We start from the raw sequence: 60,369 nt of genomic DNA on the forward strand, positions 1-60,369 counted from the left end.
ACCTAAAACAACTTTGTTTATTTGGATCAGGTTTGCCATGAAAATTGCGAATTTTGTGAAGCCCTTTTTACGGCCATCGTTCGCTGGCCTCGCGGTGCTGTAAGTTGTATGGACGAGAAAATAGAGCAGCTACGCATGACACGGCAACTGATTGATTGACGTTTGTGTGTGCTGTTTGCCTAAAGGCACTGACCCAAAACTTTGTCCCGTTTGCTATGAGCGTATACTTCTTTAAAGTGTGGGTTGTGACTATATGGAGGTGAAGTGAGTGATGTTTTGCCATTATATTTTGCCACTGAACTTTTGGTGCTCGCTTTTGTGTACGATACCACAGCGAAAGTGGAAGTGGATGTTTTATTCTTTATAGACAGGTTAGTCCCTGGTTTACCAGACTTTGTTTATTATGGGCAGGGTTCAAGCTAGTCGTTCCCACCAGGGCTGGTACGCAGTCCTCTGTCTGTTTGTCAGCAATGTGTTGTGGATGTGGCTCATCAAGGGTCTGGGAGTGATGTTACCAACACTACAACAGCAATTCGCGGCCCAAACTTGGCTGGTCGGCTGGATGATATCCATTGTTTCTACCGTCATATGTGTTTTCGGTAAGGTTTGAAATTATGGCATCTGAGTCACTTTCATGTAATGCTTGGTAGTGTTATAGCAGCACCCCAGGTAGCAAGCCCATGTGGGTGGCATATGGGCCCCATCGGGCCCAAGATATGGGTCCCATATGGGAGGACCCATATGGGCCCCAGATAATTTTGCACCCAAGATTCTTATGGGGCCCACATGGGCCAGCCAAGATAAACCCATATGGGTTATGTCTGGGGCCCACCTGGGCAAACATCTGGGTAAACTATGGGGGAAGCCCTAATGAATCCTGAATCTTACCTAATTACATTCCCTTCCACCATATCTCCATTTCCATTATATCACCTCCATACCCAAGTTATACTCCCTTTACATGCCCTGCTAATACATCCCCATAATCCCTCCCACTTTCCAACTCTACTTAATTCCCTACCCCTAATTGATCCTTTAATCCTTCCAAATAACATCTACAACCATAATATATCCCGTATTCACATCCCCCATACCCGTAATCACATCCCCATAATCATCCCTCTCTGTCCTTACTTACATCTTTCGTGTGCACACTTTCTATTATATGCCCAATAATTTCCATTTTCTAAACCACAGTTAGCAATTTTCAAGCTCCACCCATAGCTTTGTTTCACAAGTGGGCATGCTCAGTTACGTAATAAATATTCATGACTATTTGCATACCAACTCTAAATGTTCAACAAGACATTTTCTAAACAACTTCTTTAGCTTATAACTCTTGACCAACACCGTCGATCTTATGAATACTTTCTCATTCCATAGACAATTTATTGTACAACAACGTGGCATTGTACACAACCTCGTTTGACTATAACTTCAGGCTCTACCGGATGTTCGAAATATGATCAATTATTTCTCTTATAACTGTTCAACAATATCACCAATCGTGTCCATACTTTGCAATTCGATGCTACGTTCATAGATCAACATTTGCAAACTGTACATAACCTCCTTCGACATTTACTAGTTCCGGATCGACCGGAAGTTCAAACTTCGATCAACTTTTCCCCATATGACACCCATAAGGGCCGGCCCATATTCTGCCCACATGAGTTTGCCCAGGTTTTTCCCACGTGACACCCACATGAGCCCGTCCGTATTCCACCCACATTGGATTGCCGCTTTTCCCCGTATGACTCCCATAATGGGCCAGGCGGTGTTCTGCCCACTTAGTTTTGCCCACAGTTTGCCCATGTGATACCCTTATAGGTCAGCCAGTATTTTCCCTAATGACACCCATGGGCTAGCCCGTATTCTGCCCACACAACCGGTTTTTACCCATATACCCCCAAATGGGTCAGTCTGTATTCTGCCCACATAGAGTTGCCCAGTATTATGACACCCATATGGCCCAGCATGTATTCTGCCCACATGGGCTTGCCCAGTTTGTACCCATATGAAACCCATATGGGTAAGCCCGTATTCTGCCTATATGGGCTTTGCCCAGTTTTTACCCATACGACACCCATATGGGCCGAGCCTTATTCTGCCCACATGGGCTTGCCCAGTTTTTACCCATATGAAACCCATATGGGCCAGCCCGTGTTCTGCCCACATGGGCTTGCCCAGATTTTACCCATATGACACCCATATGGGACAGCAGGTATTCTGCCCATATGGGCTTGCCCAGTTTTTCCCCATATGACACCCATATGGGCCAGCCCGTATTCTGCCCACATGGGCTTGCCCCGTTTTTACCCATATGGCACCCATATGGGCCAGCCCGTATTATGACCATATGGAATCCCGGGACATACCGTTATTTCGTTTTACCGTTTAGGATTTCCTCAAAAACAAAAACAGTAAACGCACCGTTGACCGTTTTTTCGTTTTACAGTTTTGTAAAACGGTCAAACGGTATAAGGTCACAAAAATCAATGACCTTTTTGTTGTTTTTCTTAATTGTTGAAAGCGATAAACGGTTAGTTGCTTCATTTCAGAGTGTTGTCTTACAAGAACATGACAATGAAAAACGGTCAATAGTCCTGTCGACCATTTTTTGATGAGGTTCGGCACTTAAGCAATGCACCTAGGAATGTTAATGCGTCCTCATGGGATCGAGTCATTGCCTGGGACCCAAATTACCCTCCTCACATTTCGTTCTCACGACATAGTTTTCGAACTGGCTATTGAAGAGCCGCGCCGAACTCCAATTTCCTTCAAATATCTGCAACTTCTTCAAACGTGTTACCATCCTGTATCCATTGTAAAAAGTAATGTCCTCCCTTGAAGTTTTCCAGCGCCATTTTTGCTTGCAACTGTTAAGCCCCACCAACTGAATCGCCTGAGAAGGGGGGTCAGGGTCATGCCAGGAATCACACCACGCATTATGCCGAGGTAACACTTTTTCATGTAAAGCATGGTCCCCCTCCATCCCCTTGCCCAGCACCACAAAATGCACCACGTACTGTTCACTATGACACTGAAATAAAAAAAAAACAGTCTGTATTCAATACTGACCGTTTTGCTGTTTTTCAAAGTTATTTGTGTAAAACTGTAAAACAAAATCATTGATCGTTATGCTATAATGAGTTTTATTAAACTTATAAAACAGAGAAACCGTATTTATCTTAATACCGTTTGACCGTTTTACAAAGCTGTAAAACGACAAAACGGTCAATGGTTTGTTTACTGTTTTTGTTTTGAGGAAATGCAAAACGGTAAAACGAAATAACGGTATGTCCCGGGATTATATGGGCTTGCCCAGGTTGTTTCCATATGACACCCATATGGGAAAGCCCAGGTAGACCCCCACATGGTATAACCCATGTGGGTCCCATATGGGATACATAGAGGTTAACCCATGCCCAGGTTGCCCAGGTATTTCCCATATGGGCCCCACATGGGCTTGCTACCTGGGACAGTGTAATCCTGATCAGGCCCAAGGTTTAGGGTTTTCTCAAAAGAAAAAAGTGCATACCTTTTTTTACTTACGCTGTTTGATGTGAGTAAATCATATAATCGAACTGAAATGTACAAACATGCATTATTTCTTCAAAAACTTCACACATGCATAGTTTTTAATGCCTCTGATAACGCAGTTGAAGTGGTAACAATGGCTGTAAAATAATGGGAACGTTGAACAGATCATCCTGGCGCGTTTTTCTGCAACACATGACTGTCAGTTATCAATATAATTGTGTCTTACATTGGTGTGTTAGCAAACACAACTGCCCCGCTGAGATGAACGACACTTCTTGACTGACGAATAATGGATGGTATTATAATTACACACACACACAAAATGTGTTAATAACAAACATGCTTCAAAGGAAAGTGCAAGTTATATTCTGGGAAAACCTTTTCTATCGTGTAATTCATAATGGCCTTGACCTTTGACATGAAAAGGACACTTAGACCAACCCACATACCATTATGTTCCAGGACAAGGCATTGTCTTTCCCTTTGTCCCTTTTATATAACATCCTCCCATAAACTAAACACACAAACTTACGCTCGAAAACCGTTTGTAACAAAAGATGAACTCTCGAGGACAACAAAGAATCTTTTCTCTCTTCTTGTTTCTTTCCTCGGGATATATGTAAAACAAGAGTAACCATCATAGACCAAGCGTTACATACATGTACATATTTGTTTGTGTGGGGAAGACCTTTGTTTTCCTTGTTTTGTTTTCCTTTGTTCCTATTGAAATCTCAAAACTCCATTGCGCGCGTTTCCCTTATGGGGTAGATAGATTGCTAAACTAGACTTCCGTGTGGGGTCTATTGTTTCATTGTGTTTTCCACCCTATAAGGAACAATTGTACATGGACAGTCGTGTTATCCTATACCTATGAGGACCTCCTATTTTTCCCTTCTTTTGGTCTTTTGCTTGTAATATTCGGCACGTCCCATATGGTTTGTTTATTGTGCCAAACGCATGCGCATTGAGTCAGGGACTTCGACCTGACTTGGGCATATAAGGCCAAAAAAAAAAAAAATAAGTCGGTCTCTGGTCAGCGCGCGCGTCGATTTTAATCATGTGCGTCAATCTTTTTTTTTCAAAATGTTCCGCAGTAGCTCCAACAGCGCCCTCTATTGCCGCACCTCCTCAATTTTTTTTTTTTACCAAAGAGCACCAAGGAATGGGAAATTGCACTTAGGCAAATGATCGAGAGCACCAAGGCAAACTATGGAGGGCACCAATATACATGAGGACACCAAAAAAGCAAAATAGTACCCCACCTTGTCTGTAAAAACCAAGCTTGAAGAAAAAAAAATAAAAAAATAAAAAATAAAAAAGCCGCGTCGCCGCGTCAATTCCGGAACTTCGGTCTGACCAGAGACCGATATTTTTTTTTTTTACCTAAAGGCGATTATAGGCCTACTTTGATATAGCACGTTAAGCAATTCATGTACTCTTTTATACCAACTTTTTTTTGTATTTAGTAGGTCTCCCTGCTAGCACACTTGAGGTCATGTTCGGTATTCGCACGGTGGTGACTGTCAGCGGTTTCATGCTCGGCGTCTCTATGATCATTGCTTCTTTTTCCCCTAGTATTGTCATGTTGACCTTAATACTAGTACTACTAGCAGGTAAATGTTTTCTTCCTTTCAAGATGTCGTGCTATTCATTGCATGCTCGACATCTTAATTTACCATTACCGGAATTGTTTCGAATTTAAATGTAGTACCCCTGTGAATTGTCAAATTATCGATTTTCGTTGAACGAATGATTTGGTTTTAGCATTTAGAGGCAATGGGTCGTATGTATTGAAAAAAACTAGCATTTGCTTTTTCAACCTATTTTTAAACAGTTAGGCCTACTTGTATTTGTATAAATCAAAATGAAGCAAATGTTTTACTGGAAAGCATTTGTTGAGAGCTAAAAGTATTTACTTTTAACGTTTTAGCTTTTGCTAGAAAAAAAAGTGTTTACTTCATTTCGTAAATGCATCAAATTTTAAGTATTTACTAGTCATTTTTTAAGGCTGGGTTGGAACTACCTTGAAAATATAAAGCAAATACTTCTGCGCAGAAATTGCGTGTTTGACAATTATTTTCTTTCAAACAATAGTTCATATCAACAGCTGAACATAAAGAGAAGATCTGTGAGTCATATGAATATGTATCTCACCTCCGGGACCATATGATCATGCTATTTCAGATGTGTGTTGCCAGCAGTGTTGCAGTACTCGTACTCGTACTCGTACTAAAATGTCAAAGCACTTGTACTTGAAATGACGATACTCGTACTCGGGCAGCAAAGTACTCGTACTCGACATGTCGAAATTGTACTCGATCATTAAATGGACACTGCGTCCTAGAACAGCCTAATTGCGCTACAAAACGCGCTTTGAACGAAATGATGTTAATCAGAAAGAATATCTAAAAGTATGATATAAACATCCACACGACCATCCTTTAAAAAATGAGAGTTTTTGTGTTATTCATGTATTATGCGAACGAGAACGATTTCGAGGTCCACTTTTGCGACAGTCGTCTTTTCTCGGGAACGGTAAGACATTAGATTGGTTTCCTTCCGAGCAGATGTTTGAAATAGGATAAGTAAACAATCCAAAACATGAACTGTTCGGGGATATCAGGACCCTTAGTGCCCCTTTAAAGTCCTCGTACTCGAATAGCAGTGCTCGCAGAAATAAATGGTATAGCTTGACTTACCACGGCCTCTTTTTATCGATAATTTCAGCTTGAAATGGTTGATTGGCTTGCGAAGAATTCGAAGTTTCCTGATTTTTCTCTGTGCACGTCCGGACAAACACATTTAGCAGCTAGCCGTGAGTGGGTCTTTATATCGGTCTGACTGGGCCTGGGCTACTACGTACAGTTATATGGCCGTATTCGGAAAAAGAAGTACTGTACTCGTACTCGGAAAACAAGTGCTCGTACTCGGAGACCTGGAATTGTACTCGGAAGTACAAGTACTCGTACTCGGTAACATCAGTACTCGGCACAGGAAAAAATCGACAACAATACTGGAGATAAATCTTTTTCGTCCAATATATTTCATTGATGACTTTTATTATGCTTACAAAGCAAAAATCGATTTAAATACATTTTAGGGATGTCACACCCGAAAGGCACGGGGACCCTCCAATTAATGCTTTTGTCAATATACTAATTGATTATATCATAATTATCACCTGTTATCTGCAGGACCTGCATTAAGCATCGTCCCTATTCTGACAAGGGCGCAAATCGCACGCCGTTTTAAGACAAACTATGGCACTGCAGAAGGAATTGGGATGTCAGGATATGCAGTAGGCCTGATCACTGCTGGGCCATTTGCCCAACTGTTGCTGGATACGTACGGCTGGAGAGGTGCTTTGCTTATCCTTGGAGGGTTTGCCCTGCATCTGGGGGTGTGTGGCGCCCTCTTGCGTTCACCGTCGACTGATGAATCTAAGACGAATAGCAGCTATCAGCTTGTGAGCAATGAGGAACCGCGACTTGGTTCATCAAGTGCTGAGAAGAAAGGCAACTTGAAGCAGTCATCACTACCATTTAATACATTCAAAGACGTCCTCAAGGCCATGATGAAACATTTCGGATTCTCGGTTTGTTTCCGGGTCTCATTTTGGATCACAACAGTCACCTCATTATGTGCCCTCTACGTGGATGATTATTGGTTGATCTATTATGTTTCCCAAGCGGAAGCCAAAGGTTTCTCTCCATACGACGCTGTGACATTCACCACAGCTGGAGGGGTCGGTAACATCGTTTCCGGGATTTTGCTGGGTTTTATCGTCGACAGAAATGTGTTGAAATTGCGACCCGCTCTCGCACTGTCGATCATACTGAGTTCCTTGGCTCTACTGATAGCTCCCTGGGTGAACTCCTATTGGCTGATGATGACAGGTGCCTTTGTCTTTTGTGGTGGAAATGGAGCAATTGCCTTATTGAATGATCTGTACACCAGGGAGCTGCTTGGAACTGATCTCTTGGTATATGCTTTCGCTTGGATGGAAATGTTGACGGCCATTTTAGGTTTCAGCCTTGGATTCTTTCCAGGTAAAGCACATCATGCCCCATTGTATTGCTTTGGCGATATCAGTATATTGCATGGAGTGATATGCCATTGGTCTCAATGCAATTCTGATATCTTAGCTTCTTCGACCAATACATGCCATGCAAGGGCGGATCCAGAGCACAATTTTTTTGGGGGGGGGGGCCAAAACAATTTTGGTCCCCCAAAAAAGTGGATAAAAAAAATTACGGCGTGGGGTTCGGGGATTCTAGATGCTCTGTGGTGCGATCTGAGGCAATATCTGACCACTTTAACCAATGTTTTTTGAGGAAAAGATGGTGGTGTACTCATTGCCTGCCTTTATTGCGATGTCACATAAAACAAACAAAAATTGGTTTCGTTTATTTTTGGGTGGGGGGGGGGGCCCTGGATCTGCCCTTGATGCCATGCAAACATCGTAATACCCACCCAAAATCACTGGTAGCGGGTGCTATCATCACGAATACAAGTGGTTCCATTGACATTTTGATGGTCACCTCTTTTAAGGAAACTTAGGACTCCCATAGATAGCTGCTATTATTGTGTCCATGAATTTAAGAAGTTTTTATGTCCAAAATATTATATTCCCTAACCTTCCTTCGCCACCTCAACAATGCCTGTTGCATATTCTGAAGAACACCCAGATATTTGCTGATTGCATTTATGTACGTGACATCAACGAAACAACGGAAATGTTAACTGTTTGGAACGTAGCGCCAGTATTACAACTCCAGAGGCACCACTTATGATTATGTTTTTCCTTTGAATCATCGCAAGACACTTAGATTATCGTTCTCTTTTCCCCTTAAATTAAAATTATGTCAACGTTAAACTCAGAGAAGAAAAAAAGTCGATGAAAATGAACAGCGACAACGTGGATTCGAAGCAGGGATCTTTGTATCCATGGTTCATCTCGCTATCAACTTGGCCACTGTGTGGTAGTTCCACGACAGCCGTTCTAAAAATTGCTTTAATTTAATGTAACGGGTTGACTACATAAAAACATTGCTCTTGATATCATTGCTCTGTTCTCATGAAAAAAAAATACTGGCCCGTTGAGGTAAGAATAAATTATCATAAGTGGTACCACTGGAGCTGCGATACTAGAGCTACCGTTTAGAACTGCTTTACATATTTTTTTCCAGGTTGGATAAACGACCAGACTGGGAGTTTTGATTGGGCCTTTTTCACCCTGGGATGCATATCAGGTCTGTCGTTGGTGGCGCTACTGATAGAACGGGTCCTGGCGAAATACAAACCCCAGCAGACGGCTTGAATTTTAATGTCAATTTAATAACAATTTTAACGTCAGAAGAACCGGCTGACGTCCCTGCAAGCAGAAGTGATATGATCGGACCAAAAGAGCTTATCATCGCTGACGACACCCATGAAGACTGTAATAAAATAAGCAGCAAATTTGTTGCGCAATTGCACAATAAACCTACGATCGATTTCACGAAAGTTGGCGTAGCATCGCAACGTTTAAAATAATTAAAACATCTTGGACGAGGATAATTTTAACATTTACGACGGCTGTTTGTGTATGAATTCGTTGGTTCACAAAAGAGTCACTGGATCACCTCAGCCCGGCATTTTGAAAATTCTTTGTCTGCCTTTTTTGGGATCGTGCGGCAAGCTCTAAACACTCTGTCACGAGTGTTTAAATTGTATTAACTTCAAACAAGAAGCTGTGAGTGTCTTGTATTAATCTTGATAAGTTGTGCAATACCGGGCTCTACGAAGATCACGATTTGCTGGTAAAATGGGTAATTTTCAGTAGCTACGCTTATACGTACTGTGGCGAAACAGGGCTACAGGTATATGCAGACTTGTGCAGCCTGGGCCCGGCTGTGGTGTATATAACAACGCTTATCGAAGATACAGGGTACCACGTGACGCAAAAGTTAAGAAATGGCCCATGAACTTCGTCTAGGTCCATTAACAGCGGTCAACCCCAAACCCGGTCATTATCACGCAGTGAAGACCCGCTCCTCACACTGTTATTCCCTTAATAAACAACTAAAATTTGGTGGTGTTTACTCAGAATATTATTATAAGTCAGAAACAAGAATCGGAGCAGGAAGTGGTTTGTACACGTGCATGCTTGAGACATGAGAATGGTCGTGTGGGGGCAAATGCATAATTGCTCATTATTCTCAACCGCAACCGGTCGTAAGACACACTAACTTAATTGCATGGGATGCGTAAAAACACCTCAGAACAGTGATCATCTCGAAGTAACGACAAATATAATGTAAAGGGACTCAAAGGCAAATTATAATCCAATTGGGGCCTTACACACACGTATTTTGTACATGTGTGTACACAGAGAAAATAAAAGTTTCAAATTCGCAATTAAAATTGACTGATCATGATCACTTGGACACGCACTCAATGATTTAGCCAAAAAGACAGTGTGCATGTGGGCACTGACCTTACTCAAGGTCACCTAGCCAATTTGCTCGTAATATCATAACATTAAATATTAAACTTTAGTTTTTACTAATTAGTAGGCCTAATGAAATGCAATCCCGATAAACCAAATCAAAAACGAATGAGCAGCACATATTCTCTTACGACGTTACTCATTGTGTCGTGTTCGAAATCGATGAGCCAATACACGAAATAAACAAAATATTTAGTTTGATGATTATTACATGAACATGTGGTGTAAACATTAAAATATGAAACCTCGCCTTAAACCTTCTTGGAGATTTACTCTTTGAGAGAGGTTCACAACCTTCCATTTATAGGTAGGATATTCCGCTAAAGTTCCTCATGTACTTCTGACATGTTTCATGGCAGTACAATTTTAATCTTTTTTTTTAAGAACGTTTGACTTTCATTCTGTGGTAATTGCTAACAGTTTGGGCTTCAATTTGAAGGTGGTTTTTCCTTATAACATATTAAATCAGCTTTCTAATTTTAAATCAAATTCCAACAACTTTCCATCGTTTTCAAGGAAGGGCTTTCCCCAGAGAAACCAGCGTCCCAGCGTCGGAATGTTGAATATAGTGTATTTAATTCATTCAAGATAAGTGCAGAAAATCTCATTTTAACCACAGTACGCCGAAACTATTGCCAATGATGACAACATTGCTGTAAAAAAATTGTTTCTGAAGAATTAGTGCATCTTTCTGTACAGGATAATAGGAACACTGACCGGATGTCTAATCTACATTTTAGTATTTGTACAGTGGATAACAAAGAACTATTTCACATATTTCCTCTTATATTCACAGAGTAATAATAATACAGGTTCTTATAAAGCGCTTTTAACAAGAGAAAAAGAAACCTTGAACTGCATGCCTGGTGGTAACTGTATATTATGCAGAACTTCATGCACTCTTAAAGTCTCGGGTCAATTTCGACTCTTTATCATCTGGGTCCAATTTGACCGGACAGACAGTGGGTCAAAATGACATTTTTTTTATTAGGATTGACACTTGTCTTTGTCCAAATGATAGTTTTCCTGTTAAAATAATACCTTCTGGGTCGTATGGCCCGGAAATGTGACTCAGAGAAGTTTCTTTTTGACCCGTAAACTGGTGTTACGTGAAATCTGACCCAGATTTCGGTTAAATCTGACCTTTATGAGTGTAGCATCAATATAAACGTTATTAATTTTTTTGTAGAATTCACAGTTTGGTGTCGGTATTCGCGTCAGTGACCGAGGTCTGTGGGGTAGCGTTTTTCTGCAGTGGCGCCGTGTGGCTGATGGCTGCAACACCTTGCTCTCTGATTTGAGTTCTGCAACAAAACACCTGGATGAAGGCAGCACGGACCGTCTTGTTGATGGTACCGTAGATCAAAGGATTTATCATCCCGTTGATGTACTGTGGAACTTGGGCCACCCAGTCTCCAGCGTTGCCTAATGCGGCTTGGAGGGGATTAGGAATCTTAGCCACCAAACAGATCCAATAACTCAGGTTGATGATACGATATGGAGTCTGGCATAGGAAGAACACCACACCGTTTACGATCAACATCTTGGCCACTTGGTTTCGGACCCGGATGGCGTTTTGGTCGTTACTGGCCACGCCACCTTCCTCGGTGCGTTTATTGAGTGTCTGGAAGATCCTCACATACATGTAGCTGTTAGACACCATCGCAATGAGCCAGGGGACGTCCAGCAGTGGTGGGAGGTAGTAATAAATCTCTGGTGTTACGGGCATGTACTTTCTCCATGTAGTTGGAAATCCTTGGTATGCGTCGTCATCAGGCCACTTCAGGCAACTTACATTGTTAACTCCATTCGCGAGGGAAATTGGAATGGTGAACAGCAAGCCCAGAAGCCAGCAGATTGCGATCATTTTGTAGGTTCGTCTTCTCCCCCGCATGGTGAGATGTTTCATGGGATGGCACAGAGCGAGGTATCTCTCAAGGGATACCATGGTGACCAGCGAAATGGAGCCGAAGTAGCCAGTGTTTGCGATAGTGATGCAAGTTAGGTACAAAGCAGTGTTTCCAATGGGGTTGTTAAATGCCACGCGGGAACTAGTGTAGGTTAACAATTGCAACACAGATGCAATACTCAAGTAGAGAAAATCAGCAATCGCCATGTGAGCTAGGTATAAGTTAGTGTCAGATCTCAGTTTAGGAACACGGTACATGACAAACAGAAAACTCAAGTTGGTGATGAGACCAAGACACCAGGTCGTGGGTATGAATGTGGTTATCATGGCGGTGTCCAGGGGAGTATACAGCAAAAGAGATACTTGTTCTTGACTGATATTGACATGGCTAGTGCATTCGGCTGACGTCAGACTTGCGCCCATGGTGGATATTTGTGTAATGCAACAATTTGGTCAAAGTCTCACCAATGTGAACGGCAACGACTCGACACGGATCACAATGTATGCCAATTTTGTAAATGCACGAAATATGCTGGGCAAAAATAAGGTTCTGTCCACATTTTTCACAAGCTTTTATAACCTCGGCGTTGCAAGTAAAAGGATCCTGAGGTCTGTTACTGACGGCACGACACGTAGGAGTATTTTGATTGGTCGAGATTACGGAAGGTTTTATCGAGGTCAACACAACGATCACCTTTTTACCGTATATTTTATGTTCGCGCGCGCAGAAGCGATTACTGGCAGCAAGAACCGGGGGGGGGGTATTTGTAACAAAAGAAAGCATGAACATCTTGGTCGGGTGTTTAGGGTTTTTCACTGATTTAAAGGCTGGCAAACCTTCAAAGTCGACAGTAGTATCGATATAAAGCTGAAATGGGTGAAGAGACGGACAAAGCATTGAAACCAATAATAGAGAAAATGGTAGATTCCAATGGCATTCACCGTGCACGAGTGCGTACTGCAGGCCACGCCTACTGCACTTGCTAGGTTATTAACTTGTGCAGGTATGCATTGTTTTATAGCGCTAGTTTGTGTTATATAACCAAACCCTCTCATAAAACCTTTCCATCATCTTGGCACACGTCTGGATACCTGTAACTTACCAAAGTAACAGGTATTCAATATCGACCTTCAAAACCCAACTAGACAAGATACTATCATGCGCACTTCAAAATGAATTTGACCTATCGCCGTTTCCGAGTAATAGTCGCGCCCCTTATGAAACTTTATGGAATTTTGGACGTTAAGTTTTGTCTGTCTCAGATTGTGCGAGTTCCGCGTCCATTTGTATATCATGTTATAGGACAATATTTCACAAGCTACGTTGACGCGATTCGACGTGATAGGTTAATTACCAGTCAGCACCATTACAGCGTTACCTGCACGCGATAACCCCACCATAGGCGATTGTGCATTTAGCTTACAGATGCAGATACCTTAAAGCCCGTCGCGCACGATATCTACGTGCTGAGCAAAGTTATTCGAGGCCGTTTGCAAAGCATGTACCTCAACGTGTGCGGTGATTTTTTTTGCTGGTTTTCTGCCTCGCGAGGCCGTGAGGCAAATTTCTCCCGTTTGATTCATTTCGCCTCGCGAGGCCAAAAACACATCGTGTGCGGTCAACCTGAGCTACGTGCTGAGTCAATGGCCTCGAATAAGTTTTTGCTCAGTACGTAGCTCCCGTGTGCGGCGGGCTCAAGGCGGACTGAAGACGGAAGTCCAATTACTGTGTACCAGTGTATTCAATCGAAATTTGATAAGTCAATGTGAAGTTTATTGAGTGGAATCACTGTTTCGTTATGAATACCAAATTCATTCTCTGTGTAGCAATACGATGTAATCACGATTGACCCACATTTAAATCGCAATTACGAATAATAATAAAGTGCAAGTCACAAATTCGCTCGTAACACAATATAATAAAATAAAATAAAATATTAAAGATTAGTTTTTGTTTAGTAGTATTAAATGCAATCCCGATAAACCAAATAAAAAAATGAATAAGCACATATACTATCACGACGTTACTCATTATGTTATATTCAATATCGATACACCAATTGTTATACCTCTGTCTTGAATACTGTATATGAAGTGGCCTAGAACGATCACGTGTTAAGTTTATAAAAAGTCATGGCACACTCCCCGTGAGATACCATGTACACGTGTACGCTACGTACGTGTGAAACGCCTATATCGTTGGTACCCACGTTTTTTTCACCATGTTTTCACACATTAGAGGGAGCAGCGAACTAGCAGACGATCACCTGATTCGAGCACGCGACATGCATGTGAGTTGACTTCGATCGTCATGGGTGTTGTGTTTACTGCTATTTGTTTTCGTGATTTTTACATCAAAAATCAAAGAATCCAAGACAGAGGAATAACAAAACAATTGTTGAATGTTGTGATGTGGGATGTGACGTCAGTTGAATACCCTCGGGGTGCATATCACCCTCGTCTTCGTCTCGGGTGCTATGCGCCCCTCGGGTGTTCAAAAACGTAATATCCCACATCACAGCCAACAATTGCTAAATATATAATATTTAGGTTGATGGTTATCACATGCAGTTTGAAAAATAAGATATTAAACTGCACCTTCGCATAATCTTGAAAAGATGTATTTTTTTAGAGAGTTATATAACCTATTCCATACATTTCCATTAAGCTAGAATATTCCGCTAATGTTCCCCATGTACATCTGACAGTTTAATGGTAATGCAATTAAAAGTTTGTTAAAGAAAGTTTATTTTTCGTTCTGTTGCAATTGCTAACTGTGGCTTCAATTTGACGGTTATTTTTTTCTTGATAACATACACAATTATGTCATTTTCATTTAACTTAATTTAAATTCTTATACCTTGCCATCATTTTAAAGGAAGGGCTCCCCAAGAGAAAATGACAGCATTTGAATGTTTATTCAATTTGTGCAATGGATGACACATAAATTAGTTATCCATAAATAGCTTTTCCTGTTTTTTTTTCACAGTGTAAAAGAAAACTAGATATACAGGGTGAGTAAAAAAAAAGCGGAACCCAAACCCCAAAAATATATTTCATATTTAGGACAACATGTAGCAACAAAAATAATAATGACTGGAAAGACAATTTCATAAGCTACTTTTAGATGACAAAAAAACTGAAATTACTCGATCCGTTCAAATAATATCGCCACGTAAACGCAATGACCCTTTATATTGATGCACGTGAAGTGTCAACGTCGGGTTAAACACACACCTGAGTGTTACAACTGATAATGTAGTAACCAACGGATAATGTATCACCAACCGATAATGTCACACAAATTGACCGAAACTGTAACACTAATTGATAATGTAACACAAAATTGACCGATAGCGTAGTAAAATGCACTACACTATCTGTACATTGCTGTTACAGTATCGGTCCTAACCGATAATGCAACAAAAATTGACTGATAGTGTAGTAACATTTACCACATTATCCGTCATTTTTTTGTTACATTATCGGTTAATGATACAGTATCGGTCAATTTGTTTGGCATTATCGGTTGGTGATACGTTATCAGTTGGTTACTACATTATCAGTTGTAACACCTGAGGTTAAGTCGACTGTCACCCCATGTGCTTCAAGTACCCCATGTGATACGTAACTGGCAACTTCCTAACACCTCATGTACTTGCGCTTCACCTTGTGTTGATGCAAAGATTAACCTCAGCTGCCTCAGTTTCCTGTCAAGAGGCTCAAGTGTTCATGATTTTGGAACAAAAATGTTCTAGTGCATATTGCTCTCTGAGTCAAGAGGTCGCATGTTCAAGCCACGACCCAGTCAATTTCTTTGTGGAACTTTCCAACTGAATTTATTTATTTGTTATTTATTTATTTATTTATTTATGAACACCAACTCTAACTTAAATTCTAACATCTGTCTTATTTTCATAATTTCTTGCGTAGGTATCATCCGTTCATAAATGTTTACTCATTATGATGTCAATGCATGCCTTGCCCTCCAGGAGTTTTTAACACAGCTCTAACTAAGGATCTCTCTTACTGTCTTACTGTGTTACATAAAGGCCCTAGCCTAGCTGTTATTCGGTCATTAATGTTTATCCATCATGGCATACACCTGCAGGGCACCCGCATTTCATCAAGGATAACAGGTACTCGATCACATTTAGGTTACTGACCTTACACGAGATCGTTGGGTTAGCCATCACGTGCTACTCGTGTCTGCCCCGGTATCAACCACCATGCACTGCCCCAGTCCGGATTTGTCGTGGCTATTACATGGGCCTTATGCACGAGTCGGCCATATTGAATTGAAAAGTGAGGTAAAATCTCGGGGTTTTTTTTATTTGCGAAGAGAAATGAAAGCAAGTTAATTACTGATTAATTCCAGTCTGCTTCAATGAATAATTGACAATTTTGTAAATAAGCATTCCCTAATGATAAGGCCAAAGTAAACAAGAAAATGACAGTAAAATAAGGCTGCATTATGCCCGCACAAATAGTCTGGTCCCATCCCATTCATCAGTTAACAATTAATGAAATACATTTACGAAACTCGACAAAAATGGCCAACTCATGAAGCCCATGGTCGGCGCCATCAGACATGCACCAATGAACATAATCTACATAAATCAGAAAATAAGACCTGTTTTCCCTAATTTATTGTTTGTTGAATATCCATGAAAACGGTGGCACATAGGCAATCTTACAGCGAATATTGGCATAACTCACTCCAAAACTTGTGTTTAGCAATTTAATACAATCAAGCTATCATAGTGGCGTAGCTACCAGGGGGGGGGGGGGTGTTCCTCCTCCACCCCGCTCTCAAAATCCTTGTACTTTCTCTAGCATATTCCCAATTTACCCCCATTGACACCCTTGCGGACGTCCATTTTGTTAAATGTGCATTATTAACAGCAATATGACTTCGCACTTCGTTTCTCCCCCCCCCCCTTTTTCCGCACATTCTAACGCCCCCACCCCACGCAGATCCACATTTTATGCAGGTAGGGAAGTTAGTGTGTGTTTACAGCTTCATTGAATGTTTGCAGGGACTAACCAATAACTATACCAATTCACAATAGGCCTACAGCTAAAACAACGACACCCAGTTAATATCGAAACAACTAAGTCTGGCATACACTGTAACATTTAGGCAGTTTACGCCAGCACGATTTACACACACAAATAGCATTGTGAATTCGTCGTGCAGAAACAAATGTAGACAGTCAAAATATTCCAATCAGGAGATATCTTATTAGTGTATTGAGTATTGACAAAATTATACATCATCTGATTAATAATTGTGCAAGGATAAAACATTATTGTCGGGATAACAGATAACAGGCTACATCCTGCCGTTGACTGATGTAAGCATTGCACTTAATTCGTTAATGATTATTTTTTGTTGTCTTTACCAGATGAGTATATATCCATTGACTGATAAGTCTTCAAAGACATATAAGGATCATTTTGCTTTTCATGCATTTTGTTCGTTTCAAATAATGACACCACTCCAGATACAACGAAGAATGTACAAAACCTGACCTGTTGAAGTTTCAGCTCGGTGAATATTACACTATTCGAGAAAACAGTGGGAGAAAACATGCACGTTAACCTTTCGATAACGAAAGCCATTTTAATGAATGGAAGGTTTGCTGTAACACCATGTAAATGTTACCCCTTTGTGAGTTGTGTGGTTCTGAGAAGAACCAGTTGGTCTAACTCGACGTTTCGAACAGTATGCTCTGCTCGTCATCAGGAAATACAATTCGTCGGTAGGACTTTTTAATTCCCGGAATCAGTCAATTGAGTGTTCATTGAAAATGTCCGATAAACATTTTTTTTCGATTTCGTCTAAATGACAGCAAGTCAGACGGAGTGAATTCACAGGGTGTTTAGTCTATTCAAAGTAGACTTATTGATTATAATTCGGTTTTTGTTACTTTTGGGATAAATGCAAATGATCCTATGTATGCCATGATCCTATATGACTTAAGATCTTCTGAAATCAGTATATAATTGTGTCATTTTTTTGGTGTCTTTTTGCGAGTGTGCTAAAAAGTACCGGTCTGACCAAAATGAATCAGTTCCAACAGAGGGCGCTATAGCACATCGGACAAGTCTGTCGTCACTCGGAAGCAATTCGCAGGCTCCACGTGTTTCATGTTAAAGCTGAAAACACAATCCATATGCCAGCCTGGCATTGACTTCGAAACCGGGCATCGAAACCGGAAGTGGCGTATAAAGGGGCATCATAAAGCAAGGAACTTACTTGCTCTGTGTAAGTGACTGAATATAATAGTACACGCCACCTCTAATAGAATGCACTAGCTGATGCATTAAGGCATCAGGTTCCTTCTGTTTTTCTCCACCATTCCCCTCATAAATGTGTAGGCAAACATGTGTATCTTTTCAGCTCTAGTGGTTGTAACTACATGTATATTATGTACTACTATTGTGCGCCGTTTCGCATTGGCAGACATCATTTTTTTTCTTCAAAACTTTCAACCGACGCTGACAACAGATTTTCCGCGAAATGGCAATTTTAAGCACTTACAGTATGGTTACTATAGACTCCTTTGTTGAGAATGCTTACGCAATAATACACAGTTTAATTTTGTTGTTTTTGTTTTGTTGGGGTTTTTTTGGGCGGGGGGTGTTTTTGTTTTTGTTTTTGTTTTGTTTGTTTTGTTTTGTTTTGTTACGTTTTTTTTTTGGGGGGGGGCGTATTCTTTTCTTTTGCAATGGTGGTCGTACGTCCATAGTTTGCCAACCACTGCTTGGCAGAAACTATTCGGTGACGAAGAAACGTCTGACCAACAAGAGTTTCACAAAGCCACATAGGCCCATATCACAATTTAACAATTTAATAGGCCTTATTCTTGAACGAGTGAGGGCGCTATAATGACCTTATTTGGAAAATAGAGGTTATCGACGTGATTTAAACACTGCAAAGTCCCCAAAATACATTTGCTCAATCTGTAATATTTAGATTCAAGTAAAGTTATTAATTGTTTCAATAAACGGGATTTTTCAAGCGTTGGTACCCAGACAATATTGATACAGCGCCCTCACTCGCCCAGAAAAATGGCCTATTAAGAGTTTGTTGGTTCCCACCGCCCAAACAGGGTTAATTTCTTCTGGATGCATGACGTAATTTCTTCGAGCACTCATTGCATAGAATTTGTTTTAACAATATATCACGGGTCAACTCGTCCGCAAGCGTGTGACACGTGCGCACAGAGTGTACGTGCATTGGATAGAGGCAGTTAGCTCCCCACAATACTTTGCGCGCCTGTGCTTCCTTCACAAAAGTTTGTGAAGGAGATTAGCCCTTCCCAGTTCCCTGATTGGGCGTTGGGTACAAGCAAATATTAGGAGAATCATTTCATGGAGCCAATGATCACAAGTTTGGCCATGCCAGACACTGAAACAAATTGCTTAACAGCAAAATTCGGTTACGTACCAGCTAAAATGTCATGCAATGTGTATTGCTTGTGACTGGTTTCCGGCTGAAAAATGCTAAGCAATATTATATTTTGCTCAGCAGCGTTTAAGTCGTTCTCTTCTCATCATTTAAAAACTAATGCGAGTAATCAGGAAATTAAATGTTTAAAGCGGGAAGGTTACGGGTTTGAAGGGATTGGCGTAAAATGGCAACATTCTTGAACTGTGCAGATCAGGGCCTTCATCATGAAGTGCCCGTCCTGGACTTGGACTGCAATGCAAAATGACCTCTTTCTACACAAAACAAAACATTGACATGCAAGTAAATGAAGAGCATATTATCGTGACCAGAAGAAAATGCCCAATCAGCGCCATGCATTTGGTCCGCGCTCGCACATACTTTGCATTCAGTGAACACAATGCGGGTGTTTCTGTCGAGTTAATTGCAATAAAGAGAACGACTTTGGAATGTTACGACTGGCGTATTGTTGTGATGACAATAGTTGTTCCCGAGTACTTCAATCTGATCTTTAATTTATCCTCGGATGCAAAAAAGGACATAACAGTGGCGGATCTAGGTTAATGGAGAATGCAAGAAAACAATGGAAAATGTAGGCCGCGGCCCTCCGTTCCTATTGTTTGCTCTCAAAGTAATGCACCTGTCAGTCGGCCACTGAGCACGACTTTCTCTTTGCTTTGAACAAAGGACGACGCCAACGTTGTTACAATGTGATTGTGGTATGATGGACTCGACAAATATTTTGAGAAAAAAGAACCAGCTTTTTGGTATCAATTTCTTACAACAGATGTCTAATGAACTGTTAACTTTATCTCTTAGGCACGTTGGTTGATCCACTCCGGCATTATATACAAAATTGAGTCTCGTGACTCGCCACACAATATTTATGTACAAAAAAAAACCGGAGGGACTCTCACAGCGCAATTACGTTTGTACTTATGGTGCGTGTGCGCACTCCTCGTTTTGATTGGCAAAATGCGTTGTTCTTTTAACCACACCCCTCTGACAAGTTTGAGCCAGCCTTTCCTTCACCGCAAACCTTGCACCCAGCAAAAGCAGGACCTGCTTCTACGGGGTATAAAGTATACGGACCCCTGGATAGCTAGGGTACATAGCCACAGGCCGAGTCGGGAGTAACTTCCTTTGCGTGATGGCAGCTAAGTCTATTCCCTGATACACGAGGAATAGCCTACATGTATGCACAGGCTTTGCTAGTTACACGCTGTAAAAACCTCTAGGTGCAGTGGCCCGAGTGTGGTACGTTGCTTATAAGTGCTTACTTCCGCGGCACTTTACAGCATTAAGAACTAATTTGCTTCAACTGAACATGTGAAAGAGTACATTCCGAGAAAAGTACGAGTGGAACATGATACTGGCTTGATTGACCGGACTGTGCATGTAACATCAACAAAGGAGGTATTTTTTCCCTTCATCATACGTTGTGAGGAGGGTTCGATACGGACGGACTTATAACACGGAGATGTCGTGGGGAGTGGTTGTGTCGCATCAGAGGTTGCCTTGGCCGCTCAGGAGCTGGATCTTGCCGTTGCTCTGCCTGGGCCTAGCGGGGCTCGCATCCGCCAGACACCCGCAGCAAATCCACCCGGGGTTACCTGGTGTCTGCAGGGCCATCATCAGGTGAGTAACGCCTTACCTAGACATATTCCAGACTTCTTCTCGGCAAAATGTGTAACAAATCTAAGCTGTTAATTGTCAGTCTACATGAGATCAGTATCGTCCATTGCGTCATTATCTGTCGTTCAGGTGTTTCGTTCATTCATGGTCATCCATTTTCACAACTAGGCTTATACCTACAAGTGAATTGACAGGTGAGCAAGGGTTTAAGTTTCCCTAAGCGAATTACAGGATTATTTGTAGAGGATCATCTGGTTTCCTTCAGACTTAAAAGCTTTTATGAAACATTGGATTAACCCTTAATAAAGTTATCAGTGAGCGCGAATAATAAATAAAGTTATCAGCGAAAAAGGAATTTTAAAAAAGGAGCGAAAAATGTAAATTTTGCTAGTTTGAGAAAAAAAGTTTTATTTAAAGTAAAGAAGGCAGTACTTGGTGTCATTACAGCAGCTTCGGTAAAGGAGTGGTTGAACAGACATTTTTTAAACGAATATTAGCACATTGAAATTCGTTTTAAGAAGTCAGTCTCGGCAACGCGCTGTTCCCTGACATTATAGGAAGACTTCTTATGGACAACTTCGTGTCTAACCAACAACTAGTGACATACAACTAGTGACATTTATTTTTAAAGAATACAACACCAGCAGGTATTGCTAATGCCATTCGTGTAATCAAAACCCAGTGTGCTCCAGAACTCGGGTCCTAGTTACAGTGTTCGGAACTAACCGTGTTATATTTTTTTATACCCCATGTAGTACTTACATATATTTATTTACCTACTGTTGGTTCGATATGAGCATATAAAAGAATATAAATACAATGTATTCCTGTTGCGATTAATATTAATTATTTCCGTATCGGGAAAACAAGATCGTTTGCAATTACCCCCCAAAGTATACCTATCGAATTATTTCAAAAATCGTACTCGGATTAAAAAGTCACACTCGTACTATAAACACGCAGTGAAATTATTCCACCTGGCTTGCTGTCATTTAGAAAACAAACACACAAACAAACAATGGAGGTAACTTCCAGCGAATTAGTTGTTGACTGATATTTTTGGAATAATAGAGCTTTAATGACGGAGTCGGTTTTCCGAGTGATCATGAAGTTGTTGTTTTTACTGTTTTCTCGAAGAGTGTAGTATGCACTGAGCCGAAACTTGAACAGGTCAGGTTTTGAACGCTTTCTTTGGATTTTGAGTGGTGTTACTATTGGAAACGAACAAAATGCATCAAAAGCAACTATATAAGTGATCCTTTGGGCCTTTAAGTAGCATTTGTTCCTAGCCATTGCTATTCGTTTCGCTTTAAGCTCTGGGGTTGTATCTTTCAGTTATATCGGCCACTTTCGTCAGCCGATGAAGTCACCAATTGGATTAGACGTCAGTTTTCATCGATAGCCCGGACTCGCGACCCTTTCAATTTTAAGAAAATAAAACTCGGAACCAGACAAGGAAATTTAGCAGTTCCTGGATGTCCGCACCCACCTTATATAGAACACTCCCATTCAATTAGTTGTGCACGTGTGGTTGGCCTAATCGATGGCTATAAGTCTAAGTGGGGCCTATGATTGGGAAGGTGGAACTGCACTCGCAATTATACCCCCCAAAAAAGGTGGTGCCACAATAAGATCCACAACCACTGCACTTTGTAATCATCTCTTTGCCACAAAATTCTTTCCATGATGAAGCTTCCTTTTATATGAAAACTTGGGAGCCTTTAGACGAGGTCTGCGTTAGTTCTCGCATATAAACAAAGTAAGTGATCTGACTCCAAAGGCCTAGGCATACGTGAACTTTGTTCAACTAGAGTTTAATTTGCACTTCCCTGTTGCTCGTTATGGCAGTTCACGCACACGGGGAACGCTCCCCATGCATCAAGCAACGGAGTTTATGCCTTGGTCGCATACAGATGATTCATACTGCGTTGATATAATGATGTGAAGTTTTGGGCTGTTAGTTGAGATTTTGTACATGTACATGGAGTCCGTTCGCTTTAAAGATGATATTTTTTTTCCTTCAAAATGATTCACATCTGGTCGACATCAAACTCCCAGGATCTTTAGGGAGCATGCTTCCGCTTACACCGGATGAGAGAAAATGGGCAAATTTAGCACAAAAGGGAGAGGATTTGAAGTCCCATATTCTTTAGGAAACCGTTCTTCACCACACATACACAATCACACACGGATCCCTTTACATATCGTAACATAAAGGAAGACAGGTGACGTGGTAATTCATTATTTCAGATACAACGGATTATTAAAGGCAAACACAATAAAGTTTGCTTTATTGCCTCAAAATGCAAAACAATTTTGGAATATATAGGTAAACATAGGTTAATTTTCTTAAACGATATTTCTATGAATTCTCGGTTAGTGGTCTTCAAAAAAAATATACATAAGAAATACTAGCTCATATTTTGTTTTATACGCTTAAAAATGATTACTTTTCAACCAATGATTCATTGATTATGTAACTCGTTTACGTAATCATTGGAGCATAATGTTTTGGTTGTTCCAACTCAATATTGATTGGCAAAGAACAATAGGTAGTTGGCCAGATGAGATATTGCTGTCATTTTAATCTCCTTTCATCCACTTTGCTGAAAATTATACCACATTGACATATCATCCCTTTCAAATTTACCTAAACTCCCTAGGCCTTTTTGCTAGGATGTAGCCTCAATCCTGCAAAATACTATAATTGGCCTCATGGAAAATAGCATATAGCCTCAATCCTGCAAATTCCTCCATTATTTCTTGACCACTGCCTGAATCCTGCCAAATCCTGCGGCAGTGACTGTCAATATGTTGAGGCTTGGCCAGTGACATCCTGGAGCAGTACGGAGGATTTCAAGCAAAATCCAGGCCTATATTTATGAATAGCTGAGCAAAAACAACACAAGGTCCGGCCCAAGACCTTGACAAAGTGCATCCTACGAAATCAGTAACGCACTTTTGCCATGTAACCTCAATCCGCCAAATTCCTCCACTTTGGCAAAGAGGATTTTGAAGGATTCAGGGCGGTATATATCTGGATGTAGGTGTCCACATGAAATTGGAAAACGGTATTGTGTTGAGAAAATATTCATTCTGTAAGCGTATATAAGTTATTATTAAACAAAATGGCAGCTAGTATTTTTAATATTTTGTTTTCTCTAAATGTATCATTTTTTTATACAAACTATATAGTACATACTTACTTAATCGCAATGGAAAAACCTTTAATCTGGAATAATTCAATGAATGATCCTATTTCCTATTTGAATCAGTGAAATTGTACATCCCCACCTGTAGGGGACATGTTAGTCTCTAGAGTGCGCGATCGAGATATTATGGGGAGCGGAACGCGTACAGCAGTCAACTCATTCCCCACGCATTGGTTTCTCGATATTCTAAAATTATAGCAACAATGTAGCTGTGACATCTAAAAGCTGGAACAATCTGTGACCATTCACTCGATATCCATTCTTCGATACTTGCCTATTGTGATAAATAAAAGATAAAGGTATTATTAATATGTAAAGGAAAAAAATACATGTATGTATACATAAAAACACGAAATTCAAAATACAGATGTCATAGTTGAAAGGCCAGTACAGGGTGAGTAAAAAAAAACCAAAATGTTGGGACCATTGTTTTAGGGTAGTTCTACATGTAGCATTTTAAAAATCTAGGATATGAAAGCCCAATTCTTAAGCTTCCTTTTAGTACAAGAATCATTCAAATCACTCAGGTGCTTTTCAAGTTACAGAATTTTAAACACAACCACCGTTTTAAGGTTCTGTCCACGGATCACAAAAAAGATCAGTGTTCTTTCAACAAAACGAAAAGAAATCACATAGGGATGTGTGTGAATTGTTTTCGTTTTGCTGAAAGAACGCACACCTTTTTGTGATCCGTGGACAGAACCTTAAAACGGTGGTTGTGTTTAAAATTCCGTAACTTGAAAAGTACATGAGTGATTTGTATGATTTTTAAACTAAAAGAAAGCTGATGAATTGGGCTTTTATATCCTAGATTTGAAAGTGCTACATGCAGAACTTCAATAAAACAGTAGCCCCGATACTTGGGTTTCGGGGTTTTTTTTGGCACCGGCCTGTATAAATAAATAACGCTAAACCTCGGCCGTGCCCTCTCAGTTTAATTAATTGTTTTTCTACATATGTTTTCGGAATTAAATGACCTTAAGTGACGACACCAACGAAAACAAATTTGCGGGTACTGATAGCCTAGCTATAGTTATGAACTGTAGGCCTATACAGCACAGCTGAGAGCTTTTCAATTCCAGTTCTGTACTATTAGCTAACTAACCAGTGTTTTCAATAAATGACTTGATGATACAAGGGGAGCGCCTAAGGGTCGCGCGTTTGACACGGCCCACTAGTCATCCTTCCTCCCAGTGGGCGGGAACGTCTTCATAATCCATATCTCCTAACCAATATGCGAGTTTAAACCCTCTGATCTCAATTGACCGTGACAGACAGTTTGTCACAACTTCTATTAGTCTTAGTTTCGAGATCCTGCGGATAGTTCACTTTTAGAAGTCACGCTTTGTGTGTGTGGTTTTTTCAACAACGAGAAGAATCGAGCATGTTTGGCTGACATTTCGGGGTAGATGTTAGGATAAGTTAGGCCGAGTTTTGAACCCTTGGCCGTTATATCTTTAAGACGGGAGGACTTCTTTGGGCGTCTTATCCGCTAATTCTTTCCAAAAGTGACAACTTGAGGCTCCATGTCTATCGGCGGATTCAAAGCAACGCTCTTATCAGTTTTCCTCTCAAAGTTTCTTTTGGTATTGAACTATAGTAGGGCCTACCCTTTTTTGTATCTTTGAAGGGCAATTTCCTTGAATAGTTTAGGGCTTTTGTAATCATTCATTTAAATCTCCTGGGTATTTAAAGATTACAGTTCTATAGCTTTTACATGATCTATGTCTTCCGCTGGTTTATGAGATGTTTGACGTTTTGCTTCCCTTTTCCGGTTTGCGAGGCTGGAATAAATTAAGCTCTGTAACGTGTTTTTATTTTTAGTAGGCCTATATCTTCCGCTAAACCATAAAGTTCATTTTTTTATGGAGTGTCTTGTAAGAAGCAAGTTCGGTGTTCCACCTGCCCATTCTGCACATTTGACGAGTTTCCTTTTGGGATATAAACCAAGAGATAAATATACACATGTCTATAAGGGCAAATGGTGACCTGAACTCCAATATTGAACGTTCAAGCAATCGAAAAGATTGTTTCACTTTAATATCTAAAAACAAATAGTGTAAACGATGGGAAAGGTCAGGGGGGGGGTTTGCAATTGAACAAATTCATGTTTAGTAATTAAGCTATAGTAATTTTTATAAACAATGCGAACATTTGTGGAAAGCAATTTGGCCAGTACAGTGTTGTTTCACCATATAAGAGCGATGGAATTACCTTTAAAGGGGCCATGAAGTGAATTTTTTCTTGGGAACATATTTTGTGCAACTTTCTACTCCTCTTAAATATATGAAAACTGTTTGACATCCTTTTTTAATAATTTTAATGAAAAGTACACTTCTTTAAATATTCATATTGCCCATACTTTTCCAGACAAACGAGAGCGCTGTTGCTGTGATGTCATTTCAGGAAGACACTGTTCAGTTTAGGTGTTTCCTATTACAAATTGTGAACCCAAAATGCATTCATTGGAAAGTGAGAAAAGCAAATGAATCACCAAAGAAATGAAAACTTACGATGGCGAAATATTCAGACTTATGGCAACTTTTTGGTGCTGAAATAGCTGTGACATTGTGGTTTCTGCATGAAATGACATCACACATCTGCTCATGAATATGGAAATTTGCATTAGCATAAAAACCATAAAGGCACCAAAATACCCCTGAAAAGGACAAAACGAAATTGAAAAATATGGTTAGCCTACCTGGGACACAAAGCTGCATTTTCAAGCATTAAATAAAAAAAAATACATTGCATAAAGTGTTCACTTCATAGTTTGTCACGTTCGACAATAAATTGACCAACGATTCGTTACAGCAGCTTCGAATAAGCGTAGACCAGAAAATGTTTCCCAGAAACATCCAAGACCTATATAGCTTGTCAAACCTGCCTGCATCGTGTTCAGTAACAAGCCGAGTGAACTCACCGAAGTCTAAATCGAAACTTCTATCGGCTCTCGCAGGCCCTGGCTAGAGTTTCTGTGTAGATTACAATTTCCTCTCCGGCTCCCTGCGGTGGTTTGAGATTGTTGTGTCTGTGCCGAGTTCAAGGATGTAGGCTTCCTCTTGGATAAGGAGCATACACCTGAGCGGAATCTACTACCCTAGGGGCCCAACTTCCTGTCCTTACAGTACGCACTTTGCCAAGACACGGTTGATATTTCGTATTGGGGGATGGGGTTGTGGGAGGACCATAACATACTTTCTGTTCAACAACATAGACGCAGAGGACTGTAGGAAATCAAAAGAACTTGTTTTGCCATTGAGAAAGATTCTTCCGGATCGAAAGTTCATGTTCTTTGACTTTTTGATATAATTTATTATGGCAATATAATGTGCACTTCCTTTGATCTGCTTTTCTGGAAATCAATTTATGTCTAGCAAGCATTAGTTATTTTAAACGTTGGATGTTTTGCCGAGTACGTATAGTGTTTGAGACCATTAGAACAAAGTAATTTTATGTCCAAAGTATGATCTTTTTGTATTTGTTCCAGATATTGAGAGAAAAAACTCAAAGCTATGTGGACTCACGAATGTCATTGACGATGTAAATAGCAAATAAGTTCAAGCATCCAATTACCGGCCGGTAATTTTACCGGCCAGCCACTTTTCAGCCGGTATCATATCGGGCGGATAGCGGCCGGCCAGTAAAATAACCTGGGCCGGTATTATGACTGTCACGGGGAGCTTTTATTCTTGTTTCAATTTCTGAGGAAAGTTGGGATGTTTTTCAGGCACGAACTCTACAGTTTTCAATCGGCTTTCGTATCTGTTACATCGTCTTGCTGAATATAACAACATTTAGCTGAACAGGTGAGCGCTACACAGTACTCGGGACCCAATGATTACTGGTTCAGACCAGTAAATCGGCCAAACGTTGCCTACGCCGGCCAAATCACGATTTGCATGCCCTTAAATTCTTCGGTATCAGAACGTTTTGTGGACCATGACCTCGAGGTTTAGAGAAAAAAAAAATTGGTGGAATCCGTGCACAGGACTTTGAGCTTGTATTTCTGTGAAATGTGGGTGAAGTTGGACCCTAAACGCGCTCTATTTTGCAATTGAGCGTAGGCATCGTTTTCATAATGGCGATGGGCTTCAGGACTGTTTGTAGTGGTGGTCATTTTCGGATGGAAATTACTCCCAAAAGTCATTGGATTACCCCGAAAATGAAATATGATGAAATAAGCTTTATTTCGATGCGTGTCTTGAACACCTTAAAGAGTTGTGAGTAATTTTGGGAAGTGCGCATAATTATCACTAACGTCTATGGCAGTATATTTATGGTCTGGACCCTTTACAAGTGCATCAGTATAGCACGTGTTCTTCTGTGTCCAAATAATGAACATCCGGAAAACTGAATGCGCCCGGGGAATTCATCTCCCGGATTCTGATAATTTAATGACCAAAGGGTGTCCGGAAATGTTGACTTAAGCATCAAAACCACAGATAAGTCGATAATCAAGTCACCAAGCTCAAAGTATTTCACGAGGATATTATCCCTTATAATCTCATATTCCCGTAACATCTCGCGTGATCTTATTATAATCTCATAAGTCAAGCTTATAACGAGCTCTTTCCATGAGTTTTATCCGGTGTTCAGCTTGCATGGGCTTATATTGGCGTAGGTGGTACTGAGTGGCACCATCAGTACCCTCCCGTGGAAAAGATTTGAGTTTGGATGTGTTTTGTTTATAAATCTGACATTTCTCAGAAGAACAGCTTACTTCCTTGTACTTTTTTTTGTTTTTAGAAATTCACTTTGAATTGTGTTTTAATTTTTTTATATGCTGAAATAAGACAACACATTTTTGTATAAAATGTATACCATGTGACATCTGTTTACAGAATTGGATGCCAGTTGTGGTCATGGGATGTCAACTTTCAGGAAACGGTTCTCTTCTGTACTGCATGTATCTCTCTTGAAATATGTGACCTACTGAGGCAAGATGAGGAATGTCCCTAAAAACCTTGTTTTTAGATATCAACGCGTTAAGTCGGATATAGTGGAAAAATCATGTCAACATTGATTTTAGTTGTTTTGTATATTCGAGAAGTTAAGATATCTAAGATTCTTACAATGCATTTTTGTTGGACACAGAATAACCCCAAAAGTGTAAAAAGTGAAGAACGTTTATCACTGACGTTAGCGACGGAAGGCGTATAATTTTTTCAAAGCCGTTTTTCTCGAAATGAGTTTGGCGAAGATTGGCAGGACACTGTTGAAGCTCCTGCGGTATATCTTTGGAATGAATTAAGCCACAAAAATAAATCTGGTATCATTGGAAAGCCAATGATTTGCGCTTTAACATGATGTACGTAACTTGAAAAGTCAAAAGTGGGGGTTATTCCTCATTGTGCTATGGCAGGTCACATGTGAAAGGTTTAAATATGTGCTGAAATGAACTGTTCAATATGAGCCAAAGAAAGCTTTAATTTGATAAGTGTATGTATCAAACACCTTGCAGAGTTGTTTTTCCTGATCTTGGGAAGTGGAGTTTTTTATCACTGAGGTATATGGTAGTTTATCATTTGCTGATGTGTTACCTTAGGTTTTATCTGACGGCTGTTTGCTGCTGGATTTTACCAGACGGCTATCGGCTGATGGTTAATAATTCGCCTGTGGTGGTGATGCGGCATGCAGTATACCAGGCTTCGTCCCAGGGGTAGAGGGCCAGAGGCCCGGTTTACGATGTGTACCTGTCATGACGCACTTCCTGACATTAAAGGGCTTCCTCTGGGGAGCCGGGGGCACCTGTAGGCTATTGTGATAAATTTGAAGTGTCGGAAACTGCAGGTGACATGGGAGTATAAATGTTGAACTTGGTAGGCGTTGGCCCTACGGTGGCCAACGAAGGAGAGAGAGACGTTATGATGGGTATTACCTTATCGACTATCACAGATTCTCTGTAGTGAATAGATTCCATAAAGATATGAGTTTAAATTTGCTCTTCAAAGAAATCATAGCAATTCTGTTATTTAACCCCAGAGCAAGGACAATAATCACTGAACTACATTCATTTTGGAACAAAGCGAATGTAGTTGCTACGACGGTGGATAAAATTGTGCTATACTTTACCTACAGTGCAGGTAATTTTATACCAATTCTCGGGTGGGGGGAAAAAACATTCCCTACCTTTTTTTCACCGAAAGTAACCAGTTTTGTCAGTGAGATTCTGCAATTTTTCAAGTTTACGGTCGACAAAACGCGACCCATTTGAATGAGTGTCAGTAGATAACTTGAGCAAAATTTACAGATTGGGGCATAGCGTTCTGCCGCGTTACAAAAAAAACCACCATATTGACAAAAAGAAAAGAAAAAGGCAAACATTATACTCGAATCATAATGCTTGCGAAACTACTGACCGGAAAAACTAACAATTTCGACCATCTCCCACAATGCACTGGGGCAAAATGAACTCGACGTGGCAAACTCTTGGTGGCGCACTGCATTGTGAATCGCCGGAATTGTGGCGCAATCCACTTCATTCAGATAAAAACTACGTAATGAATAGATAGCATTTTGCAGTTTTAACCTCAAACTTATTTCCAAAACACCACTCACGAATACATTATAGCTTTGAATGATTCAAGAAAGAATATAATTATGGTGAAAAGCTAGAGTGAATAATTGTTTTCAAAGAGATTACGTTCCGGCTGTTTTCGAATCCAGGTTTTCAAAGAAAAAAAGAGTAAGCAACTGCAACCAAATATATAAAGACAACAGTTGTGAAAACTCTTAAACCAGTTGTATACGTATGTCACGGCTGTTTTATGTTTCAGCCATCTGGTTCGTGTTGGCATCAAACCCTAACTCCCTAGAAAGTTTGCAAAGTTATATTGAAATTGGAGGATTCAGGACTGTTAGGGCTATGTGTTTGTGGCTCTATTAAATCGATCCTCATCAATCAGCCGTCTTGGTAATGATTTGTATTGAGAGGATAAGCATGTAAACGTGCAAAACTGCCTTTCAGAAGGTCCTTGTACATTCGTAAAATTATGTCATAAACAGCACCACCCTTATCAGACTGTAAATACACACACCCCTGCGTTATGTACCCGCAGGTTATATTCAGACATCGGATTATTAGAGTTATTAATTTCTAATTTTAATTTCTATTTTCATTATCAGCATAATACCAACATGAATTGAGATGCAAACATTTTAACTGAGAATAGGCGTATACAGTCACATCTATGCTTTATACATGTTTATATAAGACAGACCATCCTTAGGCCTAATGTGCATGTAGCTAAAAGAGCACTCACAAAGATTATAATACAACTATATTCCATTGAGCCTCTGTTAAACCCGAAATACGAAGTTAGACTTTAAAAAACTCCCATGTACCCATTATTGAGTTGCTTAATTGTCGAAATGCGTTCGGTCGTTCCGTGCTAGCTTCCATCAGTGCAGTTACATTACTCCCTGCAGAACCCAGCCAAGCAATGCCACCCTTTGCCGCATTCCACATCCCTTTGGCACTTCGATCCCCAACCTGAATAATGACACGAATGTTAAAAAAAAAATCAGAAATTGAAAATCTGGATTTAATAGGCTCCGCTCGTCATAGTGAACTGTCAGCTGTGCATGACACTGTTTCTTCCAGGGTCAGATTTGGCCCGAAATTCGGGTCATTATTTTGACCTGACACTGTTTGGGGTCAAAATAACACCTCATTGGGTCAAAATGATAAGCTCAACACTTGCTATGTGTTCGATCAGTGACCACACTTTAAACGTTGATTCAACACTTTCCAAAGTGTTACGAATTCCAACACTTTTAGAAAGTTACAAAAGTGTCGGTCTCTTTTGCAACACTTTTTCAAGTGTTAAAATAGTGTTGGGATCCGGCGCTTTGAAAATGTTGGAAAAGTGTAGGAAAGTGTTGGATCTTACCCTTTTAAAATGTTCAAACAACTATTCAGTTACCTCTTTACCCATTGCCAAGTGTTAAAAAAGTGTTGATATTCAACCCTTGAAACTGTTGAAACAACTATTTGTTACCCTTTGAATGTGTTACTTTGACCTATTATAATGTCAAAAAATATCCTTCAAATGCACGCAAAAAAGACCAATAAAAACAGAGAATGTCATTGATAGTAAGGGCTCCAATATGGCGTTGCGTTCTTCATAACTTTTCGTCCTACATCGACCAACATCGCCATCCATACCGATATAACCAGTTGAGTAAAGGTGAGATGTTTTATACTGAGATATTATCGTAGGAACACTGCACAATTTTATGTTAATACTGCTTTTATATCGTACGAAATTGACAGATAATTTTAAGACCCTATACCGCTATACACGTACGCACGCACGCACGTGCATTTGATTTGCGTGATGTACAGTATCGATACATGGTCCTCATAAAAATACATGTACACATTTCTGAGATTGTAAAGATTAAAGATTGGTCATGCTTCTGTCGATTGTAAGATACGTACTTAAACATGTATCGATACATAACGCAAATCAAAATTAAATAAAATCAAATAAAATTATCCGTCAATTTCGTACGATATAAAAGTAGTATTAACATCAAAATGTGCGGTGTTCCTACGATATAACATCTCAGTATAAAAAAATCTCACCTTTACTCAACTGGTTATATCATGATGGTCGGCGATGCTGGTCAAATGTAGGAAAAATGTTTATGAAGAACGCAACGCCATATCCGAGCTCGGACGGAAAATGATCTAGTGCGCGAGCGCGGCACGCTGAACTCACTATCAAATCGCCCAGTCGCCTAATACATTACTGCGCATGCGTCTATGCGGGAAAGCTCACAACACTTTTAAAATGTTAAAAGTCACATCTTCAAGTTGGTTAAATTTAACATAACTAAGAGTTGGAATAACCTTTTGCAACATTTGAAATGTTGTTTTGGTAGTAAGGTCAAAAAAAAAATAGTCGGTCTCTGGTCAGACCGAAGTTCCGGAATTGATGCGGCGACGCGGTTTTTTTTTTTTTTTTTGGTGGCTTTATTTTTTCAAGCTTGTATTGTACAGACAAGGTGGGTACTATTTTGCTTTTTTGTGTCCTCATTATACATTGGTGTCCTCCATAATTTGCCTTGGTCCCCTTTATCATTTGCCTTGGTGCAATTTCCCCATTCCTTGGTGCTCCTTGGTACAAACATTTGAGGAGGCGCGGCAATAGAGGGCGCTGTTGTAGCTTTCGTGTTAATTTGAAGAAAAAAAGGTTGACGTGCATGATTAAAATCGACGCGCGCGCTGGCCAGAGACCGAGTTTTTTTTTTTTTGGCCTAACACTTCGAAAATGTTAAAATTCAGTTTTTAGAGTGTGTTTAAAATCGTGATTACCCCCTGCCCCCCCCCCCCCCATCCACCCATTGACCTTCGAAGGCCAAGAGTCTGGAAACAAATTCTGTCTACATTTCAGATTTTTTTTGCCGATGAACCCCCCCCCCCCCCCCGCGAAAATTTTCTGGATCCGGCTGTAAGCATACATAAGATGTACATCGGTATCATGAACAGCACCCCTAGCGTCATATGTTGTCCAGCAAGCCCGCCATACCCCCCTCCCACGTCAGTTTTTGAATTGCCACAGCCGGGCATTTTTGTTATTTTAGTAACCCCTGACCCCCCCTAAAAAAACCGGCACAGATTTACGCCTCTGAGCAGGCAATTGTATAGAGGTAGCACTTGGAATTTTTAAAAGCAATATAGGGTACTCCGAGCACTGTAATGATAATGCAAACATAACAATAAATTAATGAAGCCATTTGTTGCAATTATTTTAATAATATGAAATTGACTTCACACTCTTCCAAAGGTACCAAGAAGTAAGTTGATGTCTAAAAATAATCAGAAAACATGTTTACAGTGTTTGTTCTTTGATAAACTAGATACGGAAACAAATTGAAAACCTCAAGGTGCTCATTAAACAATTAGAATAGCTTAACCATCCTAGGGTTTTAATTTGTTAGGTTTTTTTCACTTCGAAGAAATCAAACCTATTCTGTTCTTTCACCCTAAAACATGAGCAATATCAACAGTGCCTGCACTTGCAGCAAAAGTTTCTCGACGGTCGATAAAATTGTGCTCTACCAACAGTTATATCTTAAGAATTATAGAGCGGGAAAACATAGTGATTTCCTAATTTGTATTCTTTTTCCACCAATTGTGTGACCAGTGTTCTCAATGGAATTCTCAAATGTATGTCGGGCAATCCCCCTTTTTTTTTTCTAGATAATACATTAAATGAATAATTATAATTTTAATCAGCCTGAAATTTATTTCCAATACGACTCAGATGAGTACATTTTGTTTCATATACATGATATACGATCCAGGAATATAGTCAAATGATGCCGGGAAAGAAGTGTAGAAAACATAATTGAAGATATCATATTTCAGCAGTTTTGACATGAAGGTTTTCAAAGGAAAAAAACTGCCAAAAATAAAAAACATGTTACGCATGTTTTATAATGCAGCTATTTCGTGCTTACTTCATTTTTGATATGAAGTGGCTCCATTTAAAATTATCCTCATCAATCAGCCGTCGTGGTGTGGACTTTAAAGAGGACATAGGACAAGCATATCAACGTTATGAAACTGCTATTTCAACATACCCTTAAACAGCGTTGCCTTTGATCAAATTGTGCATCCAACCCGAAGTTATACCCACAGGGTATAAAATTATAGTCAGGCAGATTGGTGCACAATATGATGGAATTGTTCATTTAGTTGGCTATCGGGCCATCGCAAATTTGTCATTTGAAAAAAATATCATAGGATATTATGCAATGGCCGCGATTTGAAAATTTTTGAAAATTGCTTGTTATCCTATGATATTTTTGTCAAAGGACAAATCTGCGATGGCCCTTTAGCCAAATATCTTACCCATGACATAGGCCTAGCCTACTCTGACTGTGTGCCAAATTTCATCAAATGAACAATCTTATCACCAATCTGTTGTAATAATATTCAGACATGGGGTGACGTATTTATTTCTAATTTTAATTTCTACTTTATATTTTTGTTTTAATCAGCATAAACAGAATGACATGTAGGCCTATATGAAATTTCAAATTATGGCTTGACAAAAATTGAAAAGCCAACATTTCACAGAATACGCATACCGGTTACATCTATGTAGATCCAAATCTATAAGACAGACCACTTTAATGTGCATAGCTATATAAAAGAGCACTCACAAAGATTATGATACAGCTTTGTTCCATTGAGCCGCTATTTCGACCTAAAATACGAAGCTAGACTTAAAAATCCCATATGAACCCATTATTGAGTTACTTGTCGAAATTCGTTCGGTCGCAGAGTGCCGGATTTTATCAGTCCACCCAGATCATACATCTCCCAGTGAAGCAACGATACCCGAAGTCGCAGTCTTCATCCCGAGAACACGTCCCACCTGAATAATGACAAGAATATAAAGCAAAAAAAACCACTGAAAATTAAAAATCTGGATTAAATAGGCTCGGCTCATCATAAGGAACTATCAGTATGCATACATGCATGCATGCATGCATATCATTGTTTCGTCCAGGGTCAGATTTGACCCCAAATCCGGATCGTATTTGACCTGACGCTGTTCCGGGTCAAAATGGCACTCTTCTGGGTCAAAATGGCCTGGAAAATGACCATCCAGAATATTGGCCTTAAAAACGTACCTCTTTTGGCAAGGTATTTATCCAGCAAGTCACGCAGACGCATCAGCTCCTTCTCTTCACCAATTTCCTCTGTGCACAAGTCGAATAACCTCAAAGTTATGTGCTAACTAGCAAATGTCAAATTGGACGCAAAAGCAATAATCGTATACATAAAAATAATGAATCCTTCATTCACGCACCCTCTTCCCAACGCATTGCCATGGCGCAGCTGAGAACAACACAAGAATAAGACAGGTGTATGCCTTCATTGTTGCTGATTTCTAAAGAAAGAAAAAACGAAGACAGAAAGAAAGAGTTGAATTAATAATGCAAACAAATGCAACAAATCAACTCGAGTGTTAATTAAAAACTGTACATTTCAGACACGACGTCCCAATCATTATTATTTTTGTTATTGCTAATTCCGTCATAATTTAAGACCTTTCACATAAACGTCAACATCAGTCCACGATAAGAAACAACTAAATTTTATTTTGAAATTATGAGTGAGTTAATTGACTCTCGACCCCACAGCACAACTCTGACTGAATTACGGTATGTTGTTTTTTGTATAAAGGCCTTTTACCATCGGGGAGATCATGTAAAATCATTTTTGGTTTTGCCCTTCACCGACGTAAATGCTTACATTAATGGAATGTTTGGTTTGTCAACGGGACAAAAAAGTCTGCAATTCAATGCATTTTTACTGTGACTAATGAAGCCTGCGACATGAACGGCGTGCATAGCTTGACTTACAGGTGACTGCTCTATGTTCCGACATCCCTATGTTCTGACAACCCGCACATCAGATTGTTAAACTCCCAGTTAAGGTACAGGGTTAGGGTTAGGGTTAGGGTTAAGGATAGGAATATGAACAGTCCGAACATATTGGTGTCGGAACATGTGTTTGTAACCAACCTATTAACAGTGCTTTTTATGAGCGTGGAGTGAATGCCTATACATATATTTTTTTAAGCCGCCACGTTTCCAATTTTGGCTCTATTTTAAGAAACTATGATTCAGAGCATAATTCCCGAGACTGCTAGTCGAAAGTGCTTAGCACGAAATCAATTTATTATCAAGCCAAGGTAACTAAATAAAGCGGACCGCCAGGTATATTACTCCATGTACCTGGCCTCTAAGGTTGATTTATATTTGGTCCTCAAACATCGAGACGTCAGAGTGTAATGTCTTGATAAACAATAGTTTCTTTTTCGAAAAAAATTATTGTAACACAGTTGTTGACCTAAACAACAAATCTGTGAGATTTTACAAGAAGTGAGTACATCCGGGAACCATACGACCCAAAACGTGTATAAAGTCCTATATTTGTTTCCAGACTGGGCCATCCTATCAAGGGCAATAAATGGGTACTTTGAAGAAGAAGAAAAAGATTTTCAATTAAGAACAGACCAAAACTAATTATGTGCAATTTGATGACTATCATACAATTAAAACTTTGATCTTCGTTGAACCGATCCGTAGATAACAATTGGGTGAATTCAAACACGGGTCTGTGCCTATACTAGTCAGTGTGAGGTACATGTACCAATACATTCACACCAAATAGCCTTGACCAAGGCTGTCAAGCTTGTTCTCCAAACGAGCTTGTTCCCACTACATACAGCACACTGCGCCGCACACTAGTTTTACTACCGTTAGCCTCAACGACCCTTGCATGTGCTTCGTCTGCACGTACGTACGCCCCACACAAGTTTACTACGTACCCGACTTACTATACGGCCGTTTGCGGATGTGTGCGTGGGTCGTACGTACGTACGTGCAGACAAAGCACATGCAAAGATCGTTGAGGCCAACAGTAGTAGGCTGTAGTGTGTGCGGCGCGGTGTGCCGTAGCGGGAACAAGCTCGTTTGGGGAACAAGCTTGACAGCCTTGGTCAAGGCTAACACAAAACGTGAACGTGGACTGGCGAGACTTGCATATGCTTTATTGTGGGGACTTGATTACCCACATTGAAATGCCACTTGCTTGACATCCATAAATCTGGTGCTCAGACGCCGAGTTTTGGGCTCATACACTTCAATGACTTTATGCCCAGCTGGAACAACGATAATGGGTGGCGGTGTCCCGACGAATATTGCGTACTTGTTATGTGATTGCATGAGCCGATAAGTTTAATTGTTCGAGCGCTTTTCATCGTTGTTGATATGTAAACAAATAATAATTAAAATAACAACTAAATGGAATAAACAACAACTAGGCCTACGTGTATATCAAGAACAAGATCACGAACAAATTCTATATCGATCTGGCTCTAAGAAACATGATAACAGTGGTACTGGAAAATATTCCTACATCTCATATCTCGATGAAGAGTGTTTGAATTAAATGCACAAGTTGACAATTTTAGCAAATTTGGGAACTTATGTCATTTTTTGGTATAGATTGAAGGAAAGTTGAAAGAATATCCTAGTCGTAGCTACCTAACTTTATAAACCCACAGCTAAGAAATATACAAGTTCAGAATTAACCCTAAAACTGGAAATTCGTACGGAGGAAAGAAACTTAGGCATACCTTCAGTTGACGGTTGATGAATTTTTAAGTTGCACAAAATCTTGTCGTTTTCCGTTTTGCTCAAACTGGCTGTCTGAATCCGTTTGGGAATGCCAATGTTATATTTTCGAACCCCTGACAAATTCAGTAACGTGACAAGATCGGTCACGTGATATCAACCCGTCTGGTTTACTTGTAGTATTATCAGTGTCATTGAATAATATTGAATGTGACATTCCTTGTTCAGTCAACCTTATCATCTACTGACCCAGTTTTTCCCGAGGTTATGTGACATTGGAAAGCTATCCAATTCAGCCTCTGTACCCTTTAATCGACACCCATCCTGATACGTGAGCCATATTGTACAATGAGAGTTGAACACATCCAGCATAAAGACTTTGCATGTCCGCAATTTTACCCGTGTTATGGGACAGAAATTCGGTTCTCTGTCTGTTCTCATCCTATACTATGGCAGTACCTAGATGAAGAAAAAAAATGATAGTCTAATATAGCTTTTTCGATGCTTGATTCTCTCCAGTCCAGCCTACAATCTTTCCTGTTTTTGTTTTCTAGAGGAACGTTAGTTCCTACCTCTGCAGTTATTCCCGAGTACCTGTACTCTTCCTTTAATTTCTCTTTTGGCTCTGTGCCTGGAGTGGCTTTTAGCCTTCGGGGCGAATATGCAAAAACAAGTTGAGAAATCAGCATTGTATTTGTGCCTCTGGGTACCTAATTCATCATAACTGTAATAGAACCGCCCGATTGTCAAGGAAAGATGGGACATTTTATTTTGAATATTTACCCATCTCTTTTCTTTTGTCACCTAGTAAAGTAGGAACATTCCAAATCCGACAGACAAAGGGACAGTTGTGAACTGTGGAATACCAAAGTGTAAAAAGTGCGGCCTATTGAGAATAAACAACAGACTCACTGTTCGCACGCAGACAAACATCTTACCTGTGATGGTTCGTGCCTTTTATTTCTTGAGAGCTTGCACTACAATGTATACATCATCGGCAACATGAACGAGACCTATCCACGCCGCGACCTTGTTTCATAAAAGTTCAACAACATTTCAAATGCGAACTTTTTTTTACTCAGCCCGATTGTCAAGGAAAGCAAGGAAAGCATTTTCTGTGAATAATTACCCGTCTCTGATGTTCTTTTGTCATCTAGCAAAGTAAGAAAATTCCAAATCCGACCGACAAAGGGACAATTGTGCACTGTGGAATGCCAAAGTGTAATGGAAAACTGCGGCCTATTGAAACTACAAACAACAGAGAGGTCTGTTCGCACGCAACAAACATCTCACTTGTGATGTTTCGTGTCTTTTATTTGTTGAGAGCTTGTACTATATATCAACGTCAACTTGAACGAGACCTATCCACGTACTGACCTTGTTTCATAAAAATCAAACAGAATTTTGCATGCGAGCTTGTATTAGCTGTAAATAGTGCAACGTCAGCCAAAATTGACTTTTGATTATTTTCTTCTACAAAATTGAAGTAATGAAAAAAATCAAACGGGCGCAGTTATAGGCAGCTTCTTGTTTTTATTTTGCGGCAGAAAAACACAACCGGATATTGAAAAGCCAGGAACTTTTACATTTTTGATGAGTATCTTGCAAGCGGGCAGGGTGGCGGACTGATTTACCATGGCAATTTATAAGTGGAACGACTTGTAGTACATTAGGTGGATTGAAATGACCAATTTGTAGTCGCTGCATGCTGTGTGATGGTCTTCTCTCTGGGGACATCAGAAAGTGAAAGGCCGCACAATTATTCGGGCTAAGTCAGGTCAAAATTGACCCACTTCATTTACTATAACATCAATATGCATCCTGCTATCTGGTCGCATGCCAATTCTTTTAATTTTCAGGAAATGAAATAACAAGTTGTACACAGAGCCTCCGATACTCGGACTTGTCCTTAAAGTTTGAGTGCATGGATGCATGCAAATTCCAGGGAACTTGCCAGTTACCGGACCGGGCTGTGTGGTTTTGTAATGTATCAGCCTGCACAATCAGCTGACGTGGGTGCCAAGGCCAGGGGCGGGCTATCAGCCGGGAGCAAACGGCTGGAACGGGAAGGAATCAGTTTAAGCAAAAAAGGAAGCTTGGTGAAAGGGATTACATGGAACTGGGTGGGGCTGATCATCTGACCTAGGCAAGGATTTGTCTTGTGTTCTACAAAAAAAAATATCTTTAACTTTTTGTGGCTTCATTTCGCAGCTTGAAATAATTTCCATAATGATACGTCTTGTTGTTTAGAACACACTTGTCTTGTTATTTAGGAACAGTACTGTTGCTGGTACTGTGTGTCTAATTGACTGCTACGTATACTCATATAGTACCCGACGTTGTCGTGAAGAGCCACTTTTTGTCATTTTTTTTTGTTCTGATGGTCCTAAAGAAAAGGCCGGTCTAGTGTACTATCTCAGTGACTGACTCCCCGACTGACTGACTGACTCCCCGACTCCCCGACTGACTTCCCGATTGCCTCACTGACTGTCACATGTTAGCTGGGCAGTGCTTTTGTATAGGATTTTGTGGAGTGCCATGGCCTAGTGGTCTGGGGCAATGAATTCGTGGTCTGCGGGTAATTCGGTAGGTTGTGGGTTCGAGCCCAGCCTAGGCTATGACACTTGTACGCCTGGGTGTATGGGTATATGGGTAGAGGCATTATTATTGCCTTGCAGTGGGCTATAGTTACCCATCCCAACCCTATTCATACTGTGAAGAGATTAGATTATCTTGTCTTGTTTCAGTGTGAGGGGCTGGTTCTTCCACACATTCCTCTGTAGCCCACACCTCGAGTGGCATTTGGCCTTGTGATGGGCGAATTGCGTTTTAAAAAAAGTACCCGGTCCCGTATCGGCCATATTGATTGAAAGTGAGGTAAAATCTTCATTTTGGAACTTGCGAAGAGAAAGGAAAGCAAGTAACTTACTAATTAATTCGAGACTGCTTCGATGAATAAATTAAAATTTGTTTTTAAACATTCCCTAATGTTTTAAGCCAGATTTTAAAAAAATGACAGTAAAATTAGGCTGCATAAATAGTCTGGCGCTATCCCATTCAACAGTTAATAGTTTATGAAATACATTCAAGGAACTCGACAAAAATGGCTACCTCGTAAGTATGGTCCATTGGCAAAGTTCGATGCATGAAAAGACTACAGTGAAAAGCCATCATGAATCGATTGACTATAGTTTTGTGCGCTCTGGGACCAGCTTTACTAGGCTTTTCTTATATATTTTTTTCTTTGTTTGTGTTCTTCTATGGGCCTTTTGCACAAGTTGGCCATTTTTGTCGTGTTCCCTGAATGTATTTCATAAATTGTGAACTGTTGAATGGGATGGTTCCAGACTATTTATACACTATGGCCTCACTTTCATTTTGTTTTAGCTGTGGCTTAAAACGTAAGAGTATATGTTTCAAATCACAAACGTTAAATTATTCACCAGAGCAGACTGGTATTAATTTGTAACGTCATTGCTTTCATTTCATCACACAAGTTCCAAAAATGAAGATTTTACCTCACTCTCAATCCAATATGGCTGACTCGTGAATAAGGCCAATACCGTTAATCCCGTAGACTCTTTACATGATTTTTCTGGCGGGTTATTTGCTGGAAATCGTCTTCACGATGTCGTCTGCTATTTAGAACACACACAAATTCCACATAATGTCCATTTCCTAAACAGCAATATTCAATTGCTAAATACTAATGGCCATTAATAACAGGCCTCTAAACATGTTTACATGAAGACATGTTTAAAAACTGAGAGCAAGAATTAAAGTGTTTAGAAAAGTGTTAAATTACTAAACTCAGTTTCTGCAGTGTGGTTTTTGGCTACGAAGCACATCCAACTTTTTGTGAAAGTCCAAACGTTTAAAATTAAGGGTGATGAGTTAGAGGTCCCTGTATTACTGACATTTGTCTTAACCGTGGCTAAATTGGCAGAGATTTTTTTTCGATATCAGGGCCTGTGATTTATAGACACTCTCTCCTTGCTATTTTCGAGATTTTGTTTTTGATCTCTTAATTTCCCAGCATACAAAAGAATGAGACATTGATCGTAAAATCTTCCAACGTTCATAATCGTGGAATAATTACTTTACACATGTCTAACTATTTGCGGCTCGATACTGAAGTTCAGGCAACGGAGGGTAGGTTGGTTCCCGACCTACATGTGGCCACTGGGAGCAGTCTACTCGCAGGATGGATCTGTTTGTGCGCAAAAGCAACCCAAACTTGTAATTTTTTTTAGAGGGTTGCAAAGGGCCCAAATAGGAACATTAAGGCCCCCCAAAAAAATATTCGGTCTCTGGTCAGACCAAAGTTCCGGAATTGACGCGGCCACGCGGCTTTTTTTTTTTTTTTTTTTTTTTTCTTCAAGCTTGGATTGTACAGACAAGGTGGGTACTATTTTGCTTTTTTGGTGTCCTCATGTACGTTGGTGTCCTCCATAATTTGCCTTAGTGCTTTCGATCATATGCCTTGGTGCAATTTCCCATTCGTTGGTGCTCTTTGGTAAAAAATATTGAGGAGGTGCGGAAATAGAGGGCGCTGTTGAAGCTACCGCGGAACATTTGGGGGGGGGGGGGAAAGATCGACGCGCATGATTAAAATCGACGCGCGCGCTGACCAGAGACCGACTTATTTTTTTTTTTGGCCTAAGAGTGGGGGTTCGTTAATATATCATACAATCTTAAAAGCGTTTGGAGAAAAAAAATCGAATTGAATGTCGAGTACGGACAGTATACAGATGAATATGCCTATAGTCCATGAACACGGTAATGAACAACAGGATCACTGCTTGTATACACGTATAACATTTTTTTTAATGTACATTAAAACCAAGTATAACTACAGGACGAATCTCCTCGAAACATAGACATTAGTGTTACTTTTCAGTGATTCCCATTTGGGTATTATATAGACCTGGTTGTGCCTACACACCAACGAATGTCCGTTCAAGTTGACGGATCACTATATTCGCTAGGTGAGTACCTCTCGGAACGAGTGTGGACACATCAAGGTCAAAATTCACGGGCACCGCCCATTCAGCACGTCCTCTTCCCCAGGGTGTTGGCTGCTTATCGTGGTTGTTGTGGAAGGAAACTAACCTCATTCTGCAGACGCTGATAACCCTAGCGCAGTGCCGGCAATACAGCAACGGCTTTTGAGGAATTCGGACAGTTCAAGGCCGTGCGGCCATTATCAGCCTGGTTTCTGAGACAATCATTTGGGGATTACAGGGACGTAGCATCTCCCTCCACCTGAGCATCCGGACTTTGGCTGACTGGATCACTGCTCATAAACTTGAGCTTATTGTCTATCAACGACCGTCTAAATCTGGAGCATTCTTAACTAAGGTGACCCTTTGGAATCTCCTATCAAGGCGGTTACTTCTGTTGTTGAGTAGCACGTACCTGCAATCTCTTCGCCGTCAAATGGCGCTTGTATACCCTGCTTAAGTTTGGCGCCTTAAAGGCCGCCGTAAGGTTATTCTTGAGAATACTGTCCTTGACCTTCATCATTGGTATTAGAGGTACTGGCTATTTTCGCCTTTGGTATTAGGAGCGAAGGTCGATGTTTTGTAGAACTACGCACGAGGCACATATGCCTACCATAGACGTGGCAAAAGGGATGTTTCACAACACACACCCTTAATAAAACTTCGGTGGAGCAAAACTATTTGCAGCACTTAAATGAGCCTTTATTGGATATGGAAGGCACAATAGGTGGGCCCTGTTCAATACGGGTGACATTTTTTCAATTGTTTTGCTAAGATTTACCTGATTTTTTTTTTTTGGGGGGGGGAGAAGATGATAGGCTTTTTTTTCACGAGTCGGCAATATTAAATGGAAACCGAGGTAAAATCTTCATTTGTGGAACTAGCCAATAGAAATGAACGAAATGATATAAAGTTAATGAAAAATTTACACCAGCCGCTGCTCTGATGGATAATATATAATTTGTGATTAAACATGACCCCATTGTTTTAAGCTATTTTTCACCCATTCCTATTGGTCGAGAGCCCGTCATGTGGCCGGTTTAAACGGTTGATAAAGACCGACTGGCTGGTCTTTCCAGTGTCACATGAAACTTGGACACCTATGTAATCCGGTGCCAGTGCAGTTATATTGGTTGAACGATCATATTCCTCACGCAATACTATCAGTGAGTCAGTATTTCATAGTCCTAAATAAACACTACACCTTCACAGCTGCGTTCTGCGCCACAGTACGCAGTGCGCGCGGCGCGCGCCAATCTCCATATAAGGATTTGTTTACGACAACTCGCGAGAGGACCATACCATAGCATAGCTACAGGAGTGTTTCGAAAAACATAAAGTAAAATAATGTGAAACAAAATCGTTGGAATTTATAATTTGTAACTTGTTTTGTCCGTTGGACCGAAAAGGCTCGAGTCAATAATCAGCATCCAGACTCCATCCTGTTTTAAACATAGTTTTTTAAAACCGGCCAAGCGCGCATTTATTCCCTTATTTAACAAAAAAATTGAAAGTGAAGCTTAAGGACGCGTAAATAGTCTGGCACCATCCCATTCAACAGTTTACAATTTATACAATACATTCAGGGAACACGATCAAAAAAGGCTTCCTCGTGAAGAAGGTCTATGGTATGGGTATGGGGTTTGTGCTGAGAACGGTCACTCCCTCAAATGTCACTTAACGGGTGATAGCACCGCCTAATAGAATGGAATTAAAGCCTTTCCGCTGACCATTAAGTCAGTTCCCCAAGGGTGCAACTCCCAACGGCATACGGGCGCGGGCTTAATTGCTTATCCGATGTCGAAGCACTTTAGGCGAACCATGCTTCAGTTTGGTTGCAAGGTTTGGCAAAATAAAGTGCATGTGTACGGTAAAGAGAGTGTATCCGTACAGAAATGCTAGTACAGGTCTCCAGGAAAGCTGTCTTATAGTTTGACGCTCAAGACGAAGCGCGTCAGTATGTCAGGTCGTTTTGGTTAATTGAAAGTAAAGGCGAGGAAACGTGTGGTTTGTAGAGCTTGATTAGGTGCCCACATGTATCTTGGACTCTCTTGAGTGTTGACACGATTATCAAATGAGACGGGTCGTAATGGGAGCCAGGTTGAGGGGAAGTTGCCAGGTTTAAGTGGGATGAGTGGTGAGATTGCTAGAGCTTTGCGGATCATATATCCACCCAACGCAGACAATCTGGCCAATTCAAATAAAAAATTTAAAGTACATAAAAATGCCTTATAAACAAAGCCATGTGTGTTGTAATTGACTATCATGTTGGCCTTCTTGTGATCGTTGACTTCTTCAGTTGCTGTTGTTGCGATTTCAAGTCGCAAGGTTTTAACATATTCCGTGTTGCAGTTATGGCATCTTTGCTTTGTAACATCAGGCTGCTTTGGTTGTGATGGTTATTGTTGTATAACAGCCGTACAAATCTGGATTTTACAACCGGCAGAAGAGAAAGAGGGAATATAAATGTGATCTTAGCATTTAAATCAAAGAGACAAAGACCAACAGTGTCGGTAATAAAACCGTGGGGTTTTTGTATCATTTGACAACATGTTACGCTTGTGCGATAGAGGACTGTGATTTTTAGGAAATGATCAAGATTTCGGACGGCTCTTCGATACGATGTATGGCAATATCTGTTTTTGTTTTTACGACTTGAACAAAGGCCGATCATATTACGGATTGTATACTTGTCGCAATTGTATGACCTATATGCATGTTGCCTGTATTCCTCGTTCTGTCTAGTGGCAATTCTTGTTCGTATTTTCGGTAATTCTTCTCAGAGTTGTAATCGAGTCAGTCACGAGTCACGACAAATTATCACAAGTCAATCACAAGTCATCCAGTCCCTAGTCACGTCACAAGCTCTAGAGCCTGAAAGTAAAAGGTCACGCGGCGAGCTAAAAAAAACGGGTAAAATTTTACCTTTCACATCCGGCATTTTCGTTCCTACGTCTCCTTGTTCGATCACGTTTGTTTTCACATCCCGTACTTGCGTGAGAACGAAAATGTATAGCGACATGAAGATTTACCTACTTTCAGCCCATGGGTTCTAGATTTCGTCGGGCTGGCTTGAATATCAGCGGTCACTTTAGATTAAATTTTGTGTGATTGCTTATGAGTCCTTCAAGTTTATTTTTAAAAAAAAAGAAGAAAAAGGTGAATATCCTAAAAGAAATCTTAGTCTCCTATTTAACTTTCAGTTTTCACCCAGTGACCACCACAAAATTGTTTCATAAATTGTCATCTTTGTACGAATACACCGAGTTCCACTAGTCCACATGCGTTTTATTTTTTATCGGAAGTGAGAGGTCAATTTTTGGCACGATATTTCCATGAATTGAGATGCTATAGTAACAAATTTACATAGGCCCTTTTAGAGCGTGATTTCCTGAAGAATCAATGTAACTACCTAAAATAATTGCAAATTTTAGAATTTTTGCATGTTAATTTTCCTATTCAAGGGTTCCGGAAGCGCACCACCAGGGTGAACTCTCAGGCTCTACTGAAATGAACTGTGACAAAGGCATTCCTTTGTCATTGTTTATTTCTTGTTTCTTATGACCTGACTTGTGTGCGCCACCAAGAGTTTGCCACGGAAAGTCCGTTTTTCATGAGTTAACGGTCGACCAGTAGATAACTTGAGCTAATTTGTGAAGGATTGGGGCATAGCGTTCTGCCACCTTAGAAAAGGGCAAACAGATACTCGAATCATACGCTTACGAATCTACTGACCGGACAAACTAACAATTTGAAATAGCCCGCGCTGCTAATTTGTCGGCCGTCTCCCACAATGCATTGGGAAAAATTGACTCTCCATGGCAAATCTTGGTGGCGCACTGCATGTGAATTGACTTTTGGTGACTTGTGACTGACCACTCTGCATGATATTTCTTGATGAACTTTGATATCTGTTAAGAAATTTTCCTTTTTTTTTATAATTTGCAGCAAGGTGCAGTCATACACCGAGTCTAACCTGCAGAGTTCCCTGGTGGGAGTAAAGGGAGGCATTTGCACATGGCTAGAACTCAACGGATGTCAACAATACAAGTAGGATCATAACTGAATTTTTCTGATTCGTATGATGAATCTTTTGAAACTTTTTAACGATTTGATGCGATGTAAAACCAAACAAACTGTTTACCTAACCACCACTTTTAAAATCTGTGGCAATAATTTCATTAGTCTTAATGAGATGTGTTGGACAAAAAGAAGGGTATAAACATGTCTATCGCTAACCCGAGGTTGCCCCAGCTCCAACGCTCATCGGGAATTTGACATATATAGAGCTGGGGGAACAACTTTTTTTCCAGCGGTCGGAAAATGGCGGAGACCGTGAAAAACGGCCTTTGGTCCTTTCCCCCATTTTCCGAACCCAGTTGAGATTAAACTCACCAATTACCATGCAACAGTCATTCACGAAGCAAAGGATCGACTTGAATGAGAACAACAGGGACTAAAATATAAGTGTATCAAGCCGCAGCCAAGTAAATCGGACACGGCTATACTGTCATGAATGACAGCACATTTCCTTATGTTGAAACTGATTCGGAAACTAATCACTTCAGTCGATTGCCAAAGGGCGCATAATAGTTATATACCCTCCTATCATCGCAACAAACTTGGCGATAATTGACAGATAGGCGAAGATGACTTTTTCATTCTGTAAAGTTCAGACGCGTCCGAAGTTGATGGGTAACACGCTCCGCGGCTGGGGAGACGCCGGCGAGTCTGCACCGTGTCAAAGAGAAAACACCTGCCGCGCGTTGACGGGCTAAGGTGCAGCGGTTGCAGCCCTGGAAATGCCAGGATTTACGCGGCAGACTTGGCAGACGATTCCCTGCCAAATCATTTAAACGTCTTCCGATCCTGGTCTGGTTTAAAGTTGGATCTAGGCTGTTCTGTTGAAAAAAAATGTATCCGAGCTGTTACCAATATTCAGGTATCACAGGTAGTGCGGGGCACCGGTGTTATGCAAGGTGGAATCAAAATATAGCACGGGGCAGCATTCCGGACTGCGGAACAAGGGATTAGGGCAAGCTATTTCAGACCAGTTTACCCAAACATCAACCACCGGTCTGCAGTCTATGTTTCACGGCATCAATATTTCTTTGGGATGTAGCTTGATTTTAAGGATGTAGCTTTTCTTTTGACCATTCTTCATGTTAATGTAAACATGCCGAGGAAGTAGTGGCAAGAGGTGTTTTTTTTGTATAAAGACTTTGATTGTGTTGATTCAAGGAAAATGGACCTGGTTACAAAGTGACATTCACAACATTGACACACAATTAAAACGAAAAATGTTGAGTAGCTGATGTAACTAAAACATGGGTTTATGGTTTAAGGAGTGTATTTTTAAGGCACGAAGGGACATTGGCCGCTTGCCAGAAAACAAACCCGATTTAACCAGAACAATATGGCTCAAAAGTGAAAAAAAGAAATGGTTCCAAATACTCAGTGAAATTCTTCCTCCTTAAATGGTATTGATGGATTGAACAAAATAGGTCAGTGGACACACTTTTTGTTTTAAATTTGACGATATATGCGAAAATTACGGGGTTAATTGCAGCCTCTTAAAGGCACATAGGATCATTTCATGCATTTTGTTCGTTTCCAACACTAACACCACTCAAAATCCGAAACACGATTTCATCAACCGAACTCTTTGTTTTTTACAAAGCAGTCAACTGACTGATCGCTTGAAATCACCTACATTTCTTGATTTCTTCGAAATGACAGCAAGCCAGACGGAATAATTTATACAGGGTGTTTAGTATCAGTACGATCTTTAATCCAAGTATTTATATTGATAATAATTCGGTAGGTTAATTACTTTGGAACAAATGCAAATGATCCCATATGCCTTTTAATTACAAGTACTTGATGTAAAATCGTGTATATTGAAGTCAAACATTGTGTATGTTAAAACTATAGAGTAATATATTTAAAGCGCCCATGTAGTGTATTTTTTAATGCAGTTCTTGAGATTGCACCTTTGTATCCCATTTAACCTTATTTTCAGTTTTCATTTTGCTTTTTTAACGGCATTTTGGCGACTTTCTTGTTTCTATGCTAATGCCAATTTGCATATTCATGAGCAAAAGTGTGATGTCATTTCCAGCCAGAAAACTGAAGGTTACAGCTATTTATTTCAGCACAACTATTTGCCAGAATTTTGGATATTATGCTGTGAGTCGTAAATGTTCTTTTCTTAGTGATTCGTTGTTGTTTCAGTACATGACAGTATAGGCCAACGAGCACAGTTTTTTAATGAGCAAAGTTTGGGTTCACAAATTGAATAGAAAACCCCTGAACTGAATATTGCCTTTTTTTTTTACCTGAAATGACATAACAGCAACAAGTGCCCTCATTTGTCCGGAGAAGCATGGACAATTTTGAATGTTTAAAGAAGTGCACTTTTCAATAAGATTAACAAAACATGGATGTCAAGTTGTTTTCATACAATTAAGAGGAGTAGAAAGTTGTACAAGACGTCTTCCAAAGTAAAATTCATGTCATGAGTCCTTTAACAGTTCCAAATTACCTTTTTATTTTTCCAGGGTTGTGTTTACTCCTGTTTACAAGGTAGCTTTTCGCACAGTCTATGTCAGTGGCTTCGTATGCTGCTCAGGATACACTCGAGTTGGCAATTCATGTGTGCCGAATCAACCCACAACAGGTATTGTGCTAGTTAGAGAGAGTGGTGGCGCCAGACTCTAAAATGGCGTTGGGGGAAATTGGAGGCAAGGAAAGATTTGTTTTTTTTGAGGGGGGGCAGTCAAAATGAAATCTTAAGACTATGTACGCTCGCGCGTGCCAGTTGTCAATGGTCCGGAAATGAGTAACAAGAGCAACTTATAGAAGTGTAGTCGTTTTTATGAATGCGAAATGTATCAAACCGCAGAGAGGTGTATAACACACGTATAACAAATGTACAAAGACGTTAGGTAACCACTATCTACGGCTGTATAAATGGATGTGTGGTTTTTGTTTCGCCTAATGTACCAATGTATAATAATGCTTTCGTTGGGCCCCCAAAATGTATCCACATTTTATAAATCTTGTGAAAAAAAATTAATAAAATAATCTATTTAGAACAAAATTATAGGAAAAAGTAATTGTAATTGCCCTGTGCTAAATTTAAGCATTTATTGGCAGATATTACGAAACCTTTTGATGTCTATGGTGTGCCTTCTGTTATAGCAAAGGAACTATAAAGCGCAAATCCTAAAGCACATGATCCTTAGTTTACGCTAAATTTGATTGCTATATAATTCCTTGCTAACCCCTGTGAAATACGCTCACCGTTAGCACTTAGGCTATTAAACGTGTCATTATACTAAGGGATGGCGATTCACGTTTATCAAAGCTCTTAATTTGGGCCAAGAAATCATGATGGATTTTGATGCGTGCAAGAAGCCTTAAACTGAAGCGTTATGCCGGTTCAACGTCGCAAACTATCAGTAGTAGGCGTGTATTGTCCCTTCAAAGTCATCTTCACTGATTTCTAAATTAGTTCTCACTTCCCCTTTTGCCCCGGTCGTAAATGAAGCGGTTCCGCCAATGCCAACTCCCAGCAGACCACCGGGCAGCACGCACCCTGTGACGGGTCCCTCGCCCGGGTCGGATAACGATCAGGATGGGTCCACGGTGCCTGGATTCACGGGGCTCTTCATGACCGCTCGCCCGGTCACGCCTCCCCCGGGCCCCTCCACCAAGATCCCCGCTACTGATGCGGGCCTACCCAAACCTGAGCGCACCCCAGGGGCCGAAGTGGACCCCCCTGGACCCAGGGACCGGCTGCTCATCATCCTCCTTGTTCTTGTCATCTTGGTGGCCTTGTTTGCTATCGCCAGTTTTGCTTTTCACTTAGCCAAGCTGTGGCATCGCGGCAGACTGGCTTGTTGCTTCGGCATTTTATCCTTACCAAGGTAGGCTGACATTTCATAATTGCATTAGTTTTGTTTTGAACACTACTGTGCTATATTTGTTTTCCTGTTTGTTCATTCAGCGCAAAACGTATCCAACCAAAAACTTCCATGGATGAGAAATTTGCAAATAATTGTCCTCTTTTGTTTCATTTCAAATTGCTAAGACGGTGTTCTAAACGCATGGGAATACATTGGAAATAAAACCATTTTATTCCTTTAACTTTGGATCATTCGAAATACGCAGTGGATGGACCGGGAACCATTCTAGGTCTCCCCCAACTCTCCTTTTCTGGCCGTTGAAGGGGTACTTGTACATGGAGCCTATAAGAGTCAATCTTCCGCTTGCTTTGCTTTTGTTTTAATGGTATTTATTTAGCCTGACGTAGTTTATGCAAAGTTTATTTGCACACTGGCACCATTGCAATCCTTCTTTTCAAAAGACCACATTGAAATTTTGTTAAGTATAGTAATTTAAAGGGTTTTAATTTTCTGTTATGATGTCTTGGTATTTATCAGTTTGAGACAATGCTTGATTTCTATTTTAGTATACATACATATTGCAACTTAAGACTTCCAATACATACTGTCATAACATGACCTTTGATCTTAACATCTGCTTTGAATGACAATCAGCTTGTAGTTGCAACACAATCACTAAGACTCCAAAACAGAGTCCTAAAAGTGGACGCCCTTCAACAACAAAATAAAAGTCCTGTCGTCTAAGTTATAATTGGTATGCAATAACGTCATGGCAATTTCCTTTTTTCCCCTCCGTAATTCACTGTAATGCATTAAAAAACAGACTCGGCTTGCCCTTTTTAACGAACAAGACTTTAAAGTTCTTGCGGGATGCCGCGCTTTGCGCGGCACCCGCTAGCTGGTCAGTGCGCCCTCAATTGACTTATTTTTGCGAAGGTGTTCATTACATTCGGTCAGGTTTCGAAATGCACATTCATATCGTACGAATTCAGCAATTTACCAGATTTACATCATGAACGTTATGTTTTGCGTAATAGCGATAATTGTGAGTGTTTCCACTATTCAAAGTCTCAAAAAAACCCCGAAAATTCCAAATAAAGCAAAACAAAACATATCAATCATTTGTCCTGTGCCAACCGTGACTTCAGAGGACAATGAAATCGGTGCATACCAGTTAAGGACCTCCACAGACTGGATGACCGCAAAATCAGATTTTTTGGGGCCTTTTACAAAAAAAAGCGACATTCAGACATCAGACAAACAGACTGACAGACATCACATAGACAGACATCAGCGTATGATGTTTTAATAGAGGATAAGTCGAGTGTTCATGAAAACTTCTTCAAGTGCAATAAATCAATGCGAAACGTTGCGGACACAGGCCAATATTTCTCTGGGCATTATCAACTTTTAAATAACTTCAAACTTTATCGATGCTCAAGTGGCAACAACTATATAGGACACCTCTTAACGTGGGAAAAAGTCGTGGATATTTTGTGCTTTACTTCAATTGTTATGGAAAGGAATAAGAGAAGAGAACGTACTTGAAAGCAGCTGCTGCATTACTGAGCATTTTACTTAAAATTTCTTTTGTTGAAAACAGTTATTAAGTGAGGCTAAAAAAATGCAATGTAATTGTTTGTGAAATGCTCTTAAAGGTTCATGAAAATGCACCTTTGTGTTTAACTTTGCATTTAACTTTATTTTCAACTTTTATTTTGCCATTTTCAAGGTTTTTTGTGCCTTTTTTTGTTTTGATGTTAATTTTATTTTACATATTCATGAGCGAAAGTGTGATGTCATTTCATGCCTAAACCTCAATGTTACAGTTATTTCAGCACCAAAATTTGTCAACATTTTGGATATTTTGCCGTCGTAAATTGGTTGTTGTTTGGTGATTCGTTGTTGTGTCAGTACATGGCAGTAACCCAGTGAGCAAACTTTCTTACCAATGTTTTCAATGAGCAAATTTGGGGGTTCACAATTTGAACAGAAAACCCCTCAATTGAACAGTGTCTTTCCTGAAATGACATCACAACAACAACGCCCTCGGTTGTCGGGAAAAGCATGGACAATTTTAGATGGATAAAAGAGTACACTTTTCAATACAATTAACCAAAAGGGGATGTCAAATAGTTTTCATACATTCAAGAGTAGTCGAAAGTTGTACAAAACATGTTCCTTGGAAAAACAATCATTTTCATGGACCCTTTAAAATGTGTGGCATGAAGTAGGCTAGCTGTGTGTATGCCGACAGGAGGTTAGTCAGACATCCTGAAGTATAGGGGAGGGGGAGGGGGGTTGAAGTCGCGAAGAGGAACAGGCCAGAACAGGAATTGAAACTAGCAGGTTGGCACAGAGTCAACTACCTTCAAGAGTGGGTCTGGTGCGTACGACCAAATCCCCCTCGCACCAAAACATTTTTCGAGTAAGCGATAGATCCTAAACCAACCTAATTCAACCATCTACTCCAAATGTAATAGAATTCAGATCAAATCATGAATCGTAATACGTATCGTCTTACACTTGGGCCAAAAATAAATAGTTCTGCTTCCGATTAGGCATTTGAAAATAGGGTAGGTAGGTAGGGAAATTATATTTTTGGGGGGCACTTTTTTGTGTACGATCACATGAGGGTTTCTGCGTGTAGTCAGGAGTAAAATGAAGTAATTGATGATTGTCGGGACTTTTTCCTCGTTTTTTTCAACAAATATTAGGGTAGGGGCTATCAAACTAGGGTAGCTGGGGTAACCGGGAGCAGAATTTTTTTTTTTTTTTTTGCCTTATGTAGACAGCTTTGACAGAATTCCTTTTTATCCAACTGAGGCGGGAAGGGATCTAAAATGTAAGGCTTCTGTATGCCGTGTTTTCAAATGGCACTGGGTTGAAGTCTCGCACGTCACCTGTTATTGAGCAAACTAACACAAATTTGCTCGTATGATCTTCTGGATATTAATTTAGGGTTTGGTATGAGTACACTATTTCCGAAATGGGGGACTTGCTGGCTCGAGGAAAAACAGATTTCAATTATTAGTTTACTACTGCGGCATAATGGTGATCCACATGTAATATTTTGCCAGGCTTAAATAGACCCTACGTGGTGCGACATTAATTAAAGTAATGACATTTTCCCTTTAAATTCGGCAACCAATTACTATATATAAGCGAAGGCCGGGTTTTTTTTTTTAAATAGAATCTAAATGCAAAACAACCCATGCTGTTGAATCTTAAAATATTAGCTTCTTTTCCAAATTGAGTTCCATCAGCCCCTTTGGATTTAATACATAAATCTCTGGGCGCTAGTCCCAGTTATTTTTTTTTTTTTTGCAATAAGGGATCATCGCCAATTCATTGAGGATTAGTTGCTTTATTTCCCTGAGTATAGTGTAGCAGGAATAAAGGATGTCTTCAGTTTAGTTCTTCCCTTCACATTTGACATTAATTTGAATGGGCGTTTTTAGGTCTGGAGATTTTAGTCTGGTTTCTCGACTTCCTCTTGATTTCTTGAGTATAGCTCGCAGCTAAGTCACGTAGACGTCATGCTCTAAATATACCAAGTTATGGAAAGTTACCAAATTTGTTTTAACTGGGTCTGAACTTTCCTTTCTCGAGTTTTGAAAAAGAAAAGAGCTTAAGTTGGCACATTATGATCGACGTTTGAGGCTTCGTTTTGATTGTTATTGATTTGGCTAGTTTGAAGGGCTTTGTGGCTTGCTTTCTCTGGGGGCGGAGAATTTTCTAAATTTATAAAAATTGAACATCACTCTAAAAAACTACATAGTCGGAGACTTCTAATGACATTATTGCATGACCTTCTAAGTTGTGACGATAAATCAAAAGGTCACGTTCAACAACCTACTTTTTCCCCTCCTTATTAAAGGTAGAGTAGACTATTTGCAACTATTCAAAAAACGTAACCGACCAAATTACTGTGCAAAAGCTTGCTTGGCTTAAAGATAGTAATGACACTAAACTCCCTGTGAAATTATTCATTCTGGCATACTGTCATTTTGAAGAAAACGACGTGAGAAGATCTTTTTCAAAGATGTTTCAAGTGACACATTTGTTGGAAATTCCATGAGTCCGCCCCCATGTGTTCTAATTTGTGGTTGGTTTGCAATTGGGCGAATCCGTGAATGTCTGAATGAGAATCGTGTCCCGAATGCTGATTTCGGGATTGAGTCACGAGAGGGTACAATTCAAAATATGACTCGGCAACTTTGGATCTGAAATCGAGATCCAGAATATAGTGTTTATGTTTGTTCTGCTTTCTCGAAATGTACAGCATAACGGAGCTAAAACTTTATCGGGTTAGTTAGTAAGCATCTGTCTTTAGATTTGAGCACTTTTGTTTGTTCAAACAAAGAAAACAATTCACAAACTGCACTCTACCTTTAAGATACATGCAGTATCATTCCCATAGACCATAACCATTCAGTTATATTCAACCAACAATATTTGGATTTGGTTTACTAGTCCAAATAAGAGGAGAGTCAATTCTAAAATGAAATTTAGAAAACGAATTGTGCATGTTAATATCGATTTGACGACTCGTGGTGTATTGACTTATTGGTGATTTTGTGATTTGTTAATCAATCAAGGATACGTAATGGGAGAGATGTCCCCGAAGACTCTCAGAAGATCAATTGCATCCTCAGTACAATTAGCTCTGGTGAGTATATATTGGCAATCGATAATCGATTAATCAATCAGCGAAAAGTTATTACAATTAGCCGTCACGATCGATGATCGATAATAAATTAATTGATCATCATGAATGATCAGAGGTTGTCGTAATGATCGATAATAGATAACAGATTAATTGATCATCATGAATAATCAGAAGGTGTCGTAATGGTCGATAATCGATAATCAATTAATCGATCACTGTGACTGCTCATAAGTTGTCGTAAAGATCGATAATCGATGATCGATCAACGTGACTGATCAGAAGTTTTTGTAATTGTGGCATTCTTAAAAGTTGGGATCTCTTGAGGCTCATGGGGATCCCCTGAGGTCTATCATGTCTTTTTAAAAGTTCTACATTGTGATCAATGACTCGGGTCTTAACTTCTAATGTTGCTCTAAATTGTTGGAATGAAAACATTCATTTTGAGGCCAAAGGCCTCTTAAGGTGACACCATAAAAAAAAGTGAAGAGGGAAGTTAAACAAACTCATGACTCGAGACAATGAGACAAACAGTACCGTTTACACACCTTTAAGGTAATATGTAAAATGTGCAAATAATAGGAAACATGACTAAAGGTAACAAAAAACCAAGACTTCCAGAAAATGGCGCCAACAGCGAGGCTAACATCCGACTATAAGGCAATTGAAAGGAAGGATTGCAATGTAGCGTGCACATGATTCAAACCGTTGAGTCACAGCCCCAAGTCAAGTGACGACTTCCCTTTTTTGGTGATTATATTACATTAAAATGTTAACAATCCCTAAAAGTCCCTTGGCAATTGGAAATTAGATTGTTCTGGCTTCGCTTGCACGATTGTGATCCTTCCTGTTATATCTGGCATATAGAGGGGGTACGTCACCCTTTTTACCTGGTCAGTCGATCGAAGAACGTTTTAGTTTTTAACGGGGTGTGTATGTGGGTATGGATTTGCGTGGTTATATAAATGCTTTCAACGATCCACAGGTTATTAAAAAACCTTTTTACTTTTAATAACGGGAAACGTGTTATGTGTACTGTTCGGTAGATTTGTTTTGTCTCTATCCACAAACGTTTATGTCATTCTATTTTAAGTTTAACAACGTTTGGTATTATACGTTGGCATCAGAAGTCCATAAGAGGTTTTAAGCTTGAGGAAAACTTTGTTTTTCTTGTGGAAATGAGGGATGAAATTTAAATAAAAGTTCCCACTGATTTAAATTAACGAAAGTCACTTTATGGCATTACAGCAAGGAGTCAAGCGTGTCTTGTTTTTCCAGCTAAATCTGTCTACACCTGTTTTACAGTTTAATATCGTCCACTTTGATATTCAGTAAATATGTTTTGTTATTACCTTAAAAAAAGCAAGCTCGATCGGATTCTGCGGGCCAACAAATGGGTGTTCAATAATGAGTCACGTGATTGTGCCATGTAATTTCTGGAAGAAGTAGTGTTTTGAGTTAAAAAAAAAAAGGTTTTGACCCCAGTGACCCCATGATGACCTTTGACCCCAGTTTGGTCGTGTGACATGTTGGGGCTGGGCTGCTGATACCTTTGACAAAGTTTGGTTGAAATTGGTCAAGACATATAGGAGCAATAGACAATGTCAACGTTTACTAAATACCTAACTAACGGAGAGACACGATATGTTGGGCTGCTATCTCGCAGCTATACTTTACAAGATTTGTTCGCGTGGTCATTTTTACACATAAAGAAAAGGACAGTCAGTATTTTAACTGTTGGTTTTAAGAGTGCACCGTCTAAAAATAGGCATGATGTCATAGAGTGGTATTTGCAGCCGTTAAGTTGACCTCCTGTCATAATTTCCCTTATCGATCAAAACTTAGTGATGGTTTAATATAGCACGGAATGGGGAAGCTTATATATACGGGATGTTGGAGAGATGCCAATTTGAGTGCAGATAGGGTCTATACAGAGGACCATATGGGGACGATATTGGGGTCCAAAGGGTGTTTGTAAATGTGAAGGATACCAATTAGAAACGGGCAGGTTGATTGCTGTCGTGAGTCATGGTCATTCATTATGCAGGACTCTTAATTCAATTAGTCGGCGTAATTAAAAAGGTGTGGCACCAATGTTTTGGGGATCGCCTTAATTTTGTAAACGTTTGAAAATCACAGGAAAAAAAAACAAGTACACAAGATTAAAGAAGATAAAAAAGTAGCTTTTGGTTTTTCTTTCTTCATTTGATGAAGTAACATACAGTTCTTCTTCAGAGCAAATATTGACATTTTTTAGCGAAGTCTGTATTCCACACAGCGATTAGTTTATGTTTTTGCAAATATATCACACTTTGAAATTTTAAAGACAGAAACTTTACTTTTGAATTTGAAATCATTTTTTTTAAAATAAAATAAAAGAAATGAAAAATGGACTCTTAAAAATCGAGTCACGTATGGCTTCGGAAAGCGGTCACCTTGCACCCCAGCTGACTATTTTTGCAGTCAGTTTGTAAGACTATTTTTTTTTTTACATTGGGAACTTAACTTGTCTTACAATCGGCAATAATGAAACTTAACTTCAGTTAATGTAGACATTTGTTTTTCATCTTTTTTTCTCTGTTGATTTCCTTTTTTTCGCCAGACTGCAGCACCGAGAGTGTTCGCTCCGATCTGTCCACTCTATCACATCGTTCCGGCTCCGATCAATCCGGTCGTTCCGGCTGCAGCGAGGTGACTTTCATCAGTGACGACTCGGACTCCGGGATCGTCAAGCACGTGGTGTACGAGAGATGCTGGAAGGACACCGCCAGCCTCCTCCCCTACGCCTCCTCCTCCTCCTCTTCCTTCTCACAGACCTCGCGGGAATCCAGGTCAAAGGTCACCGGACTGATGTCCAAGAAATGCACGCCTCTGCTTACCATACCCTTGACTCCTCTGGCCAAAAAGCGACGCCCCTACCCGCCACTCCCAATTCGACCCGAACCCATTTATGACACCACCCCTCGTTCACCTCCCTTACCCGTTCCCGTACCCCACACTAAACGCTCCTCGCCTATCCCTCGTCAGCCCTCACCCGGCCCTTACAGCTACACTAGCTTGAACAAGCGAGACCGTAAGAACCCCTCTCCCCGTGTCGACATTCAGTCACCAGTTGGGCGCGATTTCGCAGTCGGTCCCAGCCAAACTACAACCGAGGACTATACACAGGAGTCAGTCATCAGCCACCGTTACATCAACGTCAAAAGTGCTGTCAGAGAGAAGCTGCGACCAGTCTACGTGACCCTTGACCCCGAGACAGCCACAGACAGCGTTTACGTGGGAACCGAGTGCTGCGAAGGTGATGATGACCCCTGGATGACGTCACACTCACCAGAATCCTCGTCTATTAGTTCCGTTGGTTACTGCGCCTTGTCAAACCAGGTTTTTCCTCATCGAGTCAGCGGGAACGGTTACGATAAGTTAGAGCGTTGCGGGCAGAATCTACCCCTGGCTCCGGAGAGCTTTCCCGCGCCGGAATACGCCGTTCCCTCGGTGACTACCTCGACCAGCTGCTTGGTAGTCGAAACAGAAACCGAGGACCTGGAGTGCCGAGCGTCCCCGGACATAAGACGGAGCGGGACCTTTTCGGGTATGACCTTGGAATACCGGAAGTTATCCGAGGACATCAAAACCGAGGACACGGAGCAAGAGGAACGGTACATCCGGGCACCGAGACACAACCACAAGGAGTTGGTCTTCATTGATACAGTCAGGAGGGTTAAGATTTCGACTCCAACCATGAAGCACAACTCCGTGGGCTGAAGATGAACAAGTCGTCAGCAGCAACAATTGCCAATTATGCGCCTCAGAATCGATAGATGAGCTGATGTGATAAGATGTGGAATGGCTTGTGGTTGGAGACCGAGTCACGTGACTCGAAGGCACGAATCAAATGATGACATTACAGGGCAGAGCAAATCAGTGGCTGATTGGAACAGTGTGATTGGTCTAGTCAACAATGAACGTAAAACAAATTAAAAAGAAAACTTAAAACATAAAAAAAGTTCAAAATGGCGCATTTTATAAAAGGAGAAATGCATCCCCCCTGGCTGGTTGCCCTATGTAGTGCTGATGATGGTAATGCCATTTTATTGCAATTGTATAAAGATGAAGTAAATTTTGTCTGTTTGCATTTTTATACTCAAATGATATATTTTGCAATGTAAAAAGAACAAAAAGAATTAATCTATAATTTCTAGAATAGAAACAGTCCGCTCGTGAATTCATAGCTTAGATTACATTCATGAGCACCCAGAATTACCATACCATAGCATACTGAAACCCAAAATAATTGGCACATTATTGCCCGTGATTGCATGCACAACGGAATGGGAATCTCAATATTTACAAAACGAATCCCGTACTATTTCCCG

The 60,369-nt window shown here is 40.2% G+C and overlaps 3 protein-coding genes across 3 annotated transcripts; 2 read left to right on the top strand and 1 right to left on the bottom strand.

The window, feature by feature from the left end:
• Positions 1-403: 403 nt before the first annotated feature.
• On the top strand, positions 404-8,863 carry LOC119726313 (monocarboxylate transporter 12-like). Its single transcript, XM_038197969.1, has 4 exons — positions 404-599; positions 5,010-5,156; positions 6,738-7,592; positions 8,733-8,863. Exons 1-4 carry the CDS (start codon positions 404-406, stop codon positions 8,861-8,863), a joined length of 1,329 nt encoding a protein of 442 aa, XP_038053897.1.
• A 979-nt stretch (positions 8,864-9,842) lies between these two features.
• Positions 9,843-12,611, bottom strand: LOC119726445 (somatostatin receptor type 2-like). The gene has a single exon (XM_038198101.1). The coding sequence runs from the start codon at positions 12,363-12,365 to the stop codon at positions 11,226-11,228; it is 1,140 nt and encodes a 379-aa protein (XP_038054029.1). The 5' UTR covers positions 12,366-12,611; the 3' UTR covers positions 9,843-11,225.
• A 7,475-nt stretch (positions 12,612-20,086) lies between these two features.
• On the top strand, positions 20,087-60,116 carry LOC119726446. Its single transcript, XM_038198103.1, has 6 exons — positions 20,087-21,036; positions 47,366-47,467; positions 49,978-50,096; positions 50,970-51,348; positions 55,929-55,999; positions 58,599-60,116. Exons 1-6 carry the CDS (start codon positions 20,879-20,881, stop codon positions 59,756-59,758), a joined length of 1,989 nt encoding a protein of 662 aa, XP_038054031.1. The 5' UTR covers positions 20,087-20,878; the 3' UTR covers positions 59,759-60,116.
• Positions 60,117-60,369: the final 253 nt, after the last annotated feature.

The sequence above is a fragment of the Patiria miniata genome, unplaced genomic scaffold (assembly GCF_015706575.1).
Source record: "Patiria miniata isolate m_02_andy unplaced genomic scaffold, ASM1570657v1 HiC_scaffold_2, whole genome shotgun sequence".
NCBI lineage: Eukaryota > Metazoa > Echinodermata > Asteroidea > Valvatida > Asterinidae > Patiria > Patiria miniata.

Coding starts and splice junctions, on each gene's coding strand:
- LOC119726313 (XM_038197969.1), top strand. CDS start 404: ATGGGCAGGGTTCAAGCTAGTCGTTCCCACCAGGGCTGGTACGCAGTC. Junction 600..5,009: donor TACCGTCATATGTGTTTTCG/GTAAGGTTTGAA, acceptor TTTTGTATTTAG/TAGGTCTCCCTGCTAGCACA. Junction 5,157..6,737: donor AATACTAGTACTACTAGCAG/GTAAATGTTTTC, acceptor TGTTATCTGCAG/GACCTGCATTAAGCATCGTC.
- LOC119726445 (XM_038198101.1), bottom strand. CDS start 12,365: ATGGGCGCAAGTCTGACGTCAGCCGAATGCACTAGCCATGTCAATATC.
- LOC119726446 (XM_038198103.1), top strand. CDS start 20,879: ATGTCGTGGGGAGTGGTTGTGTCGCATCAGAGGTTGCCTTGGCCGCTC. Junction 21,037..47,365: donor GTCTGCAGGGCCATCATCAG/GTGAGTAACGCC, acceptor TATAATTTGCAG/CAAGGTGCAGTCATACACCG. Junction 56,000..58,598: donor CCTCAGTACAATTAGCTCTG/GTGAGTATATAT, acceptor TTTTTTCGCCAG/ACTGCAGCACCGAGAGTGTT.